Source organism: Argentina silus, assembly GCF_951799395.1.
Source record: "Argentina silus genome assembly, chromosome: 14".
NCBI classification, from domain to species: Eukaryota; Metazoa; Chordata; class Actinopteri; order Argentiniformes; family Argentinidae; genus Argentina; species Argentina silus.
Window position 1 is genome coordinate 8,703,499 of NC_139668.1, and position 72,089 is coordinate 8,775,587.

Genomic DNA, 72,089 nt, shown 5'->3' on the forward strand with positions numbered 1-72,089 from the left:
AAGTGCTATTACATCACAGTGGCTCTTACATAGTAATTACTGTGCCCCCTATTGGTTGTAAAATAGTACTGCAATATACATTTAGGACCAATGTCTGTAACATATTGAATGCGTCCCATTAGTCGAAAAAAAGTTCTTTCCACTACCACTACAACGTTCTCCCCCTTACCCGAACTCGATGTTCCCAAGGGTTTCCCAATTCTGTAGGAGAAGTTGAAGTCCACTTCAGATACTTGCCGAAGTAGGCTTCGGCGGAGGAACCAGTTATGGATCTTTCAGCGCACATTTCACTCCTGTTGACATCGTAGCCATCCCCACCTGGTATCTATACAACAACTGAAAAGTTCCCTTTGCACAAAATTAAATTGCAACTATTCAACTGTTTTCAGATTTAGCCTATCAAATATCCGTATAAACATATGCAACGCATCATAGGTGCATAGGTGTTAAGACATTAAACACAAATATTATTGCTTTAGGTCTAATACTTTAGCCTACCCTCAAATTGTTCACAGGTTTTCTACATGCTCCTAATTGCCACAGCGCACATACCTATCCAATTCTCAAGCCATTACAGCAACCATATACAGTATCTGCGTGCATATATCAAGGGAATTGAGGTATATTTTTAAAATGAAAAATAGGCTTACTTCTTGTAAAAAGAATTATCGTTGGAAATAGAATTATCTCAATGGACCATTGCAAGATATAGCGTGAAAATGACTGGTTGATGGAAATTAAAAACAGTAAAAGAATAGGCTAATGTATGGAGCCCTAATCGGCCTTAGGTCAGAGGCCAGAAGCGATCAGTGGAATAGTCGGCTAATGAAAAATGTTCATTCTTCAGTTTCTTCGTCAGTAGCAGAGAATGTTTTTTCTAGCATAGGCCTACCCATTTTTTTTTCACTTCAATTTTGAATGCTGACAATCATTGCATTCATTTTATTCTGATGAATAACATTGCCCTTCTAAATGCTGACATTGTCCCACTCCTCAATGGCCATGGCTCAGTTGAAAGCTCTGTAATTGGTTTGCGGTCATCGGTAATTGTCCTCGCAACATATGATGCCGAAGTGGCTAGGATGTCCCAATTCTCACCACTAATCCTCAGCCATTTTCTCCTCCATTCGTCTCCTTCAGATATGTCCGGGATAGGAGCGAGAGGTGAGTGGTCAAAATGAGTAGTGAAACGTTTTGGGACACACCTATTGTTTTTTTTAATGTCTGAACATAAAGCATTTATTGGAAAAAATCCAGAAAAATTCCATTAACACACAACAGATATTACTTTTAAGATGATTAAACAGTTTATCAAGGTGATAATCAACAGTGACGATTACAGTATTCCTGAAAGAGAATGTTACTAGTGAAACATGGACTGGGGCTATTGTGTCAATTTGTCAGTGGAGTGAATTGAAGACACAAAGCATTTGTCATAAAAAAATAAATAAAAAAATCAGTCAAAGTTTCAGAGATTGGACAAATAAAGAAAAATCATGTGGGGAGGGTCCCTATCAATCATCAAAATGTAATGTATTGTTGTTCCTAAATGATTATTGGTGGTAGTAGTGGCACTAAGTACATAACCATCATTCATATCAAGCCTTTCCTTGGTTTGCTGGTTACTGTCATCTTTGCTTTACAATGTTCTCTGTAAATAAGACACACAGGATGTGATTTCAAAGGTCCTCTCTCTTGCCAGCCCGTGTATACAGAGATTCAACTCTATCAAAACAGTGTATTATACTACAAAATTCACATAACCTAAAATATTTTCATTGTAAACCCCCCCCCCCCCCAAAAAAAACACCTTTTTATGTTTTATTCATGCATTTCAAATTTTACAAAAAATGGTTTTCATCAGTAGATGAGGTAGCCTTGTACACCTCCCCATTCATCCCAACAGTATGTGGGTACTCACTTTATGTAGTTGTCAGGTAAAAATCACTCACAGCTGATGTGAAGAGCTTACCCATTTAAAGTGTAAGATTAAATGACCTTGAGAAATAATACTGAGGCAATTATTTTGAAAATGCTTGTGAGCATATTTGTAATAACAACAAAAAATACATGTATGACCATACATGTACAGCATGCAAACACAGACACACAACACACAAGCATACAAACACACACACACACACACACACACACACACACACACACACACACACACACACACACACACAGACACACACACACACAGACACACACACACACACACACAGACACATAGCTTTTCCATTTATACATAAAATGACCTCCATCACTAGCCTCTCGCACTGGCTGTCATTTAGAGCAACAATATTTGACCATTTGGTAAATAAAACATCAATTTAATTTTCTTAACATTTGAACTGATTTGCCACACTCTCGTGCAGAAATACCACAAAAAAACCTGACAAAACCAATCACAGGAGTAACAGTCATTTCCCAATCTGGCAAAGCAGAGGGAAGCGAGTGAAAAGATGTTCAGGGTCAAAGGTCAACCATCCTCTCCCCCGCACCAGTTTCCCAACACCCCCTCCGGCGCTGGTAGAGTTTCTGGCAACTGCATCTCACTTTGGGGGAGGCCTGGTTGCCATTCCCCAGTTGGAGTAGTAGCTTCCTGCTCAGCTCCGCCAGTGTGTCCAGGAGAATACTGCTTTGGGTTATTCATCGATTGACTCCTTAAATTCCAGATAAAGCAATTCCACACACACACACACACACACACACACACACACACACACACACACACACACACACACACACACACACTCACGCACACACACATACACACAGACAGACACACACACACACACGTACACACAGACAGATACACACACACACACACACACACACACACACACACACACACACACACACACACACACACACACAGGCATGCATGTGCGTACAAGCAACAATACACACAGACATGCATATTGTATATATATAAACACACACACACACACACACACATGTGTGCACATAGACCATATCCCACCAAGCCCCCTCTTCATGCTGACTACCATGGTATGATGATATCCATAACTACACCAGCCCAGAGGCTTCTCGCAGAAAATGTTGAATCTATACATCTGATCGATAGATAGATATATTGCTGGATAGATATACATATACATTACAGGTGGGCTACTTGTGTGGGCTGTGCTGTTATTGATTTTACAGTAGTCTTGAGAACAACAGTTCTGTGTGTATACTGAATGTGCGTCTGTTTCATGTTTTCATTTATGATTGTGGTGTGCGTGTGCATGTGTTTGTGTGTGTCCAGGCCTGTAATCAGGGTAACATTTTTATCGTGGTCATATGAATATGCCATGCAAGGGTTTAGGAGCAATTCTTCCCCAGGAGATCTTTTTTCCAGCTCGACAGCTAGGAACTACATATAGACTGAATGGATCAATTCAGCAACTTTGCTAATGCGTGCAAATGAGCATCTCTCTCCCTCTCTGTCTCCCTACTCCCAGTGCTCCTATTTGCACACGCACCTCCACTGACGTCACATGGCACCCCCTCCACTATACTGTATATTGCACCTCTACAGTAGCCTATGCTTTTCACGTCTCTCTCACAAATCCGCAGGAAGGCTACTACATCCGAGGATAGAAGCAAGCATGTGTATGCTGAAAAACATATGCCAAAACATGTACGAAATATGCTTAAAACCCTAAAGTATAATACAGTCTACCATTTTACTGGCGGGGAAATTTGAAGTGGAGACAGCGTGAATGCGATAGTGTGACCTCATTGGCTGGTGACGGTAGCGCGACCTTATTGATACAAAGTTGCGCTATTTGTAGGCAGGTGAAAGCGCAGGACAGAGAGCGAGGAATGTGCTCATTAACATGAACTTGCAATCAGATTATTAGAATTATGACCAAAAAAAATAGCGAGGTCACAAACCCTGTGTCCTGTGTCCACAAACACTGTGGTCGTTACGGCCACACATGCAGCATTAAGTTATATTAGTGTGTGTTTTATGTGATTGAAAGTGTGTGTGTATGTGCATCTGTACAGTATATGCTTTGAAGGAGAGGGTTCCGAAGTTTTGCATTCACACCATTGTCCCTTTATTAATTCTTTTGAACCAGGCTATTTCCTGCACCTCAAGAGCCCTCAGGTTTACATTACATGAACTGTTGGTGTGGCTCTCTCCTGAGAGGAGGCTCCTTGTCTCACACTTGCATACACACACACCACATAAGCGCTTGTCATTATCAATCACAATGTTATTTACAATGCAACAAATGTATATGACAGAATATCAACCTATACAAATATTTTTTCCCTCAAGTGAGATTTCCCTCAAGCTTGGAATGTCCTCATAATCATCCGACATCATAGCTGAGGTTGAAACTCAACCTTTCATCGCAAAAATGATAATACCAGAGTTGTCACTTACACTGGATTTCTTTGGGTAGCTTTAGCTGGAGGGTGGGAGAAGAGTCTATCTTCAGACTGTATACGTGTATGTGTGTTTCTCCTTCCCCTGCCTCCTTTTACCTTTGAGACGTGGCTCTCCCTTAGGGGCGGTAATGGCATTCTCCATGACAACGGCTGTGTGACACGGCAGCTGCCCTTGAGGGCCGGGATGCCCCCTCTGGAGGGAACGCCACTGCAACACGACAGGGTCAGAGGTCGCCTCCCATCATCCCCACTTCCTCTCCTCTCAGGTGGAGGAGAGAGAGGATAGAGAGAGGGTATGCTGGCCTATTCTGCCCTGGTCTGGCATACTGTACAAGACACTTCAGCCACAGGCACTTTTGGATAGGTCTGACTCTGTTACAGGATGGCTGGATGCTGTTCCTCTAAGACCAGAGATAGATCAATATACTGTGGATTAATTTAGACCCATATAAAAGACTGTTACACTGTAGTGCAGCAAGGAATGAGCGTTTAACACTTCTATAAAGGTTTATTCAGTACGTTTTTGAACACTGAGGATATAATCTAAATGTAGGAACTAGGCCAAGGTGGACTTTTATTCCACACTATAGAAGTTCCCAATCACGTCTGCTCTGAATGTTACCTCTGTCGTCAACATTATGAACACTGAAACCTAATGAATTCATGTCCTTAAAAATATCAGGCAGAACTTATCACAAGCAATAAGAAAAATAAATGCTTTAAAGATACCATAACACAAATAAAATGGACCAAAATGGGCGGCGGAATTGTAATGACCCGTGTGTATTATTTTCCCAAAAGCAATGACAATAGATTTTGGGCTTTCTGAATGTTTTGAGCTGTGAATGTTGTCATGTCAAGACTTTGTAATGCATAACTGTTATCACAAAAGAGCTCACTGAAGTACTCTTGTACAATTGAGTCATTTATGAGCAGTGTGCTTATGCCACCCAGTGGCAAAATAAAGAAAAACTCTATTAACACAATCTCTCAACATTTTTATTGCATATCCATGTAAACATCTGGAAAATGAAAAAACTTGAGCTATTCACAAAGCAATATATAATATAGCAGAACCTCAAGTTCAGGATATGCCAAAACAAAACAAATCAAAGCATTGTATGCACAAACATAACCATCTTATTCTGTTAGCTCAGTCTTGGCACATGATAACTCAAAATAAAGAGGAAATATGAAATAAAACAGGAAACTTGAAAACAAAAATTGAGGTCCCATGAATTTGAACAGGATCATATAATAATAGGCCGACAGTATGTACGGCTTCTAAACATAAAACTTAATAACATTAAAAAAGAGAAAAACAGACTTAAATTCATTTAGGCAGCACATTGCAAAACAAAATTGGCCATTAGAAGAAATGCCTTGAAATAAATGAATGTAACATCATACAGTAATAGAAATCATAACCTCAATCATTTCTTATGACGAGCTGACTGAAAAACAAGTGCCTACCCAGCACTCACACTGCAGTTGCCTCACCCTAAACAGGAACTTCCATTCTGAGATTTGTGAGGCAGCCATTCAGGCACCTGTGGGAGCAACGAAACAAATAGAACAAGTTTACAGGATGGCCTTCCTATGCCAGGTCACACAGAGTGTGCGTGTGTGTTTTATTTGTAGGAAGACGATAGTCACAGACGTCAGGGTCTCAGAAGATGGACAGACAGACAAGAGATTGTTTAGCATATCTTGCATATGTAGGAATTGAAAAAAAATATAGGTCTAAAAATGCTCATGATGGAATGTAGACATCCCAGGGGTATGGCTTTTACTTCATTTCCTGTGTTGTGGTACAGGGTTCACTTGTGGAACTCAGGGTTCACAGAGAGCAAGCATGGGACCTCTGGGTATGAACGTTAAGAATGGCCAGCTTCATGTACAGAAACAACCATTGTGTTCAGGTAACCCATTAGCAGATGTATGTATATGTCGAAAAAATATATATGTATTATGCTTGTCAATCAAAGAACATATAAAGATCTCAATAAGCCAAAAACAACATGGGTTGTGTGTTGTTGTTAATGTGACCAAAAACTAAAATATACTCAACATCTTAACAACAACGTACCAGCAGAGGAGAATATGTCACCTACCATATTTGTGAGCGGTAGGGCAGAAGGGTGGGGGGAACAAGGAGTTGACTGAGGAAGGGGGTCCGTTCCTCTGACACCTGTCTGAGACTTCTGGACGGCCTGTGCCACAGCCTGGGCGAAGCGAGACGGGATGGTGCCAATCCTTACCAGTGGCTTGGAGGCATTGGTGGGCACGTACGGTCTCGGAGAAGTGAGTTGGGCTAGATGTTTGCCATAGAAACCCTCCGGTGGTGGTCCACGGGGGAGAGGATTTGACTGGGTAAGACGAGGAGAAGTTGGAAGACTGGATGAGTCTTTGCTACTAAAAGGCCTCTCTTCCCCCTCCTCTACCACCTCATCGTAGCACACAGGGGGGGGTGGGGGTGGGAAACTCTTTTCCTCGTCCTCTTGAGCCTCCACAGTGTCATGGTGTGCTGTCCCGGTGTTCAGTAGAACCTCTGCGAGGCTGATGGTAGAACCACTGCTCTCTTGCTCTGAGGTTGAGGTGGCATCATCACCAGGTATTCCATTGTAATGGACCAAGAGGTCAGGTGGTAAGTTGTTGACTTTGGCTGTAGGTGATGCTGCCTGATCCTCATTGGCTGGTAGTTCTAGAACTTCCTGAACGTCTGTCGCAGGATGTGGTGACATCTCGCCAAAGTCTACAGGACCAGGCAAGGCTGGAGGACAGAAGACACAGTTGGTGACTTCTTTTGAAATCTCTGTAGGACAGAGCTTAGATTCAGTCTCTAGCGTGGTTCTCTCAGCCTCTGGCTTCTTTGGTGACTCTAGAATCTCCTGGGTCTTGGAGTGGCAGTTCATGGCCTCAGCAGCAGCAACAGCGGAGGAGTCCTTGGCCCCCCCTCGGGCTTGGTCTGAGACCATCAGAGTCAGCTCCACCTCGAAGGTCCTCTGCTTCAGCAGGGAGGACCGCGGTACCACGGTGAAGGTGGTCATACCCTCCCTCTGCGTGGGACTCTTGCCCAACCCCTTCTCACTGGCAGGCTTTGCCTCGAGTCGCATTGAAGAGCTGCGTGTAGAGAGTGAATTTCCGTAATGTGGATATGGTTGTGTTGACGATACAAATGAGCCATTGCTAGATTTGGTGGCACCGTTGCGGTTCTTTAGTGGCTTGAGCAGTGCTCCACTGACCAGGGAAGAGGTCAGTGTCTGGGCAAGGGAGGGGGGAGAAGGGGCCACTACACCTGCGACAGGGGGAGTAGCAGACAGGCAGAGATTGTTATCCACGCCTAAAGGGTTGGGGTGGCCAGGTGGTGGAGAGTCCATCTCCTCTGTCTCTCTCATCTCCTTCAGTATATAGAGTGACATCACAGTCCCTGCAAAGACAGATTAACTCTTAGTTGGGCAAACATAGGGTGTGAGGCTCACCTCTGAAATGCATACAGTAATGGCTGATGGTTTAAGTCACTGAGCAGACAAAACATGGGAGGAAATGTCTAAAGACTGCAATCATGAAAAGAAATTAAGCCTGCATTAGTTTAGGAGGGCCATTTTAAGTCGAACGACGCTGATTAATACATATACAAAACATCTTCACATGTTCAGGGACAAGGCTAAGCAGCCGGTCATGCAACACTCCACCATAGTTAAACAGTGTGATGCCACTGGCTATACGAGGGGGGGGGGGGGGGGGGGTGATAAGTTATGGGCTCCTCGCTGGGAGCTATACAGAGCGGAGCCATCCAATTACGCCAAACTTAAATGTATTACCATTTTCATTAAACGATGATTAAACCGACGCAAGTGTCCTGACTGAACAGATTTTCTTTCAGGGACAACTGTGGTATGAAGTTGGTGACAGGGTGAAGTTGCATTTTGACAGTGTGGGTAAATGAACAGCAGCATCTGGGTTCCATATAAATATCATAAAATGTAATCTAAATGTTGATCTCAATATAATAGAACTGTATGAGATTGATCACAAGGAATTTGACCATGGAACACCAAAACATATCAGTCAAGGTGAGAGGGAGTAATTTTTTTGACACAAAGACATTGAATCTGAGAGCATTATAGTACTTTATTAAAATCGGATCGGATTAATACATTTTAAAATAGTATTATTTGCATAGGCAATATCAAGCAATGTCTGCCTTAGAGAACATAGGTTATACACTGAGCAGGTGTTTAAATTCATTTGTTTAAAAACAGTAGTAGAAAACATGTAAAAGAACAATGGACAATAAGAATAACAAAGACAATAACAGAAACAAGTTTGATGACAAACAAAGAGTCATTGTCTTGCCAAACAATGATGTAGCTAGCATTGTTGAATGCAGAAACAGTCAGGTATCCAAACTAATGTTCGACTTGGACATTTATCTGAAAAAAAGGCACAGTTATGAATCTGAGGAGGAAATAATGCACATATGTACCAGGTATGTACCGGTAACTATACTGAGAAACTAACATTTAGAGAGAGAAAGCATACAAAAGGTTACACAGACAATGAGCAAAACAATAAACAGTTACAAACAGAGGTCACAAATAAAACTAATACAAACAACAGCTTGAAAAGTCGGTGACAGTCCCAAAGCAACGGAGGGGGAAGAACAGACCACCACAGGAGGAGGAGGAGGAGGAGGAGGAGTGTAGAGGACAGGAGCAGCATAGAGGAGGAGAGGAAAAGAGGACAAGCTCTCAGTCGCCCCCCTCTGGTGAGACAGAGTCTGCAGGGGGGAGAAAGAAAAGCACTTCTAGAACAGGGGATTTCAACTCTGGTCATGTGGACCCACAAGGTGTGCAGGCTTGTCTTCCAGCTCGGAGCTCACACACTGGACTCAACCAATCAAGGGCCTGAGCAGCAGCCGATTGGTCGAATCTGGTTTGTTAGTGCTAGGATGGAACACAAGCCTGCTCATTTGTGTGTGTTCCTATAACAATGATTGAAGAAGACTGTCTTACAAAGACTAGAACACACACAACCAGTTTCACAGACCTAGATTAAACAAATCCCAAATTCTGGGTAAGTACAAACAAAAACAAATCCAGGTGAAGCCTGGTATGGTCAAGGACTTTTTAAAGCTATGTCCATGAAACTTAAATTATCCTAAGGCTGTGGTCTGGGTGTGTGAAAGTGGTCCTGAGACAAACTGCAAGAGAGCACTAGAAGAACGCAGGCATGAGAACTAATCAGACCATCAAATACAAGGGAATGAGAGTTCAGACAATGGAATGACCCAACATTTTGAACAGCCTTAACCATTAGATGCACTGAAATGGCTTTAATTGTTCCAAATGACAAAGGTCAAGCTGCATGAGATCTTTTTGATGGCCATTTTAGGCCTCTTTAGGATCTTTATACAAAAAATAATGTCAATTGGGACGATGGAACTACTCCTTATTGACCACTAGAGTGTACACTACACAGGGCTTCCAATCCCTTGCGTGATAAAACAGCTTTAGGCCAATCTGAGAACCCCCCCCCCCCCCCGCACTACAGGAGAGCAGCTAATCCAAAAGCTTTGAGGTTCTAACCCCTCTCAATGAATGCCTAGATTGCACACAAGGGTGAAGATAGATACCAGTAGACATTTAGTATGGTCTAATGGGGAGACATTTTCACGATAGCATTCAGTAGCATATCTAGCATATCCAGAGAATTAATGTAGCTCATCTTCTGACTGAAAACTACTAATCAACGGTTGCATTCCAGATTCACCTACATTGCAGCAGATTGCTATATCATATTGATGTCCCTGAAGTGTAAAAAAACCCCACCTCCAGACATTATGAGATCTGGTGTTCTGTGACTGTGCGACACCAATTTAGATAACCTTGAATGCAACCAACAAGTCATTAAAACGGTCTCACCTTTGACCTCTTTGTCCTGGGGTGGTCCGGGGAGACTGTTTGCACAGGGGGGAGGAGGGGCCCTCCGCTTGGTCCTCTTCAGGGAGGATTCGGTGGAGGACACCCGACTGAGGGTAGAGCTCTGCAAGACACCAGAGACAAACACGGCTTCAACTGTCATATAATGTTAATGTTACAGTGGGTCATCCACCACTAGTCCAAAACTAAGGCTGTGTTTAAATAGCACTAACAGTTCAGGTGTGTACAGGAATGGATACACCACCCTTGGATCTCTACTGGTGTCCAAATTTTACCGACCTTCTTTACCACTACATCCCTGCTTATGTCCTTCTCTCAATGATCTCTGACCTTCCAGGGTATAACAGGCAATAGAAACTCATCCTATAATGTAAGTCTTACTCATCTTACCTGTTCTCCCTCAGGTGACCCCGGGGGTCGGAAGCCCAAGTGGCGGGTACTGAGGTCAGCTGGGAGGCTGTGGGACGCAGCCATGGGGGGCTGAGGGGCGCGTCTCTTCTTAGGCATAATGGAGGGCAGGGTGTTGGAGGTGTGGACGACAAGTGAATTCATGCTGGCCACCCGCTGGTTGTTCAGGCCCGGTGAACCTGGGGCACTCACAGAGACACCCTTTAAAGCAGCCAAGAGCAAAAAGACCCAATCACTAATAGATCTGATTACACATATTTATCTCACCACACGCTCAGGACAAGCATGGTTGAGGATAAACTATTCTAATAACAAAGATTCAGTCAAATATGCAACTGTCTGTTTGAGCTAAGGATGTGTGTGAAGTACTTCCATGCCATACCTTTTCAGATTTCTTCTTGTTTCTCCTGAATAAACTGAACAATCCTTTGTTTTCTTGCTCCTTCTGTTTCTTCTCTTTTTTTGGCAGTCTTGAGTCTTTCACACATTCTGACACATGGACAAATAAGAACAGTTTAACAAAGCACAAATATTATTCAATAATACACAACAATATTTTATGAATATTGTACCTTGTTGTGGTGGTGGTGGTGGTGATGGGGCAACATCTGTAGGAGTTGGAGAGACAGCTGTTCCAGGAAGAGACCAGGACATCAATGTTGATATTTTCACATGCATTTCACATGGCCATGAACAATACAAGGAACAAATTGGAAAACAACATGCAGTACACACAGCATTTTCCAGCACTGTAAATCATAACAAATGATTCTAAGCATGGCTACATAAACAAAACAACTGTCCTCAACAGTGCTGAGGCCACCTCACCTGCTGTGTCCTTAGCATACAGCTCTCTCAGTCCGACATCATGGAGGGTCTTTGTCAAGTCCAATGGCTCTTGGGAGTGAGCGTCTCTCAGTAAGAGGGTGGTCTCTGGGTCAAACTCACACTTTTCACAGACCGCTGGCAAGAGCTTCTCCAGCGGGACCCTGGGATTCACTCGCACCACGGCCTTGTGGGATCTTCTGTAGTTTATCAACAGACGTACAGTTGCCTGTCGGGGGGGAAAAACAGCATCCACATGTGAATAGGAACTAGGAAAATGTCATCCATTCTAGGAAGTATCTATCAGGTCTATACTATAATATACTATAGTACTATGAAAAGGGAGGACAACCCATCCAGTTAAAAAAAAACTGTATCCACATTAGAAATTGAATAGGAGCTCGGCCTAAAGAATTACAGAATTAGAAGATTCAAATCTTTGTTCATAAACTCTGCTAGCTAGCATCTAATATCATGCTGCCACCCCCACCTCCCAACCCATTCAGTTTGTATTGGCAGAGTTCTTCAAATATATATCAAGGACAACAAGTAATGACAAGCAATGTGAGTTTTATTCATTGTGTTTTTTTTAGTTTTTTTTTTACCTCTGGCATGTAAGGTCTCCTAATCTTCTCCTCATGCCCTTTAGGTTTTAGGAAGACCCTCTCTGCCTCCAGGGCTCCAATGGGAGAGTTGGGCTTGAAGCTGATGTTGTTCCTATTGGCTGACAGAAGTTCCACCGTGTGGTCAGAGGGGTTCAGGTGGTGCCTCGCACAAAGTGTGACAAGTAAGTCCATCACCGGCTTACTATGAAGGGAACAGAACAGTGCAGATATGATGGAAATATACCATTAATCCCAGTAGACATAACAAGGTATATAGGCCCACATATAATCAATTTGGCATTTCAGTCAACTTTATCTAAACATATGAATATGCCCAGTGGTCTCAAACTAAATTCCTGAAGGTGCTGGTGTGTGTGTACATTTTTGCTCCAGCCCAGCACTAGACTGATGCAACTACAGTAATCACCTACAGTAATTAAATGTGTTTTACCTGCCATGTACCGTGGTGGTTTTCTCCAGCCCTCCTGGTAGGACCACTGCTAGAGTGTGGTCCCTCTCCAATGGATTCTCCACCTCCATCTAGCCTCAGTAGGAGTCTGGAACCAACCAGGGTCTGATTCTCACTGGTGAATCTCCTGTCAGAGAAAAAAAACATGATAGTAAATATGAATCCTTCCATCAACTGGAAGATGAACCAACCTCTAGTTTGGACTACATAAGCCTGTGATGTCAACTAAAACACAAACTGCCATTGAGGTTACAAAGCGGACCACTGGCATGCCTGACCTCGACCTGGGCTCGTGCCAGTGTGAAATATCTTGGTCCGACTCTACAATCGCTTTGGATATGGCATTGGAATTCCGGAGCGGAGCGGATCCCCTCAGAGCTTAACCTGATAAACGTTTTTTCTCCTCCCTTAGCTGTCTCTAAACCATTTATCCTCTTTCTAAAGATTAAAGGGACAATCTGGGATTTATTCAGCTGTTCAATGGTAATTTCAATTCACGATATAGGCCTAGCATTGATTCTTAAAGAGTATGCCTTATGAATCCACAATAACTTTAGAACACCTGTCTTACCTTTTCATGATGGAAAATATGCAATTTTAATGTAACATATTGTAAACAGTCTATTTGTAAACAATGTTTAGCTTTGAAATATTTCAAAAACTATAATTTCAACATCATGACCTGTTGGTCCTTACATCCTCTGTCTATGCATCTGAGTGAGAACATTTATCCACCCCCCATCACTCATCTCGATACCAATTACCAAAATAAGTGGCTGACCAGCAATTTGGCAGAAAAACAAAAGATTGGAAAACTAAGGCTATGCAACTATGATACAAGTGCTTGTAGAATATTAAGTGATACAATGTTTCAAACTCCATGAAACAGTCCATGGGCATGCATACCTTAAATGTTGAAGATACGTTTAAATCTGACCATCTCTCCATTTATAGAGGTATAGAAATACAGAAAGGTGGACTTGGACTAAAATTACATACATTGAAATGGCTGTCATTGTCAGTGGTCTAACACCGTTATCACCTACACCTCTGGTTCTGAAGTTTTTACTACTGTAGCTTTACAATATGTGCACTTTTCACACCTGGTTCCGATCCAAACTAATCAGAGCCCTGAGAATCAACGAAGATGATGAGCTGAAGCATGAGATCACGACTGAGTCCCATTTCGCCCAGGTAAATATGTGCACGTGGTTACTTAAATTATTATGACATTACTATCTTAACATTATCGATTGCTCACTCAAATAAAACGAAGATTGCAGCTTTCTGACATCTAACAAGGCTACTTCAACACCATGGGGAAACGATTTTGCGCGAGATAACATCGAAAGCGCCTTTTTTTTTTTAACGTTCTCGTCAAAACACGTTCATTCCACACAGCACTGTCCCTCTGATGCGATAAGTTCTCGCCATGCTTGGTGGTTATTCTGGTTAATAACACTCTTACCAGTATGCAAAGTGGGTAAACCCTGCAGCTTGATATTAGACAACGCCCGGTGTATTTTAGGAACTGAGTTCAACAAAGCGTGCCTTCTGCAACAGCTGCGTTTATGTGTTCATCATCAACGTGCTCCCTCGACACGCCAAAGGTCTCTGGGATATGCTGGTAGTAAGCAGTGGGGTTGAATCAACACAAACAGTTCCACAGCAACATACTGTAGCATTAGGAACAGCTCAAGCTCAGATAAGGTATCGTTTTTCATTATAAACACAACTGAATGATAGGTGGAGGGAAGCCAATACTGCAGGCAGGCATGGCACCCAAGGCAACAGGTGCATATGAAAAGAGGACTCATAAAACGTGTCTACAGTCAAATGAATCTCAACAGCACAATAATCATACTCTGTGTGTTCCATAGATCCATAGACCAGACACTAAACACACTGCAACACTGCAAAAACACAAATGCATGCAGCCCTGAGTCATGCTGGTCAGATCCACTAATGCAGAGTTCATGAGCTTACATCATGAGCAAGACGGATTAGTGCTCTTGAATACTCTGTCCCCAAGAAATTGTCACACACATAACAAGGTACATTTAAGAAACTACAAACTATTTTCATGTTCTTACCTCTCTCTTTACAGAAATGATATTTGTTGTTTATTCCTTCTCCTACATGACTGTCATTTTCCCCACCATCGATTATTTGAAAGAGAGAGACAGGGAGATAGAGAGAGATTCATTGCTCTGTAATCCCTGTTGAGCAGACAGCCTACCACACCTTTTGGCCCTGCCCAGCCCTGTGACATCACACATTCTTTGTCCTGTGTACTTGTACTATGTAAACCAGAGAACTTTGTTGACTCAAAATTGTTGTAAGGAAACTCTTCAACATTGTTTCAACTTGGGGACCCCCTCCCCCCTCCTTCTCTGCTAATTTTGTAAAGGGATTTGTAATCTGCTTAGCCTATTCATCTTGCCTGGGTTAGGTAGACTGTAGCAAATCCTTAGTGTGCTGTGCTGCCACCATCATTTGCATGCATTGTCAGTCATGTTGTTCTGTGTTTTACTAATCAACCACTCAAGTTGAAGTTACCCCATCCAATTGCATGCTTTCTCACTGTTTGAACTCACTACAGTGGGGGAGGACTGTGACCTGTTTCAACAGACTAGGACAACAACAGAGTTGCCCGTAGCAGTTGAAACAGGGTATGTTTTCATCCCCTTAATGGTAAAGGTTGGGACGAGGGTATATTAATCTGTTCCTAGATCCGTTTCTATGTCTTGTTGGATGAGCTGTTCTACATAAAAAAGGCTATTGGTTGGCTCAGCTATGACAGGAGGGATGCTCAGGATGAGAGGCCTGTTCAGATACAAATGTGCTGTGAAGAACAGGTATGAGGGTCTGTCATGTGGACATGGGAGTCACGTCACCATTTCTATATGCAACGTTCTGAACGTTTCACCTCATTGAATACACCCCAGATTCCTACCAAACCTGACTGGGTGGGTCAAAATAGTTTTTGTTTTCTTACAATTATTTCGCGTGCGCTTGACAACCGACCTTGCCTGGCGTACAGAGTGGGCAGGGCTTTCGCTTTTGGGATGACTCTATTGGTTCCATAACGCTGGGCAAACTAAACCAAGCACACCTGATATAGATGAAATGAAACAAACACCACTTTGACCCAGGTCCAGTCCCTACAGGTTCATCTGCATACTGTAGCAGGACTCACCAAGTGGGCGTTTAATCAAATTAAGCTCTGGAAAGACATGTCGACATTGACTGTAATCTTGTAATCTTATTTTGGGGGTTAATGTTGGGGATTCCCTGTTTTGGTGTTCTCGGCACAGTAAATGATGTCCTACTGCAGCTAGTCTGAACTACTAACTAGCATAACATTACACACACACACACACACACACACACACAGCTCCAAATTTACCCCATATCATACAGCACATTTTGATTTCAGTGAATAGAGCTGCAACGCTTTGTTTATAAATTCCTTTAACGGAAACCGTATGAATTAGTCACCTCATATGGGAGAGCATTATTTTTAGGTGAGGAAATTATAGTTAATATGAACTCATTTTCCTCCAATGTCCTCCACCCCCAACCCTTTGTTCTCTATATGCAATGTTTACAATAGCAGTCTATTGAATAGGTTGAAAACAGGAAGTTTTGACCCAGATGTGTGTGTGTGTGCTTGCTTGCTTATGGACTACGGCCAATACAGGTTTCCTGTGCGTTCCAATCACTTGATCGGTCCACCAGCTGACACAGGAGCCAGTGCTAGATTGTATCAGGTCATGGATAAAGTTGAGCAGAGAACCCTCAATATGGACAACCGTCCCCTCAGTGACGTGACACAACCGTGAATACCACCGAGCTGCAAGGTTCAGACTGTTGAACCAGACCCTCAAATTCAGCACCGTGTCTCTAATGAAAACACCAGGGGACTCACAGGCTGGTGCCAAGAGGGGAAACTAACACTGAACCCGCCTTAGAGGCATAGCTGACATTGTTTCACAAGCATAGTAAAATCAGTCAGATGCATTGTGAACCAAAACACGATTAGACTCGTGATGCATTGTGAACCTAAACCTAGGTCCATAGGCAGACGAAAGTTGGATAAGTGAATGGTACTGTAGAGAACATACGCCACCCCTGGTGGCTTTGAGTAGGTGCTGGTGTTCTTTAGTCTCTTTAAACAAAAAGTAAAACGTGAGCAGAGTAGCATGTAGCAGAGGATTTGTAGACACCCTACCATAGCTACTGTAGCAGAGATAGCATTGACACGATTTTTAGACATAACAGACAGCATATTCAGTGCTATTTAAATCTGGACCTGGAGATAATTATTGAGAATAGGCAGTACAATATCTTCCTCCGCTTGTGTGTGGCCCCTCTCTGTGACATTGACCTTTGCACCCTGTTACAGTCCTACCCACTCCCGATCCTGTACTAACATACGTTCACTCGCTCACTCACATTACATGACATTTTACATTCCAACTATTTTGACACATTACACTCACCCTGCCGTCGAAACTGGAGTGCACTCATGTGGGAACAACATCATGCTACGCTGAACTGCTGAGTGTGTCTGCCCGTGCGGGTCACTGAAGAGAGAAGTGTGTGTGTGTGGAGGAGAGTGTGTGGAAACACACATGCGCGCACACACATACACTCTTATCGTGGTGGACTGTTATGAGAAGTGAGAAGTGTAGTCTTGTTAGACAATTGCATGAACAGACTTTAATGAGGAGGAGACAGGTGAATGTCAAACCTTGTCATAAACTTCTCTGCATGGAATACTTTATTCACAATGACAGTGATCTTCGGTCAAATAATCGTATATTCAGGGCATTGTTTATTTGATTTAGATGACTTTAGAAGTAGATCCTCTCTGCTTGTTGTAATTAATGTAATTCACCAGCAGGGGGGAGGAAATCACAAGAATCCCTATAGGACACAGACGCACACACACAGCTGCCAGTCATTACCCACTTCTCCCATGTAGTGCCATACAAGCATAGAACAGTCAGACAGATGTCCCATTTCCCTTGTGCAGTGTGAAGTGCTTCAGAAAGTCTTGTTTGTGCCAACACCCTGCTTTGAGAAGGAGTACTCCCTGGCCCTTTCTCAATTGTTAGAAATTCCATTCCCTGTCTCCTCTCCTCTGTCCTCGACTCGCTTCCTTCTCATAAAGCATTGGAGGAGAAAATCTAAGGGGAGCAACCTACATCTCCTCCAATTCGTTTTGGAGGACATAGGAGGAGACGTGAGGAATCAAGTTCCTAACAATTGAGAAAGGGCCCATGTGCATCTCAATAGTCAAAGAAGTGGCACGGTCTCCTCCTTTCATCTGCACTGATACGAAAGATCTCGAGAAATTTCGCCATAGGTACTCATCGGCATAACATAGGCGTTAAAATCCCAGAAATCTAAAGCCACGCCCCTCTATTGGGGTACGGAAGTCAAGTTTCCCCACTGACCCTCACTACAAATAGCTTACCGTTGGCCACTTTCGACATTTGCTGTTATTGTCATGTTTATGTTTCAATACACTTTTTCACGAGTTTGGGGTGTCATTATCAAAATAGTTAGCAGTCATCACCATCAATCACTTGCATCATAGTTAAAAGACGGTTGGAAAACGCATAGGAAACCCCATAGGAAACCGCACTCCCGTAACCCATTAAAACGTCACGCCGTGAGTTTTTACATTGTCAGCTGTTGTGTTTTCAAATGTAGGCCTAAAGGAGGAGCTCAGGCCTAAATAATCTCAGTAGATTCGTTTATGACCATCTCTTTCATAACGAGTAGCCTACCAGAGTATAATAAACAGGCAATTAATGTTCAAAAACTAATCTTTAGTAATACAACATAACAAAGTGACAGCTTAATGCTCTTGTATTTGTATTTGTTTTATTTGTAATTGTATTAATCATGATAAATAAAATAAATGCATTTGCTTGTCGGGAAGTTTGGGTGGGCCCGACAACACAGGGGGCAATGAGTGACAACACAGGGGGCAATGAGTAACAACACAGGTGTGTTGAGTAAGCAGCGCTGCGGCTGTCCTTATTGGCTAGAATGGTGCCGTGGTAAACGGAGCTGTCCGTGGTTCTGAAACAAGTGCTCTGTAGCCACACCTACGCCCATGCCTGTGCCGGTGTGCCACTGTGCTGTGAGAAACAACATGAAGTTTATGAACACAGTCATAAGGCCTATACAAACGTTTCTTTTACTTGACATATTCCTATATTATTCACTGGAGCCGTTCCATTAAATTATACCTTTAATGTGCATGGCATTTTGCTATGCCTACAGAAACGCTGCTCATTTATTTTATAAATGTATGAAGGTATTGGTTAACGTTATAGTAACTACAGAGTTGCATTATGTGTTTTTCACATAGTCTATAGTATGAGCAGGACTCGGCTGCACTTTCACTGGGTGACAGTCAGAGCATTTAATTCCCACCCTGCGACGCTTTGCCAAACCGGAAGCGCGGATCGATTTGACATGGCAAGAGTCGCGACAATCAAAAGACTGACTGTCCTTTAAATGTTAATCTATCAATATTTTATCCGGATTTATAAAACGAGACACACGTTACATCTGAATATAATCGGCTTTCCTGTCGTGAAAGGATTGTTCATTGGGACAAATACGGTTTACCTTTGTAAGGATCCACACCTGCCGGGGACTATAATGGTGGTAAGTAGATGGAACGTTCTGTCAGATGAATCTCGAGAAAGCCTATTAAACACCGCCGCGCCTCGAGGATTTGCGGGAGCAGCGGTCAAAACATCAGTAGACCTACGGGTTTTCATAATGTTCTGTTTCTTTTCTGGAGATGTATTTCACCTCCACCTGTCATGGTCGAACATACGTATATTGGGCAAAATAAATTGTGAATCAATGCTTGAGAGCGTTTTACATTCCGTTGCGTTTTACAGATGATTTACACATATATTTACACATATATTTATATTCTAGGCCTATATGCATTTTTGATGGGTGTGACATTGAGTAGTTTATCATCGTATTTTGATTTAGGCCTACAAGAGAGGCCACTCATTAACAGATGTGCCTTCTACAATGATTATAGGCCTGCACTTGTCTAGTATCATATAAATTATCGAATAATCATATATAAGCGATTATCAAAATCGGCAGGGATGTGTCATACCTGCTCTTCGTGATTTTGTTTAGGCACAACATGTTATTTAGCTGAGCAAACATGTGAAGGTCACGGAAATTGTTTCCCGTGGATAATCTTTATAGCGATTGAGTCATTTGCAGTCAATGTTGATCATGGGGAGGGGAATACATTAAAAGCTTCTTATTCGCAACTTTTATGTTGACAACTGTTGGATATCAAGACGATAAGATATCCCCCTGCTACGACGAAACCATAATGCATTGAGACTGGTGTTAAAGAAAATGTTTATCCGTATTCGACCTAATTGCTTTCATAGTGGATCGATTACATGTAATTCACATCTGGCAAAGGCACGCCCAGGCAGAGTGAGATCCATTCAGATCCATTCAGTTGTTTGAACCGCAGGGATGGGCGGCTGACGCGTTTGGAAACAGACTGAACCTCGGTCACTCACTGTGTTTGAGGATTTGCTGATTGAGAGTGAGAAATGGCCACGGGTTATTACTTCATATCTTCGTCCATTCCAAGTATGATCTGAGGCTCTCGTTTTTGGAACCGTATGTGCGTGTCAGACTGCACGGGCAGGGCGGAGATGTTACATAGGAGAAGCGGTAGAGTCCTGGAAATACACGGAGACGTCAATATGGCGACAGCTGCCGCCGCCTCTGCTCGTTTTGAATCCACGACTATCAAGGTATGGCTTAAGACTCACCTTCTCTCAGATTAGCCTATTTCTCTGCTATTATTTTCTTGATAGACTAGCTTACATTATCTTGTTAAAGCAGTCTGCGACATTGGTCTGAGCGCACTCTTCTTGACCATGAATTGATTCTTAACTATTTCACACCTTTATTCCTTATGCCTCTCATAGCCTAATGACAAAATGTCTGAAATGTTGGCATGGGTTGGTGCCATCGATTCTCTGTCTGTCGTTTTAGCAGCTCGAATTAAAATATGTGTTTTCTGCGTTGATCTGTGTTTCAGCACCATGGACAGCAGTGTAATCAACGTTTACACGAAAGCACGCAATAATTCGTTGTTGTTTTAATAATCGATATAGGCCTTATATCTATTAACTGTAAATCTACTTTCAGTGTTAACATATGATTATGTTACCAATCAGATTGTATTACCTGATTGGTCTACTATATTGATAGGCCTAATACATTTGTCATTGGAGGAGGATTCGTGTAAAAACTAAAGTCTTATTTTTTTTGTCAATATAATCTCCTGTCTTATTTTGCTTCATTAGACATCTTATTGTTAAACAAAAAAAACACGAGCTTTCAAAAGATATTACATCCATCTGGCAGTCAAGAACCCTTGACGTCTTTCAAATGTCTCAGAAGTAGGCCTACCATATCCATTCGGAACCTCGAAAATTGCGACGCTATAATGGAGACGTAGGCTATTTAATACGAAAAGCGTAATTTTCGCCTTGTGTATTTAGTCTGGTGTTTGATTCCAGGCAAGACCTATAGATGCGATACTGACTCTCTCAATTGTGGGTGGGGATGCCCTGGGGTCGACCAGGCCTCTCACACACAGCACAAGTAACCCCCGGGTCTCACGCTTGACATCCTGTCAAATCACACATCAGAGCAGTAGGTCCTGGGGGCAGTCGGTCTTTAAAACACAAGCAGAGGTGTTTGTGAAGAACCCCCTGGGAGAAGCTAGCTAGTGTACCGATATACTCAATGTTGTTCCAAACATAGTGGAGGAATATCATGAGATCACTGTAATTCACCAGTAATATTCCATATCCATTCATAACAAGACATGCTCTCACTGTAATTTGGAATGGTCTGAATTATAGAAAGTACAGTGAGGACGTGACCAAATTATATGAACTCTGTTTTGTATTTCACTAACTTCCTTTGATTTCAAGGAATTGGACAGATCCATTGATATCTTATAGAAGTTAGAACCAATGAAAAATATTGAAAAGCAGATGGCACTGGAAAATCCTTAATTCAGAAAAATAGATACCACTACATATTATAGCATAGGTTGATTTTGCTGAAACATGCAACCATATACCATTGTAGTTCCTTCTGAGGAGCTATGAGCCACACCGGTGTGTCAGCTACATGTGTGTCACTGTGTTAGAGTTACAGTGTGTGAGTGTTGTTCTCTAATGAGACACACAGTGATACAGATGGGATGTAAGGTGCGAGATGGGGAAATATGACCCCTGGGTGCTATTCCCAGAAGAAGGGGCCTCTTCTTTCACTGTTGTATGGTGTCTCCGGAGGGACAACTCACGCCCCTGAAGATGTAGTGGTTGAAAGATACAGGCAGTTTGTTTATAATGGCCCACCAGGGTTTTGGGGGAGGACTTGTTTTGTACATCTCCCAGTGTCTCCAGGGAGAACAGGGTAGGCCTTTGGGTGCATGGGTGGAGGGAAGGGGGAGGGGTGGTGTGTGTTAATACGGTAGGGATCGTGGCATGACAGACAAAATGGAGTAGTCTTATCCACTGTAAAATAGATTCACTCTCTGTATATGATCTATCTACAGCAGTTGGTTGATTTGAAATAAACCACTTTAAATTGGAGTGGGGAAATGTTGACCACCTGCTAGTTTCTCCTTTGTATCTTGGTGACCACTTGCCTGTCAAAGCAGAAGGGAAGCTTAAACTGTTTTAGACAGGCAAATCAAGTGACAAGGGACATTTTTCACCATCATTTGGCTGAAGCAGGGCTCTGGATCTCTTTGTTCCCCCTGCTCTCCACCTTGGTTGGCCTCAGCCATCGCCACATCAGGAGCCTTCTCAACTGTCAGCCACATCAGCCTCCCTCTCTCTCTTTCTATGCAGCATCTCGGGTCCCGCCCCAGCCTCTGACCTCTGGGTATTTAGAAAAGAGACACGACCTACCCAGAGGTCAGTGCGAGGAATTGTTGGGACCTCTCTCAGATACTATATCCTCTGGCCTATGCTTCTCTATGAATGATCTGCTCTGCTTATTCTCCTTCTGTGTGTGTCTGTGTGTCTGTGGGTGGGTGTGCGTGCGTGTGTGTGTCAGCAGTCAGGTGCCAGGCCCTTTTCCACCCATCGAGGCTCTTTGTATTTTCAGCCCACCTGTATTGTGGGTGAATGTTCAGCCCACCTGTATTAGACCTGCTGATACTCAGGCCTGCTCCTGTGTACCCTACCCTCCCTCCCTCCTATACCCCCCCCCCCCCCCCTCCCTCCCACAGCCCCCTCTCCCGGCAGAGCCCCACGCTTCCATCTGAAGGATCAGGATGACAAGATGGCACAGCTGCTTGTACCGCCCGGACCTGACAGCTTCTGCCCTTTCTGTCCCGAGTCGCTCGCTGCCATCGAGAGGCGCATCGCCGAGGAGGAGGCCCGGAGACCGCGGGCGGACCGCCGCAGCGACTGTGATGACGAGAACGGGCCAAAGCCCAACAGTGACCTGGAGGCGGGGAAGTCCCTGCCCTTCATCTACGGGGATATCCCTAAAGGCATGGTGTCCACCCCACTGGAGGACCTGGACACCTTCTACAGCAATCAGAAGGTGAGTATCGAAGAAGAGTGAACCCTCACCTACACACAGCTATGCAGACAGAGGTCACCCAGGGATCTGACTTCTGTAATAGCAGTACACAGAATTGTCACAGAGAACCAAATGCTCATCTTGTACCCAGAATCAGCAGCAACATGGCTGTCTAGTATGGTGCCCAAACTCTCTCTGCATTCAGTTTACAGAGTCTACAATACAGTGCAGTTCAGAAAATGCCTTCAGCGCCACAGAAAGTGTAAAGAGTAAGCTCACAGACTAATAATAATAACTCTCCCTTGCTCTACTGTCATGAACGCGCAATGCATTTCAACACAACCCTCTAATCTAGGGTCCTTCCTCAGACGGTGCCAAGCATCAAAATATCAGCCAACAACAATATCAGTGCCAAGTTCTGAGCTGAATTGGTGCCACTGCCAGATGACGTCATCGATGTAGCCCTGCTCTCCTAGGTGTAGTCATCCAGCTAAGATGTTACAGCAGCTCCTACTGTAAGACGGCTGTACAGGATGCCTGGCTAATGCTTATCCACTGCCGTGAACACACACACACACACACACACACACACACACACACACGACAGAGTACAGAGTACAGTGTACATCTGAGTGTGAGGACCTTCCCTCTCCTCCCCTGAGGGTTGATTGTGCCAGACAGAGGGGGCAACACCAACAACAACAACAACAGGATCACAGCCCAGGCATTGCACAAAACGCTAAACAGAGTTGACTCTGACAGGACAACAGGACTACTGTATGTATGCCATGGTCTTGGTGCTGTGTCTGTGTGTATGGCTGGATCAGGAGTCTTTCCCAATCAGGATCAGAAGTAGATTTAAGTTCATGACCAGAGGGTGTACTCTAGACATTTGAAATGGGAGTTTACAGCATGTTATTGGGGTAACAACTTAATCTAAGCGTTTGTGACAAAAGGTTCCCTGATTTAATATTTACTTGGATCTAAATTAAATTGGCCTCACTTTGTGTTTCTGTTTACAACTAGAACGTTCAGGTGTTAACACTGCAAATGGCTGTTGTGGCTCTCTTTCTCTCTCTCTCTTTTTTTCCCAGACATTTATAGTATTGAATCGCGGCAAGGCAATCTTCCGTTTCAACGCCACTCCTGCCTTGTACATCTTAAGCCCCTTCAACCCTCTGAGGAGAATATCAATTGCTGTTTTAGTACACTCATATCCTTTGCCATTACACAGATGCCTGATCAGATACAGTGCATTCGGAAAGTATTCAGACCCCTTGACTTTTTTTGTTGTGTTACAGCCTTATTCTAAAATGGATTTAAAAAAAAAAAAAATATCCCTCATCAATCTACACATAGTATCCCATAATGACAGAGCAAAAACAGGTTTTTAGAAATGTTTGCTAATTTATTAAAAATAAAAAACTGAAATATCACATTTACATAAGTATTCAAACCTTTTGCTATGACTCTCGAAATTGAGCTCAGGTGCATCCTGTTTCCATTGATCATCCTTGAGATGTTTCTACGACTTGATTGGAGTTCACCTGTGGTAAATTCAATTGATTGGACATGATTTGGAATGGCACACACCTGTCTATATAAGGTCCCACAGTTGACAGTGCATGTCAGAGCAAAAACCAGGCCATGAGGTCGAAGGAATTGTCCATAGACCTCGGAGATAGGATTGTGTCGAGGCACAGATCTGGGGAAGGGTACAAAAAAATGTTTGCAGTATTTAAGAAAAAAATATTTAATACACTTTAGAATAAGGCTGTAACATAACAAAATATGGAAAAAGTGAATGGGTCTGAATACTTTGCACTGTATGTTCATTCACATGGATTCGTTTTTATCACAGAGAGCATGCATATGGGGGAAAGGTGACTGAATTGCTTTGTTGAAATGGAGTGAATCATATTATGACCATTCATGCAATACATGTTGGTTTGACTGTCTTGGTTTTGTTTTTTTATGGGTTAACTTATTAGGTTTATATTAGTTTAGTTCATGGAGACATTAGTTAGTCCATTGGTCATAATCTCATTGGTGGTAATCCTCTTATGTTCATAGTCATACACAGACACTCATTACAAAACACACACACACACACACAACATGACTCATAGCCATTAGAAATACATAAATGATTGAATTAGTTTCATAGGTCAAAAATAAAAAAAGATCAAAAAGTTTAGAAACAATTGACTTATTCGCTGACATGATTCATTCGCAAATCTCTTCAAAGTGTGTTTCTTAACTTGTCTCTGTACGATGTTCAGCATGTTGATCATGTTCACGATCCTGACCAACTGTGCATTTATGACTCTGAGCAACCCCCCGGACTGGGCCAAGAATGTAGAGTAAGTTCTGGACTATATATAATCACTATAAACTCGGTTACATACTTCGGTCATGTACATCATTATATATGATATCATATCATTCAGTTACTATTACAGTAAGACAAATATATCACTCTGTTTTTTCCTCCAAGCATGCAAGAGTGATGATGTTTTGGTCCATAGGGACCACACACACACACACACACCAGGGTTTATATACAGTAGTATTTGAAATCTTTTCAAATGCTTAGCTGTGTTTGATTGAGTTTACCTAGCACAATGGAACTAATAAAATGGTCCTAAAAGTAAAGTGCAAACCCTGCCCATTAGGCAGTCCAGGCAGGCTCAGGCAAACACTTAAAGTATTTGAAGGCATTTGAAATGCTTTTCGACCCAGTTCTGATACGTAATGCTTCTCTCTCGGTGTGCCCAGGTACACATTCACAGGGATATACACATTTGAGTCCCTGATAAAGATCCTGGCGAGGGGCTTCTGTGTGGGGAAGTTCACTTTCCTCCGCGACCCATGGAACTGGCTGGATTTCAGTGTTATCATGATGGCGTAAGTACTCCAATAGATGTATCACTGATGTGCTGTATCTAGGATGTTGGGATCAGCAAAATATGATCTTGATTGATTAGATAGCTTGTGCTTTTATCAAAAACAGCCTAGAAAGCCAACGTAGCCTGATTCATATATTGCGGAAACAACAGTCCAAACAGATTTAATGCAAACATTTTGAATTCACCTCAGACATTTGTCAGGATGCAAAGGGGTAGTCAGTGCACAGTCTGTTAATCTGTTAGACATTTTGGATGTGTAGATCTGTGTGTGTGTGTGTGTGTGTGTGTGTGTGTGTGTGTGTGTGTGTGTGTGTGTGTGTGTGTGTGTGTGTGTGTGTCTGTGTCTGTGTGTGTGTGTATGTGTGATGCATTGCTGACTGGTAACTGTGCATTTGATCCTGCAGGTATGTAACCGAGTTTGTAAACCTAGGCAATGTTTCAGCTCTGCGCACGTTCAGAGTATTGCGAGCTTTGAAAACTATCTCAGTTATCCCAGGTAAGGTATCCCTGCCCACTCTTAACATGTCAGCCAGGTGTCTCTGTGTGTGACGTTTGTTGCCCTGCCTCTCCCCCCCACTCCCTTGTCTTGTCATTGTGTGTGTGGTGTGTGTGTGTGCGGGGGTGTGTGCGTGCATGTGTGTGTGCGTGTGTGTGACCTCCCCTTCTCCAAACCCCCCAACCCCACCTACCCCCCACCCTCCTACTCCCCTTCCCCTTCCTACAGATATGTCACAGAGTTTGTGGACCTGGGCAATGTCTCAGCACTCCGAACCTTCAGGGTTCTGCGAGCCCTGAAAACTATATCAGTCATCCCAGGTGAGAGAGCCAAGGGACTGAGGTCAAACGTTAAACGCTAAATGCTAACAGCTAAAGGCTGGTGTTTTTTCGCTCCATCCGAGCTCCCGCTCATCTCACTTGACTAAAGCCTCTGCCATGCTGCCTCTCTGAAGGCTCAGTAAAAGCAGGAATCTGGGCCCACTCCACCGAGCTGGAAAAAGATTCCTAGCTTTTAGACACATTCTCGTGACTTTTTTTTTGTAATTATTTTTTCAGTGTGCAGTATCTCGCCCTGGGGAAATCGGGTTGATTTTATTTGATCATTATTTTGTTCCCCCCCCCCCCTGATTTTGCATGAGACATTGCGAAAGCCAGTTTGTGTTTTGTGAGCATTTTGTTTTTCTAGGGTTCCTCTTCTATGTGTTCTATGTGCATGTCTTGTTAACTGTGGTGTTACTGGGATTGTGACAGGGTAATGGTAGACAATGCCATGACGCACACTCTAACAAAAGGTTCCATCTCTAGGTTTCATACGAAAATCACCACATTGGCCTTGCATAGTGGGGGTCCCTAACCCAATATTGCATCAGCCCATCTTCTCTCACTATGCACGTTCACAATTGGTCCCTATCAAACTGAATCATCGTGATTATGTCATAATTTGCCTTGATGCAATTCAGTCAATCAAGCTAGTCGTTTACAATGCAGCACTGATGGGGAAATATAATGATAATCATTCACAAGTGTGAACTGTTAAGTTCTGATGCATGATTCAACTAATCAACTACAGCAATTATCAAGCACTTAACTAATGTCTCTTAGTATTGGTCTTTTACAAAAGTCCCTGTGGGTTCCCCGAGACCAGGTTTGAAAAACACTGTACAAAATCAGAATTTATAAAAAAAATAATATCTGGGGGGCAAAATTCAACAATTTATCCAGTTTGCAAGAGGCCAATTCAAGTGTGTTCTTAAATGGGTGCTAACAACATCATCCCCTTGGAGATATAACCATGAGAGGAAGTGATCTTGTCCCACCAGGCTCCTGTATGAACACCCTACATACAGGAACCTCTAGTATGGATCTCCTTTGCTGCTTGCTGGCTATCATTAGCGGCTTAGCATTTCAACCTATCGTTCTTCATAACAGCTAGCTACAGTAGCTGACCTATGAGTTGGTAACCAGGACTGTGTGATGTGGCTGTCTTTGCAGGCCTGAAGACCATCGTAGGCGCCCTGATCCAGTCAGTGAAGAAACTGTCCGACGTCATGATCCTCACCGTCTTCTGTCTAAGCGTCTTTGCCCTGATCGGGCTGCAGCTCTTCATGGGAAACCTGAGGCAGAAGTGCGTCCGGATGCCCCTCACCAACGCCTCCACGCTTGACGCAGACGACCTTCTGCTCTCAAACGGAACACTGGACCTGAACGGGACAGACTTCAACCTCACCAGGCCCTTCAACTGGACCGATTACATCAGCGACGAGCGTAAGAGCTTGTGTTGTCTGTGAGGTAACGAGGGTGGCGTTACACGCTCCTCCTCAGATGGTCTGAGTCATAATATGCGTAGTTCCCCAGCCGGGTGGGTATAGTGAGGCGGTAGTGGGGGAGAGGAACCAGCTCTGCCCACTGCAACACAACAAGATAGGAAGTGACAGCGATGGCCTGGAGGAGGGGCAAGAGCTCCAATGACGCCTGGTGGGAAAATTGTGGCCAACATGGCGGATAATCGCCTCAACAAGTCCCCCCCCCCCCCTCCTCCTCCTCTATCTGTGTGTGACACGAGTGAGAGGCACATTATGCTAGAGAGAGGAGAGTCTGAGTCACTGATCGCCAGAGGGATGCGAAGGACACAGAGACCAGCAACATGACACACTGATGTCAGGGCCCAGAGGGAGAGAGGGAGAGAGGGAGAGAGGGAGGGAAGGAGAGAGAGAGAGGAAGGGAGGGAGGGAGGAAGCGAGTGAGAGTGGGAGGGAGGGAGGGAGGGAGAGAGGGAGGCATTGAGAGGGAAAGAGAGAGAGGGGAGGGGAAAGAGAGAGATGGAGAGAGAGACAGAGGAAGAAAGAAAAGATAGGAGAGAGAGAATTGAGAAAAAACAGTGCAGAATGCATATGCAAACAACTTGTTTTTAGTCATATAACCTTTCTTTTGTCACTCGCGTTCTGATTGCCATGTGTTTGTGCATCATCAGAAGCACAAGTACTTGTCATGCAAATAGAAAACAATCAGACTGTGAATTTCATCGAAGGAGAAGGAGAAGGAGATGGGGATGGAGAGGGGGATGGAGATGGGGAGGGGGGTGGACAGAAGAGTGAGTCATGGAGGTCTCTGAGCGCTGCAGTAGCTGGGTGTTGAGAAGCCAGACACCCGCGTGCCGCCTCTTTGCCCCTAGCTAGCTCTGTACCCCAGGCTAGGAGATCATGGGGTCAAACTCTCACTTGGACGCCTCTACTGCCCCCCCCCCCCCCCCCCCCGTAGCTATTGTGCTATGTGATACATTAGATGTCTCACTGAGATCTACTTTGTAGGGAAACATGCCCATGTCTGTATGGTAAACACTGAATTAGCCCTGTCAAGTTGTATAGAATCATTTCATGTTTTAAATTATTGTTTAAATTATTGCATATTTTCTAAAATTTTCTGCTCCTCACTGGTAGATTGTCTGTTTTGTCGTAAAGTATGAGCTCTATTGAAACCTTCAATCACTGCACATTGGTGGTATCACAATGATTGCTAAAACAAATGGCAGTCTTCATGACAAAAACTTTGCAGAACAACTTTCAACCGACTGTAAAGGCTAGGCTCGTTTGCAATTCAGTCTATTTTGAGTCCTCCCTCCCTCACCCGTTTCTTTAGAGACTATGTGACCGCCCCTCTCTCTTTTATCTTCTAGGTAATTACTATTACCTCCCCAACCGCAGGGATGCTCTACTCTGTGGGAACGGCAGTGGCACTGGGTAAGACTGATGTTTTATTTATATAGCCAATTAGAATACACCACCAAGCATACGGAATTACTGGCTCCGCAAAACTCTGGCATCCCAGTCATGCAAACAACAATTGAACACTGGGCGCTTGTCCAAGATGGCGGACATATAAACAGAATTTACTTATTGAAGTTGATTTGGGTCAATGAGTTTATTACAAACAAATACAATTAATTGTGGACACTGTATATATCCACTGTACTAGTAAAGATAGTGACATTATTTGTATAGAGTGGCTTCTTGCATTATCAAATCAAACTTTATTTATATAGTATATTTCATACACGGATGCAATACGATGCACTTCACAGGAAAATGATGGTCAAAGCTCTTGTCTAAATGAGTTTGTGAATGTGGTTGTTTGATGTTGTCATTGTCTATGGGTGGGGGGGGTTCCACAGGCATTGTCCAGAAGGGTTCTCGTGCATCAAGGCGGGCCGTAACCCGGACTACGGCTATACCAGCTTTGATACCTTCAGCTGGGCCTTCTTGTCTCTGTTCAGACTGATGACTCAGGACTTCTGGGAGAACCTCTACCAGCAGGTGAGCCAGCACTGACGTTGAATGTCTGCCCACCATTTGCTCATCTTATGTAGGATTTTTTGTTTGCTAAAGTGATAGAGCAGCAATGTTTGGCCGAGGATTGTGTCAGACAAAGTGTAGTTGCTGTGCCACTAGAGATATTATTGAGTAGGCTGGAAGGAGGAGGTAGTACACTTTTCTGATATTTATTAAAGTAGCAATGGATGCAAAGATTACAGTGACACAGTTCAACTTGTTCATCCAGATATGCTGCATCAAGGTGCATGACCAGTAGAACACTATAGAACAAATCTGAGAGAGAAGACTAGGCTGAAAAACATGCATTGACAATAATAAATGACCCTGTGTGTGTGTGTGTGTGTGTGTGTGTGTGTGTGTGTGTGTGTGTGTGTGTGTGTGTGTGTGTGTGTGTGTGTGTGTGTGTGTGTGTGTGTGTGTGTGTGTGTGTGTGTGTGTGTGTGTGTGTGTGTGTGTGTGTGTGTGTGTGTGTGTGTGTGTCAGACCCTGAGGGTGGCGGGGAAGCCCTACATGATCTTCTTTGTGCTGGTGATCTTCCTGGGCTCCTTCTACCTGGTCAACCTGATCCTGGCTGTGGTGGCCATGGCCTACGATGAGCAGAACCAGGCTACCATCGAGGAGGCCAAGCAGAAGGAGGAGGAGTTCCAGGCTATGCTGGAGCAACTCAAGAGACAGCAGGAAGAGGCCCAGGTACAGTACCATCAAGTCAATCAATCCATTGGTGTGTCAATATATCCATTTATCAATCTATCAGTCAATCATTATGTCTATCTATTTACTGTATCAATTGACCTACTCATCTATACGTCGTTCAAACAATCTAGCAGTTTAGCTGTCAATCAATTGAATTTGATGTTGTGTACTGCTTGTTTTGTTGCTGTTGTTTAGTTTTATTCACTAGGGGAACCCGATCCTGTCCACTGGCTGGCCAGACATATTCTGTTCATAGAGCTATGTGAACAATATTCTACGACCTGAACAATTGGGGCTAATTCGCCACCTGCCCTACTCTGCCCTACCCTACCTTGCCTATTCTACCCTGCCCTACCCTACCCTGCCCTACCCTACCCTGCCCTACCCTACCCTGCTCTACCCCGCCCTATTCTACCTAACCCTACTCTGCTCTACCCTTCCTTCCCTACCCTACCCTGCCCTACTCTACCTAATCCTACTCTGCCATACTCTGCCCTGCCTTGCTCTACTCTACCTAACCCTAAGCATGCCCTACCCTACTCTGCCCTGCTCTACCCTTCCTGGTCCTCAGTCTAACCTCCAATATTGGACTTTTGGTGCTAGGTTTCAAGCTTCTGGAAGCAAGGGGTGCTGAGATCACTCCATTACTAAGAGGTGGCTTAGGGGACAGTAAACATGGTGACATTGTCTTCCATAGACCGAGGTCAGGATAGTCTTTCCTGCTGCTTCACAGCACTGTTTTCTTTCAGAATAACACTACAAATGTTGAAAATTGAATGTTTTCACGGAGCACCCCTGTAGAAATTGCTGTATTGTTTGTGAACAATGTCCAGTGGTTCAGGGAACATAGTGCTTGCTACTCGCAACCTATTATTTCAAGTAGCAGTCTATTTATAAGGCTGTTAGCTGAGCGAGCTATCCTGCTACTTATAGACTTTGTGTCAGTAATAGCCTTTGTGTCAGTCCATTCAGTGGCCCTCATTCATTAATCATGCATACACATAGATCTGCTCTTAAGTCATGCGTAAGATCAATTTCTTTTAAACATTTTCTTACAGACCAGTCGTACGCACATTTCCTTGATGTAGCGAGTCACATTACATCATAAAACATAAAGATCTGTTGATGGGCATCCGCAGCAGAACGTACAGTACATGATGATAGGCTAATAAATTAATTAATTGTGATTTCAAAAACCTTATGTATTGATTCATTTTAGTTCACAACATACTAGGCTATTGGCTATATCAATACTGATAAAGAATTATGCAATAACTTGTCACAATTAAACTGTGATCATCCTTGATGACAAATTACACGCAGATTAGTTCAAAGTTGGGTCTCTCCGCACATATCATGAATCACACGTTGGTTTCTGGAATCTTTTTTTAAGAATACATTTGCACATTATTTAAGGACATATTAATGAATGAGGCCCAGTGTTATTCTCCTCCTTTCTTATCAAAACACAGCCCCTCTCTTTTTAAAAGTTCTTTGAAGCTGATTTTCTGTCTGTGATGCCTGCTTGGCTGGGCTAAGCTCTCTGTCCACAAAAAGCCCCAGACGGGTGCTGGTTGCCGTGACAACTGTGTCTGCGCTCCCATTGGCTGGCAGGTTGCCGCGGCAGCAGCAACAGAGAGCGGAGAGTACAGCGGGCGAGGGGGCCTCTCCGAAACCTCCTCGGGGACATCCAAGCTCAGCTCCAAGAGCGCCAAGGAGCGGCGCAACCGACGGAAAAAGAGAAGGCAGAGGGAGGAGGAGGAGGAGAGGGGGGTGCGCGACAAGTTTCACAAGTCTGAGTCAGAGGACAGCATCAAGAGGTCTAGCTTCCGCTTCTCCATTGAAGCCAACAGGCTGTCGTACGAGAAGAGGTGCTCCTCACCCAACCAGGTAAGTGGTGGTGAGGCGGGCAGATCATCATCATCATCATCATCATCACTAACATCATCACTAGCAACATTATTACCCATCATCAGTGTCATCATAGTCCCCATCTTCATCATCACACCCCTTCTATTCTGTTTCAGACTGATGCCAATCTCTTCCACCCTCTCTTCCCCTTCTCTCTCTACCCCCCCCAACCTCCCTCCCTCTACCTCTCTCCCTCCTTCCCCAGTCTCTCCTCAGTATCCGGGGCTCCCTCTTCTCCCCACGGAGGAACAGCCGGGCCAGCCTGTTCAGCTTCCGCGGCCGCACCCGCGACGTGGGCTCGGAGAACGACTTTGCCGACGACGAGCACAGCACCTTCGAGGACTGCGACAGCCGCCGGGGCTCCCTGTTCGTGCCCCGCCGCATGGAGCGCCGCTGCAGCACCGTGAGCCAGACCAGTCTGGCGCCGCCGTCGCGCGTCATGCTGCCCGCCAACGGCAAGATGCACTGCGCCGTGGACTGCAATGGCGTGGTGTCCCTGGTGGGCGGCACCTCAGTGCCCACCTCACCTGTGGGCCTGCTCCAGCCTGAGGTGATGTTTTTAAGGGAATGTTAGATGCCCGGGGGCTTGGGGTTATGGATAGAGAATGTATGTGTGACGGCTGGTTTGGTTGAATTCTCTTTAGGGGGTATTGGTAGAGCCCATGTTTTTCTTGACGATGTACAGGAGAAAACTCCAGGCCATAGTTGGGCCATGAGGCTATAACTAGAGCCCACAGATGATCCCGGTCAGGTCACATGGTCAGGAAAAACTCCTAGCCTTCGGTGTGGGAGTTAGTGGAGGCTGGTGGAGGGAGAAATCGGAGGACGGGCTCATTGTAATGGATGAAACTGAAAAAGGAATCAATCAAACACGTGTGTTATACAATTTCTCATTTAATTCCATGCATTAAAATGATTGGATTTCTCCTTCCACCAGCCTCCACTGATGGGTGTAAACTCCGGTGTCTTAGTAGAAAAGAGATATTGACTTCCAGTATCGACTGCTTTTTAACTTATGAAGGATAAGTGTCTAGAATGAGGGGCTGACTAGGGGCTGTTTCAGGAGAGGGCATTAGACAATAGACATTGATGTATTAACTATTTGAAATGTGTATTGTTATCCAGGGGACTACCACCGACTCCACTGAGCTGAAGAAGAGGCGTTCTGGCTCCCACCAGCGCTCCATGGACTACCTAGATGACCCAGGGGCCAGACAGAGAGCTATGAGCATAGCCAGTATTCTAACCAACACCATGGAGGGTGGGTGTCACACCAAGACCTAACATACTTTATATACATGTGATGTAATTAATCAGCTGTTTTAAAGTCCATACAACAACCCATCCAACTTCTACCATCATCGTAGTCTGTCCACCATAGCATAAATAAGCCTGCGAACCCTTAAAGCTGATACTACATTATGGCATAGTCATACAGTAATGCTTCGTAAGAGAATAGCCTATGACACCCTTGATATACCTTAGTATCAATCACCATGATGTTTGTCCAATATTTTCAGAGCTGGAAGAGTCGAGGCAAAAGTGTCCACCGTGCTGGTACAAGTTTGCCAACACCTATCTGATCTGGGACTGCTGGCCTCAGTGGCTGAAGTTCAAGGAGATTGTCAACATGGTGGTGATGGACCCATTCGTTGACCTGGCCATCACTATCTGTATCGTCCTCAACACCCTCTTCATGGCCATGGAACACTACCCAATGACCAAGGAGTTTGATAATGTCCTCTCCGTGGGCAACCTGGTGAGTGCCCAATGGTTTCTGGCCTGGTCTAGAAACATCCTCTAACCCCTAGACAAAGAATTGGGTGAATACTAAGCATCCATTTCACTTTTAATGTGGTCACTCATCCTGTCTTCTCTCCCTTAAACTCTCCCACAGGTAGTTGGTGCAGAAAATAATTTGCCTAATAAAATAACGGTTATAATAAGAAAATAACAAATATGGTAGCAACTATACCTTACCCTCTGATAGGCTAGGTGGAATGTCTGCCATAACGATTATACTCTACCTGTCTAATCTTCTCAGATCTGCCTAAGGTCAATAAGACATTTTAGATTTTGAGATTTGACATTTCTATTAGAGTTCAAATTAAAATGAACAGTTTTGTAGACATGTCATTGTACCTGATACAGTCTGTCCACAAAGTATTGAGTATTTCAGTCACTTGTGAACTGAGGTTCTGTGTATTATCTCTTTGCTGTATTCTACCACCGATGTACTGTGCATGAAGATGTCTATCTATCCAGAGGGCCAAACCCACATACTGTCAGTACCAGTACCACATTACTATGAGCCTGTCCTCCGATTTCTACCTCCACCACCAGCCTCCCATGAGTAATACACATTCTAAGGGAACACATACAACAGGGCTCCAATGTTTTGTTTCATTGTCTCTGTGTAGGTGTTCACAGGCATCTTCACGGCAGAGATGTGTTTCAAGATCATCGCTCTGGACCCCTACTACTACTTTCAAGAGGGCTGGAATATATTTGATGGCATCATAGTCAGTTTGAGCCTGATGGAGTTAGGGCTGGCCAATGTGGAGGGGCTGTCTGTGCTTAGGTCTTTCCGATTGGTAAGTGTAACTGTAGCTACCACTACAGGGGCGGCGGGGGGGGGGGGGGGGGGGTGAATTCCATTTCAGTTCTTCAGTAAATTCAGGAAGTAAATTATGAATTCATCATGAAGATTGTTATTGAGAATACATGCCAGTTTGATTGAATTTAAATGGAACTAGGCTAGCTGAAGCTAGACCAATGTGGCAACACCAACCATCCCTTTAAATTAACACGAATGACACAACATTTTTTTCTATGACTCTCTCTTTTCGTCAACAGTTAAGGGTTTTCAAGCTGGCCAAATCTTGGCCCACCTTAAACATGCTGATCAAGATCATTGGTAACTCGGTGGGCGCGCTGGGCAACCTCACCCTCGTTCTGGCCATCATTGTCTTCATCTTCGCTGTAGTGGGTATGCAGCTGTTCGGCAAGAGCTACAAGGAGTGTGTGTGCAAGATTGCCGAAGACTGCAAGCTGCCGCGCTGGCACATGCACGACTTCTTCCACTCCTTCCTCATCGTGTTCCGGGTGCTGTGCGGCGAGTGGATCGAGACCATGTGGGACTGCATGGAGGTGGCCGGACAGAGCATGTGCCTCATCGTCTTCATGATGGTCATGGTCATTGGCAACCTGGTGGTGGGTGTCTCCAGCATATGTTTATATGGCACTCTTGGAGGACAAATGGAACTTTTATAGTATAAGCATTTTTATTGTTTAATTGAGAAGTAACGCGTTTCACAGATACTGATGCTTTTTTGGTTTGTTTGATGCTTATTCGTCTTCTGAGTTGAACTGAGCCGGCAAATAAGACTCAAAACATTCCATATTCACAGAATGGGTGTTTTCTGTTTGATTTGCGCTTCCAACGACTGTTCTGAGAACAGCACTCACAGTATCCCCCCACTCTACTGCAGTGATGTTTTCTCTTTCTCTTTCTCTGCTTCCATAGGTCCTGAACCTGTTCCTGGCCCTGCTGCTCAGCTCCTTCAGCGCTGACAACCTGGCGGCCACTGATGACGACAGCGAGATGAACAACCTGCAGGTCGCTGTGGGCCGTATCCAGCGTGGCTTTGCCTTCATCAAGGCTGCCCTTCGTCAGTTCCTCCAGAGCGTGTGCTTCGGTGGCGCCGCCACCTCCAAGGGCGGCTCGGCCGAGGAGAGCAAGCCCCTGGATGAGCTCCACCACAGTAACGGCAAGGGCAACTGCATCTCCAACCACACCAGTGTGGAGATCACCAAAGAAATCGATGTCATCGGCGGCGGGATCCTGAGGGAGGGCAATGGGCGGCCCGGAGGGCGGCTGAGTCTGGGAGGGGTAGGGGGGATGGGGGGGCTAGGGGGGGACGGCACAGGGAAGTACTCCATGGAGGAGTGTGACTACATGTCATTCATCCACAACCCCAGCCTTACGGTGACGGTGCCCATAGCAGTGGGCGAGTCAGACTTTGAGAACCCCAACACAGAGGACTTCAGCAGTGACTCGTCGGACGTGGAGGGCAGCAAAGAGGTAAGGGACGGGATTTTGACTCAGCGACACCGGCACTGAGTCAGTAGCAGTGCACAGTTACCCAACTGTCACTTCCTGTTTGTGACTGGCAGCTCTGTTTAGTCTGGCTAGGTTCCGATATCCCCACTAGCACATATGGTCGTCATGTTACCTCTTTCTAGGAAGAGTGTTGGTGTGGATATCGATCAGTATTACTGCTGTAGAATCTGAGGGCTTTATTTCAAGGGTTAGTAGGTTTGTAGCTAGCTATTATGCTGACTCATCTAGGCATTGTATCATGTCTCTACTACACTAGCTAGGAAGTATGTTGTTCTACTGTTGTAAAGCCCTAGGCTTCAAAACAATGAGAGACAGTAGAGTCATGACACATAATGAGTAAGAAGTGCCTTTGGCCCCAAATAGCAGGTAGTTTCCGGATGTTCTCATTAAATCACAACAGGCTAATGTGTGTGTGCGTGTGTGTTACGTGGTTGAGTGAACAGAAAGGCCAGCAAATGCTCTTGACTATTATACACGCCTGTTGAAGAAATTGTTTAATTCAGCGTTCTTGCCTAGGGTGAAGTGAAGTGTGTGTGGGTGTGTGGGTGTGTGTGTGTGTGTGTGTGTGTGTGTGTGTGTGTGATGCTCAAACATTTGGACATTTTCATTACAATTTGTAAGAATTTGTAATATTTTGTAGATATTCTAAATATCTTAAATGTTTTAAATATTACTGTTTACCATTTACCATATGTCGTAAAAAGATTCTCGAATGGACCGTTTAATGAGGCTAGAATCCAAATAAATAGTTGACAATAAGACACTTACTTTACCCACACATTCAAATCTGGTAAATCAATTAATTTGGACAATTTGTCATCTTTGAGGACATAACATCAATCTACAGTAGCCCTGGAGGCTTGTCCCCCACTTCTCCCAGACTTGAGCTCAGCAGTTGAGCAGAACCGATCAGTTCCAAAGAAGTGTACACACATCCATAAAAACACCACAGGTGCAAGGCACAAGTAATGTCATAGGAAAAAGAAGAATACACATATTTGTATGATGATAAAAATATTGTTTTTTAATACATTAAAGGACTAATTAAAAGAGCTAACAGGAACAATGGAACTGTGTGCCAAGCTCCCCTAGTGATGCCAACCTGCCAGTGTAGGCTCTGTGCCAGCTCCCTCACATACAGTGCACTGTAAGCTGCAATCTATTTCTGGCTATGGCTTCACACGGTCCAAATATGGACCAGACCATACGTCACTCCTTATTCTCCCTACTCTGTAGTTTGGGTTTGGGACTTCAAGTTTAAGGGACATTTTACCCCAAAATAATCACATGTTGCTGACACCTTTTTACCCTGATCTCTGTTTTTTTTGTGTGTGTGTCTTGAATCAATGGATATTTATCCTTTAGGTTTATGGCTCCAGTTCTTGTTACAAAGACCAAAACTACTTAATATTACATCATGATGAGCAAAATCAGCAAGTGAAGTGTGTGTGTGTGTGTGTGTGTGTGTGTGTGTGTGTGAGTGTGAGTGTGAGCGTGCGCATGTTTGTATGTGTACAGTATGTGTATGTGTTTTTCTCACATTCTGAAAGGTTCATGCGGTCCTCTCAAACTGGTTTTATGTAATCCTACTGTATTTTACCCCGTAATGTCAGAGGACTGTCTTTTGAGGTGTATCTGAACGGAATTGTCTGTCTTCTCTGTGGATAACCTGTTGCCCCTATGTGCCTTCTGTCAGATGTATGAGAGGAGACACAGGTTGTATGAAGCTGGCTTTTTGATGTGTCACTTACCTTGCTTAACCCCCCCGTTTGTTATTGCAGCTGTGTCACAGACGCTCTCAAGGTTTTCAATGAGAGAGGAGAATTGTAAGACCACTTTATTGTACCATAGCACACTAACCATGAGGACTGCCTATGTGCCATTTACAGAAAACAAACATACATTTTCGTTTTTCATTCTTCAACGGATTGCCTATTTTCGTTCTCTGCCTGACCTGCCCTCCAAACCCCCTTTTGTTTTATGCCCCCCTCCCCCCTCCCCCCTCCCCCCTCCCCCTCCCCCTCCCCCTCCCTACAGCACGCTCAATGCTGTAGTCCTTTAGTTCTCCTTTACTTGTGGGTTTCAAACCCATTAGGAATGAGCAACGCCACCTTTTCCATCGATAGATGAACTCATCCAACATGTTTTTTGCTTTTGATTTTCTTGCTTGGTTTTGGATTGATTTTTAGACTTGATTGGCATCCAACACCTAGAGCTTGAGAAAACCATTGCATAAGGGAGAGGAGGAGGAGCAGAGCATGATATAGATAGAGGAAAAACCTTTGCTCTAATTTTGCTGTTTCACATACAGTACCCATAGGTGAAATACTTCTACAGGTATACTGTATATCCAGTGAGTGTTTTTGAGCCTAATCATTAGTCTCATTGAACCCCCTGATAACTGAGCTGGAACATACTGTCAGTCATACCATACTGAACTGTATGCAGATGTATGCATTATGACACACATACCCACGGAATCAGACACAAATTACATATTGCCTCTGAAAAGCAAGGCAGTAGAGCCACCTCAATGTATGTACTACTGTACTTACCCCGAACAGAGAGAGAGAGAGAGAGAGAGAGAGATGAAGAGAAAGAGAGAGAGAGAGAAATAGAGAGAGAAATGGGGGGGAAAGAGCAAGGGGCAGGAAAATATAGGAATAGAGATAAATATACTGTATATATACATATCGAGAAAGAGAGTTGGGGAGAATAGAGAAGAATAGAGACAAATAGAAAAAGAGAGAGAGGGGAAGAAAGAGAAAGAGAAGGAGACATCCTAAACAGTGTGTACTGTATCTTGCGAGCAGCATGCTTCCATCATTCCCATGCCGTATTAGCTGGGTCCCACGGCAATCAGGGCTGCTGCACTGTCTAGGTTGACATGTTACTGTACCTCCTGCCAGCAATGTCTGCCCCAAATACCTTCCCAATGGAGACACACCATGTCTCCCCCATAAAAACAGGACAGGGAAGCTACAGTTCCCCCTAACGTTTAGCTACTGTTTACCCTCTTACATTACCACAACATCCACTTTGAGCATGTTTTGATTGATTTCAAATGCATGAAGAGGATTTGAAAGAACATAGTAACTTAAAGCAGCCCTCCTTAGTCCATGTTTCTGCCCATAGTATAGTGACCCATTTGTGTTTTTAAACAGGAGTGGGTATTGACAAATGTATCTGAACTGCCACTGAGTTATTTTAATACTTTGGTAAATCTTGAATTCTTTCAAATGTTTGGTTTGGGGGCGGCTACCAAAGATCTTCAAGTCATTCAGTGGCAAAAACCCAGCTCTCAGTTTACAAACACAATGTTCATGGGTCACTGTGAGTTAGAAACAAAGGTGAAGGAGTGCTACTTGATTGCAGAGTTTCAAATTCAGAACATATTTGTTGATAGTGATGTTCAAATGTTTATCCAGGCAGTAGCAAATCTAAATACAACACTTTCTTTCCCTGGGACGTACATTAACTATGAACGCAAAATCTCAAACCAAAGAAACAGATGGCCTCATTTACCCCTCCAATGTAATTATTCTCCAGTCTCCAGTATGACAATCATGTTGGAGTATAGCTTTATCTACCCTGTATGTTTTCTGGGTATGCATGAGTGCCCATCCTACATCTATTACACATTCAGACCATTACACCAGACCACATGCGGTCTTACAAACAGTGCACAGTACTGGTTTTTGCTGGTAAGCTAATGTGGTTACCTGTCTATTTCAACAACAACAAAAAAAGAAGCTTGAAAACTGCTTTTTAAGGAATGGAAATATGTGTTTTCATGTCATTGAGGAAAATGTTCAGTATTTTGGGCGTGGGGGCGGGATTTATTTCTAAACACCTTGGAAATGGGACAATAAGCGATTAACATTGAACAATCCTGGGTCATTTTTCAGTGGACATGAAAATACGTCAACACACTTTATTGCTTGATCCGATCTCAGGCTTGGATTGAAAATGCACTGGAATACTGCATGCCCCCCTCGAACCGAGGACACATCAAACGTACCTACAGTGCATTTCAGTAAGGTCAACCCTCTCCCTGTGACATGTACATACAGTACTGCCACCAGGAGTCACATAGTCCGATTGGAAGTCCCACATCAAACCAATCTATACGCCTGTAGGTACTTTTGATCGACGCTGCATGTAATGATGACGATGATGATGATGATGATGATAATGATGACGACGATCAAGAATCCAACTCGGTGAGCTTGTGTATATAATGCCTGGTAGAATGCCATGTCACCAGACCAGTATATAGCGAGACATGAGTCTAAGTGAATGGACAATGACCAGCGGCTCAGAAGGTTGGCTCATGTGTATGAAGGAGGAGAAGGAGGAGTTCTGGGCTCGCCTGGTTCAGCGGTTGGTTGGCTGATAAATTGTGGTTCTCCACATGCCTCTCTCTCCCTGCAGAAGTTGGCAGAGCCCCAGCACCACCTCAGCTCGTCTGAGGGGAGCACAGTGGATATCCGGCCCCCAGGAGACGGGGGTGAGTCGGTGGAGCTGGAGCCTGAGGAGTCCGAGGACCCAGAGGCCTGCTTCACCGAAGGTGAGAGAGGGAAGGGAGTGAGGGTGGAGGGTGAGGGTGGAGGAGCCCGGGGAGGGGTAAATTGGAGAGAGAGAGGGGAAGGGAAGGAGGATGGTGAGGGGGGAGGGGTACGTTTGAGGGAGAGAAGAGATAAGTGACATTGAGGAATAGGAAGAGAAGAAGGAAGAAGAGGAGGAATCTCACACACACTTGCCTTTAGACTGGCACTGGCTGGTCACGAGGGACTTCACGGGTCATATAAAGAAAGGAATATCATCTTGTAAAAATTGATAATATTGACTTGACCATACCCCCCCCCCCCCCCGGCCCCCGGCCAGACTGTGTGAGCAGGTTCCAATGCTGCCAGGTGAACATCGAGGAGGGTAGATGGAAGATCTGGTGGACCCTCAGAAAAACCTGCTTCATCATCGTGGAACACAACTGGTTTGAGACCTTCATCATCTTCATGATCCTGCTCAGCAGTGGAGCCCTGGTGAGTGGCCGTGTGTGTGTGTGTGTGTGTGTGTGTGTGTGTGTGTGTGTGTGTGTGTGTGTGTGTGTGTGTGTGTGTGTGTGTGTGTGTGTGTGTGTGTGTGTGTGTGTGTGTGTGTGTGTGTGTGTGTGTGTGTGTGTGTGTGTGATTATAGGTATTCTTATGGGCAGGGCAAAAACACTCAAAGTGCCAAAGCACTTGAGGAATGCTACTTTTGCCAGACGTAAGCCTACAGTATACTGTACATCACTGACAAAAACAAGAAACGCTGTTTCCCTCTGTATATTTGTCCATGTAGGCATTTGAAGACATCTACATTGAGCAGAGGAAGACCATTAAGACCATGCTGGAGTATGCAGACAAAGTCTTCACCTACATATTCATCCTGGAGATGTTACTGAAATGGGTGGCCTACGGTTTCGTCAAATACTTCACCAATGCCTGGTGCTGGCTGGACTTTCTCATCGTTGACGTATGTGTTTGCCAGAGATTACCCTATCAATGTACATGAGCCAACACTCCTCATCAGCAGCTTGAATCAGATCTTTGGGTGACTGGAGAGAAATTGAGTGCAGCTGGTTGAATTTACCAATGAGTGGAATGAAATTCAAAGTCAGTGTAATCCATTAATGATTTTTTTCCAATGATGCAGGTAGAAAATGTTTCTTCCATCTTAGAGTTTGTACATCACATGTCCTCTTGTCTCCCTTAGGTTTCTCTAGTCAGCCTGGTAGCCAATGCTCTGGGCTATTCGGAGCTCACCGCCATAAAGTCTCTGCGGACGTTGCGGGCCCTTCGACCCCTGAGGGCCCTGTCGCGGTTTGAGGGCATGAGGGTAAGGATCACTGGAGAACAACCAATCAGAGGCAGATGTGTCATTTTGGCACACCCTCTCAGTTCACGAGTGAAGACAGCTTCTTGAAAGCAGCATTTTTTGTTGTACAGTATTTATGCTTTCTTGTCTGCTGCAATCAAGTCTATTGAAAGTAACTAAATGCCATAGCTGAATGTCTTCATTTTTCTATTTTGAGAGAATGTAGTCGTGTTAGGTTGTATTTAATGTCAAACTTGACATTCCGTAGTGGGCGAAACTAGTGCAGTATTCATTGAAAAGGCATAGGCTTTTTAGTAGGTCAGTAAGTGAACCAGTAATGTTTTATAAATGGAATGCATGCCTGTGTATAGACCTAGAATTCGAGACATGTCTTTCTCCTTGTGTGGTAGCTGTTGACTTCTGTATCTGCATGACTTTCTCTGCATCATGTCGATTGATTCTGTATCTAGATGTTCTCTGCTTTTTGGATGTTGCCTGTTTGGTGCCTTTTGATGTGTAATTTTTCTTTCTTATGTGTCTTTTTTCATTTACAGTAAACAAATGTTGTGACTTCATCCTGCCTCTCTAAGGTTTTTTTCTGTTTTGCTTTTTTACCTTTGGAAAATGAACTGTTGTACTTGCTATGAAAGAGTCTTTCCTCCTTTTCCCTTTCAACTTGTTCAAGTAGTTAACTTCTGTGTTCTTGTGTGTCAGTAACATGCTTTGTTCTAATAATGATGTACTCAAAATACTTAGAATTTAATATAATTGTGTTATAAGTGATTTTTAGATTGAAGACATTTCCGCCTAAACCTAATAGAGTATCCCCAATGTCAGTGTTCCCTTTTGCTACAGTAGTCAGTACACTTCCCAGCTGTAGAACACCTCTATATTTATAACTCAGAGCCCAATTCAGTCTAAACCGGTAACTAGGCTTTCAGGGATCTTTAAGCATCTGGGCACTTTATGCACGTTTGGATAAAAGCACTCAAATTAACATACTAGGATGGTCCAGGCCAACAGTTTTTCCTGACCATGACTGTGACCTGACCAGGAAAAGCTCTAGGCCCTAGTTATTGTAGATTATTTTTGTACAATTATCTTTTTTTTTTTTTTTTCACAAATTAGTCACAAAAACAAAAGGAAAAACACAAACAATACAATGTCTTCAGACCTGCCCTAGATACATTCTAACCAAGAACATCTGTTTGTAGTCTTATCCAAGAACATCCCCTTAGGGTTATCAAGATGATTGACGAGGGGCTCTGAACATGTGACTGTGGTATGATTGGTCACACAGGTGGTGGTGAATGCTCTCTTGGGCGCCATCCCCTCCATCATGAACGTGCTGCTGGTCTGCCTCATCTTCTGGCTCATCTTCAGCATCATGGGCGTCAACCTGTTTGCTGGCAAGTACTACTACTGTGTGAACACCACCAATGATGAGACCATCCCCATAGATGTGGTCAACAACAAGAGTGAGTGTCTGGCCCTGGTCAATGACAGTGCCCGCTGGAAAAATGTCAAGATCAACTTTGACAACGTGGGGGCCGGGTACCTGGCGCTGCTTCAAGTGGTGAGTTGGGGCACGGTCATTCCAATGGTCATTTTCCCATTTTGAAGCATTGTCATACTGCAGGATAATACTTATATATGGGTGATGATAAATGTTCTGTTGCTGTAATAGTCAATAATTGACATTTGTGTGAGCTGTGCGTCACACTGTCATAGTGTCTACCTACTACCAAAATAGCTCCCCTTAGCCACAAGCAGCGGAGCTTGACTGTAGACTCAGATGAAGGCAATCACTTGAGAGAAGGAACCCCTCAGAGACTAACTCTCTCTCTCTCGTCTGCTCCTAGGCAACGTTTAAAGGTTGGATGGACATCATGTACGCAGCTGTGGACTCTCGAAATGTAAGACTTTCTGTTTGGCTTTAAAAAAAACACACACATAAAGAAACTATGACTTTTGCAGTGTTCACTCCTGAACAGTACGTAAGGGTTTGACTTGATACATTTATTCATAATAACATGGATTCCTGTGTAAATGTTAATTCCTGTAACTAAGGCTTTGACTTGAAGGGAATACAGTAGAGTACTGTAATGTTGATGTTCAATTGTGGTGTGTGTTTTAGTTGGAGGACCAGCCGGAGTACGAAGTGAACCTCTACATGTACCTCTACTTTGTCATCTTCATCATCTTCGGTTCCTTCTTCACTCTCAACCTCTTTATTGGTGTGATTATCGACAACTTCAACCAACAGAAGAAAAAGATATGTATTGTAAAACCTGGGTGGTTGAGTATTCTGCATATTATGCTACGGTTAATAGTAATTTTGTCTAGACAGTATAAATTATTGATTCTGGTGTCTATCAAATTGTTCATTTGAAATGAGGCAGAGCTGTGATTTCTGATAAAAGATGTGGCATGTTCTGCCAGGGGAGCAATCCTCATCAGTGGCACTGTAGAAAACCTGCTGCTGCCAGAGATTATTCTGAATTCAGCAGGCATATGAGTCACCAGGCAACACCCCTACCCCCGACCCCCCCCCCCCCCCCTCCCACTCTCTCTCTCTCTCTCTCTCTCTCACACACTCACACACACACACACACACACACACACACACACACACACACGAGGCATGAAAATGCCACTGGTATCCTCCATAAGAGAGAAAGGGAAAATGAGGGGGGGGTAGAGGAGGGACAGGAGGAAGGGCAGCAAGGGAGAGAAGGAGAGAGAGTGAGGAAGGCAGAGAGAGAAGTGTATCAGTTGGATTTCAGCCTCAACGTTGCCCCCTTCCATTAATGCCTCATACACCCACAGGGTACTCACAGAGTTCATTGAGTATGTGTCACGGACATGGGCTGTACGAGTGAATGATTCCTATGATTGTAGATGAAAAAGAGAACGTCCGCACTCTGACGTCATCCAGCAATTCCGTCATGGAGAATTTCTTTTCCCTACCTTTTGGACAAAATATTTCAACTGTGATTGTAACCAGGGTTTGTGTTGCTCCCTTTACTTTGGAGGCCAGGACATCTTCATGACTGAGGAACAGAAGAAGTATTACAATGCCATGAAGAAGCTTGGGTCGAAGAAACCCCAGAAACCTATTCCCAGACCAGAGGTATGAAATACTGTAGTTCTTGACTCCTCGTCATGGCCCATGTAAATTTATGTTGATGACAATTCATAAAGAAATCAATTGACTCAATCATAACAGCTATTAGAATTGCCACAGTATTTTTCATGATTGCTAAATGCAAAATGACAAATGAAAGAGAAATACATTGTTTGAATTTTCATGGTAGCATAGTAGAAGTGATGATTAAAAATGTGCTTTTATTTACTCCTATATTTTCACATTTTAGAACGTGTTCCAAGGCTGCGTGTTTGACTTCATCACAAAACAAGCTTTCGACATCGTCATTATGATTCTCATCTGCCTTAACATGGTTACGATGATGGTGGAGACGGATGACCAGAATGAAGAGATGGACAAAACTCTCTATAAGGTCAACCTGGTCTTCATTGTGCTTTTCACTGGAGAGTGTATGCTGAAGATGATATCCCTCCGCCATTACTACTTCACCATAGGTTGGAATGTGTTTGACTTTGTCGTCGTTATTCTGTCAATAGTAGGTAAGTACCCCAACTTTAATGTTCTTTGAATTTGAAATGTAGAATTTGAAAGAACGTATTCAGAGTTTGACTCAGAAAATAATGCTCTAGATATAGGTCTAATCAATGTTTTCTCTTATCCTTTGCAGGCATGTTTTTATCAGAAGTCATTGAGAAGTACTTTGTCTCCCCCACATTATTCCGAGTCATCCGACTTGCCCGAATCGGCCGCATCCTCCGCCTAATCAAAGGTGCCAAGGGCATCCGGACACTTCTCTTTGCCTTGATGATGTCACTTCCTGCCTTGTTCAACATTGGCCTTTTGCTCTTCTTGGTCATGTTCATCTACGCCATCTTCGGCATGTCCAACTTTGCTTATGTCAAGCGGGAGGCTGGCATTGACGACATGTTCAATTTCGAGACCTTTGGCAACAGCATGATCTGCTTGTTCCAGATTACCACCTCAGCCGGTTGGGACGGCCTCCTGGCCCCCATCCTAAACAAGAGAGAACCCGACTGTGACAGCCAGATGGAACACCCGGGCAACTTCTACAAGGGCAACTGTGGCAACCCCTCTGTGGCCATCTTCTTCTTTGTCAGCTACATCATCATCTGTTTCCTCATCGTGGTCAACATGTACATCGCCGTCATCCTGGAGAACTTCAGCGTGGCTACAGAGGAGAGCGCCGAGCCTCTGAGCGAGGACGATTTTGAGATGTTCTATGAGGTCTGGGAGCGCTTTGACCCCGACGCCACGCAGTTCATGGAGTACGGGAAGCTGTCAGAATTCGCTGATGCCCTGGACCCACCGCTGCGCATGGCCAAGCCCAATCACATCCAGCTAATCACCATGGATCTGCCCATGGTGAGTGGCGAGCGTATCCACTGCCTGGACATCCTCTTTGCCTTCACCAAGCGGGTGCTGGGCGAAGGCGGTGAGATGGATGTGCTCCGGGGCCAGATGGAAGAGCGCTTCATGGCCTCCAACCCCTCCAAGGTGTCCTATGAGCCGATCACCACCACCCTGCGCCGCAAGTTGGAGGACATGTCGGCCATGGTCATTCAAAGGGCCTTCCGACGCTACTTGCTCCGCACCGTGATGAAGAAGGCCTCCATGTTGTACAAAGAGCAGCTGAGGGACGGCACACTGAACCTGGACAAGGAGGTGCTGGTGATCGGCAGGTTCATTGAGAACTCCACCTCAGACAAAACAGACATGACCACCTCCACCGCCTCGCCACCCTCCTACAACAGCGTCACGAAATCAGAGAAGGACAAATACGAGGAAGACAAGAGGGAAAAAGAGGACAAGGATAAAGACCTGAGGGAGGGAAAGAAATAAATGGAGGGGGACAAAATGCTACGGAGACGTCTTTGATGAAGGGGAGGTTGTTTATAGTGCCAGAAGGTTGTTGTACTGAATGCTTGTGTTTCGGTGGAGGTTCTTTGGTGGTGCCAAATTGACTGGGTGTATCTCAGTGGTCAGAGAGCAGGTATAGGGCTATAATATCGGACTGTTTCAGGGGGCCATACCGCTATGTAAGGCAAGAGAAGATGGCCTGTTATACTGTATATCCAGTGGACACTGCCAGGGGTGAATGGAAAATAGCAACTCTTAAAAAAAGTATGTTGCGAAATGCTTGTGATTTTCCTATTAGCTGTTGTTACTATGTGACACACTTGAGTGTACTGTTAAGTCGTCTGTAGCTAGTGCTGCTGCTACTACTATACATCCAGTGTCTTGAAGTAATGATCGCCGTATTACTGACCTGCATTTTTTTGTCACCAAGTTTCTTTTTGTATGATGAGGACTATGATTCTACTCATAGTGTCATTGTGAGAATGTGTCCACTGCTTTCACAGTTGTAAAAACATCAAATACAGCAAATGCAGAAAGAAATTGATTTCACGTTTGAAAACATCTATTTAAATAGCTATGTCCCCCACCTGGTATCTTACTCTTAGAACAAGTCCATAGACCCAGAGAACCTGAATGTATGTCAACAGATGAGATGTAAGACGTTACAATGAGACATTCATTTTTTCCTTATTTACTTGTCACAAAGCAATCTCTCTCTCTCTCTTTCTCTTTCTCTCTCTCTCTCTCTTTCTCTTTCTCTCTCTCTCTCTCTCTCTCCCTTGTTTATGTCAAGGCTCTTGTAAAAAATAATTCTAATAATGAAAAATACAATATAGGAAAATGTACATTTGGAAGCTGTCTAACTAGAATATCAGAATATGACACAAGACATTTAGATATCACAAATGTTTGTACTTCATATACATTATTCTTCAATGATTTGAATTGAAAAGCAAATTATTTCAATGTAGTGGTTACATTTGGTTTGTAAATAGGTATTGTATATGGACCCACAGTATGCATCACACTTACATTTGATGTAAGAGCACTTTTTATCCCCACCCCTATGTGTGTGTGTGTGTGTGTGTGTGTGTGTGCGCGCGCATGTGTGAGCGTGCGTGTGTATGCGTGTGTGTGTGTTTTAAGTGTGTGTGTGTTTAAACTGGGGTCTACAGTTTAATTACGTTACGATTATTATAAATAGCGTTTTTACTGTAGATACGTGTGCTTTTTAAAAGTCTGGTTTTGTTCTCCATTTTTCTATAACTTGTTTTCCATTACGCACAGTAACACATGAAGCACATGAAAGGTCCACATTTCTGTCGATATTAACCATAAAGCAATCGGTACTGTAGCCATCTTTCATCAAGCTTGTAGTGTATTAGTGAACTGCATGCAGGACGCGACTACTATCCGCTCATATGGTCATATTATTTCAAAAAGCCAAAAGAATAAAGATCGTAATTTTTGTACATGCCTGTTAATTTCCACCATTTTCAATGTTCAATGGTTCAATGGTTATATTATGTGGCACTGGGGTTTCAGTCTATGCTCTATCAGAAAGTATGATGGCTTAATATTGCTGAATATTTGGTTGAAAGGATCATTCATGTGATTCAAGTACATGTTACACTGAAAAATGTATCAATTTCCAAATGTGACACGTGGCATTTTTGTTATAACCAAAGATGTGACAACAAAACACAAAATCTAGATTTCCAAAATAAAATAACATTTTGGGAAGCGCATTTTGTACATAGAATATGTTCATTCATAATGTTCCTCGATGAAATGAGGTGGAATCACGCAAAAATATTAATATAATACTGCATTGCCTTTCTGAACATTGGAGGTATTGGATGAATGTATGTGGGAATACATCAGCCCTGTTTGACTAGTGGGCCCTAGTTTGATTTCATGGGGGCCCAGTTACATAGAGGTGGTATTTAGGCTTTATGATGGCTTTGTGAGGGGAGACAGATCCTTGCACCCTAACAGCTCTAAGCAATGTGGATCATTGAAGGTGCATTGGGGGGAGGGGAGGGGGGCTAAATTGGTAGAATTCATTGTCTTCACATGAGAAATTGCTACTGTTCTTGACCCAGCCAATAATCATTGCCACACTTACGCCACACAACAGACAATAGTTCCAATCTCTAGTAAACGGACTACCGATAAGCATGCTGAGCTGGGCTGTGTGAGAACAGTGAGGTTTGTATTGTGTAACCTTTTCTCTCTTGCTGCTTGCTCAACAAAGCACATAACAATATAACCTGCATCAATAAGCAAGTACGTGTAAGCAGTTAGTTAGCATTATACATTCAAGCAGTGAAAATGACCAGAAAATCTAATTTGAATAGTCATTTACACAATATACAAGATACAATGTATTGAAATGCTTTAGGGTAGGCAACTCCTCAACAGCGCAACAATCAAACAATAACAATTAACAGTGCAATGACATAATAATAAAAAAGGAAGAAAAACAATAACAATAGCAATGACATAAGATGTCACAGAATAGCAGCAAAAAACTCAACAATGAGTAAGTGTGTGAGTGTGTGTGTGTGTGTGTGTGGGGAGGGTCCCATGCATTACAATGAGGGGGGGGGGGGGGTTCCATGCATTACAATGAGCCCATCCTCAGATTTCTACCTCCACAACCCCTCCTGCTATCTATCACTGACCAGTATTTCATCCCTCTTCATAATATGACTATCCTTAGGAGGATCATCACATAATTCCAGTTATTGCTATGTCTCTGAGTGTACCCTACATCATGTGATTCAGCACAGGAGTATAGATCTGTAGCCAGGCTGACCCTTAGTTTGAACACAAGCAAAATGGTTAATGAGAAAAATGTGTATCCTGTGTACAGAGAAAGAGGAAAGAGATGGAGGAGAGAGACTGAGACTACCCCCACTGCAGCCTCAAAACGCTTTGTTGATCCTTCTGCAGATTCTCCCTTCCTGTTGCCTGGCAACCTGACATCACAGCTCCCCCGCTTGTGATTGATCAGTAGTGTCTCCCAGCTGCCTTCCCAGAATACCTTGCAGCAAAACGGGCAGGCAGGCAGGCAGGCAGGCAGGCATACCCCTCCCACCCAGCCCCCATCGTTCCCTTCCATGGGAAAAAAGGCCATGGTCGAGAGTTAGGGATGCTGTTGTTACACTGTGTGAAGAGCATTGTTTGAATGAATAGCCATCATACTCTTAAAGGTTTCGTTAGGAATAGTTTACCTCAAATACTATTTGTATTTCATTGCATGGTTCATTGACATACAATAACCACTAAACTATTCATGTTAGAGGACCATACTTCAGACTTAAATTCCTAAACTGGCTCAGTGTTGGGGTCAATACAGAATTTTGGAATTGGCAATTATCATTGCTTAAAGCCACAATCTGGAATCTGTGAAACTGTGTCATTGAATTTCATTAATTCCAATTGAAAATTCCAATACTATTTAAATTCACAATCCATTCAGTAACTGAATTGGAATGAATCAGCAATTCTCAATTCTCTCAAAGTCCGAATTGACCCCACCCCTTCTTAATGCTCTCAATTGCCTAAATTGCCCTTTTCTGTCCAACCAATGAGATCAAATTTCAGGGACTGTTTTTTGTAAATCTGAGTGGAAAAAGTTCAGGAGTGTAGCTTTAAATTTGATCTAGCCGTTAGTGTACTCTGTACCTGCTGTAGTGTAGCCTGTGAGGAGAGCCAGTAGGTTTAGTTAATGAGCCATGAAAGTGTTCCCACACAGGAACAGATGAGGTGAGAATACAGGGCACAAACAAGTACCTACACAATTAATTCAATATCTTCCTCTGTAGACAGGAAGACTTTTGCCCTGTTTGAATCCCCCATAAATGCATTCTTCATGATCTGACATGACTTCACTGGTGAAAGCAATATTTGTGAAAGGTTTTCTTTGACCAGTTAAATCATGGTGGATCAGTGATTACATCAAGGGATGTACCAACAGTAGTGGAAGCCATTTAAATGTACAGTTTAAATGAAAAAGCCATTTAAATGCTTTTTCAAAAACATCTCGTGTTGGTTGTTGATTGACACTGTAATGTAAGCTAATTTTGTATTGAAGAGGGCATATTTAAACACTGAAATCATGTCATTATGGGTCATTATGTTCCTGTATGTCCTTAAAATCTACTCTACTGCCTGAGGACAATGTCCCTTCCTGATTACCTGATAAACTAGCTACTTTAGATAAGTATGGATTGCTTGGCAACAGCAAAATAGGTGAAATGTTGACGTAGATTAAACAAGTCTACAGTAGACATGTTGTCTACCACAAATGTAGTATGTAGTATCCCCCTTGGGCCAATCAGTATAATTCTGTGGCTTTGTGTTGAGTGTCTTGATTATTAAACATACATGTGTCATACTTGCAAACCAGTCAGTATCTCAGATTGCCTATTGGTTCCTACCTATTGGTTAGGCATGTGCATTTCAAGCTAACATTCAGCCCACTCCATCTAAAGTTCCTAGGGTGAAATGATCAATTATATCAGGCAAAACCCATACTGTAGGTCTACCTGCACGATGATGTTTGATCATGTTTTGGCCCCATGCTGATGACAGCCTACAGTACCTATGATTGAAGCTGTAGTGTAGAGAGTCAGTTACTGAATCAAGGAGGCCATCTAGAGGCACAAAACAGAATTAACCTACATAGGCCTAACCTAGGACCACAGTGAAATCAAGGATAAAGGATAATAAAAACAAGATTTCCTATTATTTATTATATAAGTCTGTCACAGTAGGGATGGTAGAGAGAGAGCGAGAGAGAGAGAGAAAGAGAGAGAGAGAGAGAGAGAGAGAGAGAGAGATCTGTAAAGGACTCTGTGTAACCAATTTTAGGACTTCCATGTAACCTGTAACCTCAATAAGGGAAGCCCCATCAAACTGTTGGATTTTTGCAGCTAAGTTTAAGTGAGCATTTTTCGTCTCTCATTGAGAGACCCTGCAAAATAGCTTTCTGGCTGGATTGTTGAGTTTGGATAGAGCTAGAGGTCTGTTTTTTAAAAGAGGTTTGCTATTCTTCCATTTAATGTCAGTGAGGGGAAAAGGAGAGCACTTGTGGGCATGTCTATCAAGAACAGAATAAGCAACAACCATGCCTTTACACTCAAACTGTCTCCTCATCAGGCTGATTATTCTCTGTCAATAAGGGAAGCCCACATCAAACCGTTGGAGGTTAACAGCAAGGTTTAAGTGGGCGTTTTTTGTCTCCAATTCAGAGACCATGCATAATAGCTCTCTGGCTGGAGTGGGAGTTTGGATGGAGCTCGAGGTCTGTTTATTTAAAATAATATATCAGAGATGTCATAGTCTAAGAAGAGGCTTGTAGTATTTAGGATTGAGAATTTACAGGCAGGTCTAGTGTGCTTCCATTCATGCCCTTTAGGATTGGCAGTTCTATAGGAGTTTTCCAAGAAGGAAATGATGAAATTGACACTCGTCAAACATTCACTACATTAAATTATACACCATCGTCTATTGTAAAAAGTCAATGAGACACATTCACTCTGTCGTTTCAAAAATATTCATACCTGAGATATTAATATTAATATTAATATTAATATTTTTCCATTCAAAGTTAGTGGGGGGAAAAGGAGAACAATTGTGGGCGTGTCTATTAAGAACAGAATAAACAACAACCATGCCTTTAAACTCAAACTGTCTCCTCATAATGCTGAGATTGACAATCCTATAACATCTCAGGGCTGGCGTCCAATAACCATAATGAGAAAGATAACAAATGAGTAGCACTGGTGTACATACTGTCGGTAGCGCTTTATTTTACAGTACAACATTTTCCAAGTATTCCTTTGGATATTAAGTGGTGAGATGGTAAATGACACAATATCCCAATGACTTACTACACAATGCTACCATATACATTCTTAATAAATACTAAGTGATTATAATACAAGTGGAAATAGAACTGTAAAATGAAACGCTACCAAAAATACTGCAAATGCCAATAAACTGAATGAGGTGTTTAAATTTCAAGTTTCAAATGATCCCTTCAATAATGGACCTCAATGTAGTGTTATGGCAATACAAAACAAATCCAATTACTTTTAAACCCTAGTCATTTGAACAAAATTCATGCTTTATAACGAGGTATTAAACAGCTACATGAGACAACTGAAGTTTAAGTACATGAGACAAAACACATCAACACAACATATTTGGCAGTACCTTGAAATCATCTTGATTTCTCATAAATGCTAACCACAGCCAAATACAGCATGCTGTCATCATCAAACCATTTATAATGTCACATAAACTGTTAATACTCATAAATAATCTGCAGCAACAATACATTTTCCTGTTGACTCATGTCCATAGAAAAGTTTGATCCGTATCAAGTTATTTCATCTAAATTTATCATCAGATGACACTTTCCTTGAGGAATTAAAGAAGGACATACATGTCAAAATTAGCAATTACATTACTTCTTTTAATGAAAGAATTTCACAGTCATTGTCAAACACTGGTTATGCATTCATGGAAACGGCATACTGTACATAACTTTGTGAGAATCTTCTGAGGCAAAATTAACTTTCCCCACAAATAGCTGTTTCAGTTTGCATCTTAATTGTTCACTTTAAAAACGCTTTAAAACAGGACAACAGACACTGACTATCTAAAGGTCCCTATTCAATCAGAACTAGTAACCTAAAAGTGTTTGGTATAGGTCAAAACCGACATTCTTCCGCAGCATTTGAATTACTATGCAGGTGAATACATTTCTCACTGTAAAAACTGCAACAAGAACAACATTTTGATTTATCACAGATTCAACTGAAGGGCCTTCCTAACACACAACATACTATGCTCGCGTGACTTCAGCAGTACTATGTAGAGATGGGGGCTTCCTTTGAATATCAGGCAGACACGGTGCCCCTGTTGGCCCGTTGAAGGACCCCTCCCTCTGCTGCTCCCCAGTCCATACAGAGAGCTCTGACTGTGGGCTATTGTTCAGGTGTTTGTGGAGGTTTGTCTGGAGGTGCAATTCACCAGTCTCATCACTAGGAGCAGTGTTGTGCTCCTGGGTGGCGGAGGAGCAGGCGATGACTGCAGGCGCTGCGTTGGTGTGGGTAAAATGGTGGGGAGTGTAGTGGCTTTCTGTCTGTCCACGGTGGTCTGTGTGGGGCTCAGAGGGGGTTTGAAGCTGCCCCTGTGTGGCGGGCCACTTGGTTGTCTCTTGCCTGTCTGTGAGGGAGGGGGCTTCACTAAGGGGCTCACAGGGAAGGGTGGGGGTCGCATTAGAGTTGTCCATCTGGTAAAACTCGGCTGGGGAGTTGTGGTAGAAGGAGTTGGGGTTAGTGTGGTTGGTGCTGTTGGCAAAACCCAAAACAGAGGAGAGAGGGACGACCTCCGTGTGAGACACTGGGGGAAGACTCGGCTCATCCTCCGTACACTCCCAGTTCTCCTCTTCCTCCTCCTCCTCCTCATCCTCCTCCTCAGAGTCATTCGTGTCTAGGCTGTGGGTGCTGCAGTCCGAGAGGCCGCTGCACAAACTGCTATCATCCTCGTCCTCGTACTCTTCGTCGTCGTCGTCATCCTCCTCATCCTCCTCCTCCTCATCCTCCTCCTCCTCTAGGTGTTGGTCTGCGTCGCCGGCGGTCTGGAAGTGCATGATGGGAGCGTGTGGGATGGAGTCTGTCAGAGGGGACTGCAAGCTGCGCTGGGTGGGGAGGTCTCCATGGTAACCGTTGCCATTGGCGACGGGCTGCATCTGTTGTGGCTGTTGCTGCTGCTGCTCGCGGCTCTTCTCCAGCTCCAGCTTCATGATGGTGTGGAGGAAGTGGGTGCGCACGCGGATGGGGTTGAACTCCACCCGGCCGCTGGTGTTGCTGCAGCCATCCTTACTGCAGCCACAGGGGAAGGACATGCGGTCCACCTGCAGCGTCACAACACCACCACTCAGTCAGGCTGTCAAGACGTTACATCTTTGCATCATCAAACGCTTTGCATTCAAATGTTGGGTTAGCTCACCAAAAAGACAAAGACAAATAGATACAGGACATACTGCTAGGATATACGGTACCATGTAGGTAGATACATAGATGCAGTGCACAGACTGACATAGACAGACATAGTCAAGCAGACAGACAGACATGTGCAGACAGACAGACAGACAGACTGCCAGACAGAGTGAATACAGGAAGGCCCTCACCACAGCTCCATTTACCTGGCACTTGATGCCGGCCAGGCTGCAAGCGCAGGTCCCCGGGTCACACAGCCCGCGACAGTGACAGCCACACTCCTCCCGGGATACGCGGATGGCCCGCAGCTCGTGCTTCTCCTCCACCTCGATGCGCCGCACCCCGGAGTCCCGCAGGAGGGCGCGGCGCCGCCTGGTGGTCAGCGGCTGGAGGAAGAAGTACTCGTCCACCTCCGTGTTGTCCAGGTCGATGTCCTCCTCCGAGATGTCGGCCAGCGTCAGGGCCTCGGCCTCGTCCGACTCCACCGTGCCGTTCTTCGTGAGCTAGGGAGAGGGGAACAGAGTCGACGGTCAGTCATATCTAAATTGATTTACATTTACATTTCAGTCGTTTAGCAGACGCTTTTATCCGAAACGTCTTACGATAAGTGCATTTGGCTAAGTAAGTGAATCGTCAGTCATTGTACAGTACACACGCGCACGCATGCGTGCACACACATACAAATCCATGCGCACACACACAGGTCATTCACAGATGTGCAATGACCTTCAATCCTATAGACTGTAAGCTTGTATTGTAACTTTAATCAGTGGATTGGCACCTTACTGACTGTAGCACAGAAACAACCTCAATACAATGTTCAAGTAATGTCAACATAGAAAAGATAACACACTATATATCCGGGAGGCTTGTGGAGGTAGAAACCGGAGGCTCATTGTAATGCATGGAATGGAATGGAACGTGTGCTTGACACCATTCCTGTTCCATGCATTATTTAACAGCTAATCACAGGGCTGTATTAAATACAGCCCTCTGATTGGCTATAATATCGACCCCTCTGATTGGCTGTTCAATACTGCCCGCTGTATTGAACAGCCAATCAGAGGGCTCGATATTACATTATATTCACAAAAGTATGGAGCCATTGACAGTTCTAAATGTTTATATCAAGTTTTAGTATGCATTGTGGGGTGATATAAAGGTATTACAAATTCATGCAAAAGGCATTATACACATGTTCATTGAAAGTGTTACTCAACAAACCAAGCAGGAGGAGTCACATACAGAGAAGCAGGAAGGTGAGAGGGACCAGCATAAATCAATGGAATAGAATGTTGATAGCAATTACACGGCTGACTGCTCTCGTTAGAATATCCTTCACCATAGATTTTAATCAGAGCGATTAAGCAGCTGAAAGTGATACTGGAGAAATGTTTACCATCGGGACTGTGCATAACGCTTAGATCGATAAGAGATACACCCACAGAATCATGAAACTATTAAATTATCAAGTAACACATAATGAGGAATGTGGTGACCATTATGAGTGAATAGGACTAAATGCCAACCTGATGTTCAGCCAGGACGCTCACATCAGCTCAAGCATTTATTTAATGACGTTGGTAATACATTTAAGCTTGGCATAATTGGATGGCTCCGCTCTGTATAACTCCCTGCCTGGCGTAAAACGACCACGACATACCGGCAATACAATATAGCATATTGGAGCCCAAGGCTTATCAAGCCCCCCGTAGGAAGGATACATGCAGACCGAGCGGGTGGAGGCTGGGCGTGGTGGGTGGGATGATTACACAAAATGTACTCTCATAGCCAGTGCAATATTCACTGTTGAATGCCATGGAGGAGCATTAACTGGCTACTTAGCCTATAAACCAGCTGTGACGTTGACTTAGAGCGCTCTACCTGAACCAATGGGATGCTCAAATTTAGTGTGACGGTATTGCCATTGGACATCATTGACTTGACTAAACCATTAATCAATGACAAAGACTGACACTAACTTCTCATCCCATTCGTGAAAGAAAAAAACCCAGATGTGTGGGACAGTTTCTAAGATTTGCACACATGGACATATTTTCAGAATCTTAGTTTTGTGTAAATACTGTATTTTGAACTTACGTGGGCGAATCATTCTAGTGGGTGCAATGCAGCTTCTATTTTCATCATGTTAGCTGTGTGGCTGTGACTACCTTTGCCAGTCCAATTAACATGCAGCAGCACATGTAAAGAAAAGCGAGAGGAAATATGCGGCAGACATTAAAGCCACGTATGAACAAGCTGCCGCAGATAACGTTAAAATAATGCATTAACGAGCCGCCGCGGATAACATTGCAACAGTGTAGCTCCTCAACAAGCAGGCTTGAGCTCCACTCTCCTGCGTCAGTTGGGGATTTCAAAAGATAGCGAAATCATCGGGCTGTTAACACTATTAACATATGAAAAAAAAAGGCATTAGGATCTGTTCTGGGAATAAATGTTCAAACGCATATTAGAAGTGGGGACAGAGGGAGGAATAAGAAAATCAGATGGGTATGGAGCACCTGGGCACTTGGAAAAACACTATAAATGCAAAGCCTTATTATAGATGCAATCCATAATTAATTAACTGCATTTTGCTACAGCGCTGCTGCTGTGGCCACACGTGACGCATTAAAGGCATAATGATTGAAAAAAAGAGTCCCAACAGTCTTGGAAGAATTAAAGGGCCGGGAGGGAGGGGGGGCGAGGAGGGGGGGGGGGGGGGGTTGGGGGGGGGGGCGTTATATGGCTGTGTTACAAGAAGAGGAATAGGAACAGGCAAGCAACCAATCAAACAACCCATTTTTTTGTGTTTCATTCATAGGTTGCTATGGATTGGATCCTGATCCTACTGATTGTGTCTTCAACAACTCCTGCATCACTCATGGTTGGTTCCCCCACCTTGAGTTTGATGGAGTTGAGTTTCTCCTCTTTGAGGTGGTCTCGGAGCATGTTCCGGTGGCTCCTCTCCTGCTCCACGGCGAATTCGCCCAGGGTGTAGTGCTGGACCCAGCTGTGGCGCGTGGACATCCCCAGGGTGCTGCCCCCCTGTGTGGGCACGCTGGTGAAGCCCTGCCGTCGGCTGAAGTAGTACACCGTCACACTCTCGAAGTGCACGTTGCTGCGCGCCCGCAAACGTTTCTCCCTCCGGAGGATAGAGGAGGCTGAGAGAGAGAGAGAGAGAGAGAGAGAGAGAGAGAGAGTGAGAGAGAGGCAGAGAGAGGGAGAGGGAGAGGGAATGAGAGATAGGGTGAGTCAGAGACAGGGAGTAGACAAGAGACAGGGATATGTCCCTGATAGATTGGGTTGTTACCAAACCAATGCATTCTGGGTAAGCTAAGTAACTCACGGGCGGGGGCACCCGAAGGAGCGGGGTTGATGCTGTCGCTGCTGTTCCCACTGTCGCTGGCGGAGACCTCGTCATCGGACCCCCGGAGGGAGAGGCAGGGTGAGGGGCTGTCCACCTCCTCAAACTTCCTCTTCAGGATGCTGCTCATCCTGCCACCACGCCCACCGCCGTCTGCCCCTGGAACACAGGAGGGAAGTGTCAAACACTGTAAGAAATTGTCTTTTCTGAAATGGGGCTCCGATATTATTGTGAGGTTTTCACAGAGGTGTCCTCCTGAGACCCACAAAGTAAACTAAACCAATATTTATGGTTAGAGCCTCCAACTTGGAGCACATGTCTCCATGGGGGTCAGAGAATACACACGTACACAAACACATATTTATTTATGTACACACACACACGCACACACACACACACACACACACACACACACACACACACTAATGAACGCATGCACATGCATGTTAACACATAAACACATGAGACCCACAGAGGGAGTGGTGTTTGAAGTGAGGCACAGATGTTGCAGTGGCACACAGCTCTATGACCCCCACTCCCCACTACTCGCCATCCCCCCTTCCCCCCACCCCCCCCCGCCACTGAGCTAATATAGGACACAAACCCCCTGCAGCCACAATTCTGAGGCAAGGGGAAAATGGTCGGTAAGTGGATCCATGGCTATCACTCAGACTGCATCGTGGCCTTGCAATAGGCTACTTCATCCATTTCATTTCGGTCGTATTTCATAGGACACCTTTTGTGTCAAGAGCTCTGACAATAACCTTGAGGGAGACACACTAGAGTAAGTTCTGACTTTATGAGGTCATGTAAGGGGTCTGACTCCACTGCACTTTAACCCGTAGGATAGTCGTTAGTGGGAAGAAAATGTTGTATGCTCACTGACCTGATCCATGGACACTTTATCATGTATTAGTAAGTATCAATGCTTTAGTATCACCACAACTGTGACCACTGCAACATGTAGCCTACAGCCAACGTATACAACAGGTTCGGTGTATTGACTCCCTCAATACAAAACATGCTGCCATAGAAATCAAGCATACTTCTGCAAGCGCACTGTGAATAGCCACCATCTACAATTGATTGAATCCATATCTTTGATTATGCATTTGTGTGGCATACAATTCCCCAGTGGAAAAAAAAGATATGCTGAAAGATATAACACTACTATTAATGCAACTGGGTTAGAAAAGCCATATGTTCTGCCTCAATGTCCTGCTTTTTTCCAAACACAGTTTACTGCTACAGTGAGTAACCCCCTGACCCCCTGAACAGCAGATACAGTAGCTGATCTGCATGCACCCCAAACAGAGGAAGATAATGGCTGGGTGAGAATGAGGGTCTAGTCTGCCCATAGTTTGGACACAGAGCATTTACTATGTTCCTCCAACTCCCAGAATCCACTGCCCCACCACTGCTTTTGCAACCATTTCCTCAAAAAGCCTTATGCGGTTGCCATGGAGATTTCCGTGTACTTCAGATCAGAATCCAACCCATGCTTGTCATAAACATATTCAAATGACCTACCACAGTACAACAACCTAGAAATAAATACCACAAACATATTACTCTATACTCTACATAAATCAGATGTTTTCACGGAGATGATTATATTCCTGTTCTTGAAACACTTGGAATATGAGCAGTGAGCAACATGAGCAGTGAAGTTTCATTTTACCTCCAAACAATGTTCTTCTGCTATACCTCTAATACGGTAGCCCATGAGGGCCACACTCCATCCTGTGGCAGTAAGATGTTAAATTAACCACATGTGACTTATTTGGAGTATGCGTATTACCAATGCACTGTCAACTAAACAGATCTTTTTATTCTCAATTATCGTTTAGCGTTTTTCCTTGACGTTAGCTCAATCTCTCATAACAGCAAAACACAGGAGGACACACGATGTTCTGGTGATACAGGTTCGTCCATAACCTCCACAGAGACTAGTGACACATGTGACACGCTTCCAGCAGTGCTCCAGTTTTGGGCAGATCCCTCTAATGCCCCTTTATTGCTGGCCAGCCAGTGTAACAGGCGTCACGCTGCTGCAAACATCACTGAGCTTCCTCGCACTCTGAGCTAACACAAGTCTTGAAACTGCATCCTCTGTATCGCCGACACACGTGACTGTCACCGAAACGCCCGACGGAAAGCAGCTACGCCACCGCAAAAGCAAGCAATTCGATGGCGCTGGGGGTACTTGATTGAGTGAGTGAACTGTCTCAACCTGGTTCCACCAAGAGTAGGCTATCCCAATAAACTGGTGACATCATACTGTATGCAGCAGAGCAAGCAAACCCCCCCCCCCCCCCCCCCGCAATAACAGAGAGGATAAGTCAGGAGACACTCTCTCCGTCGCTTCCTCTCGCTCTCTGCCTCTCCCTCTCTATCTCTCTGCCTGTCTGCCCCCCCCCCTCCCCTCCCCTCCCTCCCCTCCCCTCTCTCTCTTTATCAATATCATAGCTCTCCAGGAAGAGCAGCAAGCCATGCAGGATATACCGGGAACACAACGTTGCACAATCTCCCTCCCTACCAGACAGTAGAGATAGTGTAGTGTATCGTGCTGCATGGATCCTGGAACCACAGTATTCCCTGTGTCAGCTGTGTGCCACCACAAACCCATCATCAGAGTGCAGCTCACACACCTCACACTGTTATTGGCGTTCATCACTGAGTTTTAAACACTGTGCACAGTGCACACACAGCAGAACTATGTAAAAAAAAAAAAATACACACACAAAGCTCAAGAACAGATAGAGAATATAGAACAGCATTGAGAACAGATAGAACAGCACAGAGAATGGATAGAACAGCAACAGAGATGCAATCTAATAACATTCAAAACGCGAATACAATGTAGGCAAAAAAAAATGGTTAGTCAATGTTATCAATTGCACATTGGCCTATCCTTTATTCCAGTAAGGTAACAAACTGACCTGTGTCTGTGTGCCTTGCCTTCAGATTCCAGAAACTCCTCTACAGTATATTGTCCACAGACCACAGCATTCACCATGTGAACGTCCACGTGTGACGTGATGCAGACAGGGTTCCCATCATGCTACTCTCTCCACTGGCTGATGCGAGCTGTGAATCACAGGACCAACGCTAGCCTGCCGCTATCCTCCCATGCTCTATTGTTTAGCACTGGGAGTCTATCTCGCTACGCTAGCTAGCACTCACACAAGCGTACACCTCTCTCTCTCTCGCTCTCTCTCTCTCTCTCTCTCTCTCTCTCTCTCTCTCTCTCTGTTCTCCGTACAGTGACTCGTTAACTGCTGCCGGCTGGTGTACTGGAGCCTGACTGAGGTAGAAGAAGTCCTTGGAGATCACAGAAAGAGAAAGAGAGAGAGGAAGAGAGAGAGAGGGGGGGGGGGGGGGGGCTGAGCAGGAGGGGGAAGAGAGGTTTTTGTTGAACTTGCAATATACCAATTCAGAATTTCACAAACAAATTGCCTAACTCCTGCATAGTCCCCTGCACAGCAGACAACACCAATAGCATGGCAATGAGTGAGAGAGCTTAGAGAGGAGCACCACACAGACTGACAACGCCAGCTAGTCTCCTGGCCCACGCCCATTGTTTAGCTAGTTAGCTAATTTGGCTAGTCAGTCAGTCAGCCTTGGTGGTGAATACAGGGCCAACTGTCAACTCTGTTTATCTCACTGGCCATGCTCTAAAATACCCTCCTCTCCTCTCTTCTCCTCCTCCTCTCCTCTTCACCTCCTCCATCTACATTTGGGTTCAGTGGGTTTGTGGTTGTTTTTTTTATATAGTAGGGTAGAAATTTGTGGAAGACCTGGGTGCAAATATTATTTACTTTCTTTCAAATACTTTTTAGCATTTGATTGAGCATGTCTGGGGTGCCAGATGGGTGGGGGTTGCACTTTTGGGACTATAAAAATTGGTTTAATTCTGCCAGGCAAGCTTAAGGACTTGAAAGAAAACAAATACTATTTGGACCAAAGTCTCCTCTGTAGACACACTGCAGCACTTGATTCTGGGATGAATTAGCGCTATGCTAGCCCTCCATTCTGCCTCAAGGCAGAGAGACAGGAAGCACTCTCATCATAGACATTAGAGAGAGGGTCGGTCAAGACAGGCTCCCTACTCTAGATTGAAAGATTAAGAGACAACCTATTCACTGATGCATACACATGGAAGTGCACTGTGTCTTCTGAGCCCTTAATATCATTAAGTAGCTTACAGCTGCAGACTTTTTTCTAGTACACAGATATAGTACACTCTCACTCACTCTCACACTCACACACGCGTGCGTGCGCGCAAACACACACACACACACACACACACACACACACACACACACACACACACACACACACACACACACGAGGGAAGGTAGACCTGTACACTGATCAATACTCTGTACACGGACCATGCTGCAGCTGTGTAGAGGTAGGTATTGATCTGTTCTTTCTGGGCTGCAGGGGGAGGGGGGGGTTCCAGCAATGTTCCAGTCCCTCTACCCCCCCCCCCCCCACCACACACACACACACACACACACACACACACACACACACACACACACACACACATACACACACACACACACACACACACACACACACACACAACAGACTCCTGGCTATGCTCCTCCCCACCCCCAACACCTACACAAATATAGTCTCAATTGGTTTCAGTTGGATATTTTGGCAGGCCAAGATTTTCAGAGAGAGAGAGAGGGGAATAGAGAGAGGGACAGACAGAGAGACAGACAGAGAGACAGAGAGAGCCAGAGAGAGAACGTGAGAGAGAGATATCTAAAATTAGCCTGGGCGCCAGTGTGCGGCACACAAAACCATGACTCAAGGCATCCATTCAGCTGTGCTGCCGTCATCGTCCAAACTCACAGTGTGCCAACATCCAGAGTGCCTCACCGACATAGTTACCCTGATAGGGGGTCTCATATCAATATCTCCCGTCTCATTCCCAAAATGAAAAGTGACATTTTGTGAAGTGATATTTTCATGTCAGCCTCTTTCTGACTATTAAACATGCATACAACTTTACAGAGTGTTCCATCGGTAAGTCCTGCCACAGTGACTACCATAGAGAATAGAACAAACAATGTTACATTTCTGTGGTGGCTACAATCTCCCCATTTGAAAAAAAAACTCTAGTTGCTATAGCAATGCCTGGTGCTAAACACTCATGTGTTGCCACGATGCACACATTTGGGGCGACAAAAAAGAAACGCCACATTGTGGGAAATTCAGAATGCCCTAACCTTGACAGAGAGAACACCACTCAGAAGACCCTGTGAGGTTGTTTACCTGTGTGTGAGATCACTTAGCACCGCTACTGTACACCGTTGCACCCATCTATGCCAATTCAACTTCAACCTGATTAAAATGGTGGGTTGGTGATGTACTGTACGGGAACAGAGAAGGCTGACAAAAAACGGCCAGAGATTAAAGACCCAAATGTCAAATAATCAGCATGAAATTGCTTCCACAGTACAGTATATTTAATATAATTCACTATAATGTACTAGTACTTGTATTTGGAGCTGACAAAATGGACTGTAACGGCATGGGAAATTCTTGAGAAATTTGAAATCAACCGCAATGCGTTCTTTTAAGAGGGGTCAACTTAAACCGTGACCACCGTGTGGCTCCCGTGTGGCTCAGTTGGTAGAGCATGGCGCTGGCAACGCCTAGGTCACGGGTTAAATCCCCCCCGGGACCATATACAAAACAATTTACTGCATGCTCTCACTATACTGTAAGTTGCTTTAGATAAAAGTGTCTGCTAAATGATGTACTTATTCTATTACCACTGATGGCCACAGTTGATGGCAGGGTATAACGTGGCATGGCTGTTAGGGAGCCAGGAGATGTGTTTCTGTGTTTCTAGGAGAGAGCCAGCCTTTTTCATGTCATCTGAAACTCTGCTTAATTGTGCCGCATTAAAAACCACTAGCTATTGCCGATTTCTCTCCCAGCCACTGCTCTCTCCCTCTCTTTATTCTCTCTCTCTCCCTCTCTTTATTCTCTCTCTCTCTCTCTCTCTCTCTCTCTCTCTCCAAACAGAGTGAGGAGAAACAGAGTAATTAAATAGATGAAAAAAAAGTGTCTGCTTTTTAAGTAAGGATAGTATCGATGTAATAGGGGTTGGGGGTTTGGGGGGGGGGGGTTGGGCAAATCCCCTTCAAATAGGGTGTGTGTGTGTGTGTGTGTGTGTGTGTGTGTGTGTGTGTGTGTGTGTGTGTGTGTATGTATGTGTGTACTTGTAATGTGTGTAATTCTAATAATTTTAAAAATGCCCATTTCCTTCACCATAACTAAATGCAGTAAACCTAACAACAAGCCAGATGAACAATATCAGCGTTTTCAGCTGACATCAGCAGACCAACTGTCTAGAAAATCTTTGTGTTACCTTTTCTTTTAAACGCCCTGTTCTTTCCTAGGGGGGGTGAGCAGCAATATGCTGGAGAGACGGAGTGAACATTCCAATCAGCTGCCATGGCAACGTGCCATGAGGGGGAGGGGGAGGGGGGAGAGGGAGGGTGTGGGGGGAGGGAGGGGGGGGGGTGGTGGTTGGGTGTGGAGGATGGAGGGGAGAGCATTACTGCTGAAGCGTGAGTTGGACTGGGAGAGATCCACATTTCCCAAAGAACATTGTGCATGCTAGCAACACTTAGTGCCGTCGTCCCACACAATAGCCATTGGCTTTTCAATGATCAATGCGATCAATGCAGACTAATACAAATGAATAGATAGAAAAGTAATATGATTTCTAATGTGAAATCATTGTTAGACATTGTATCGCAAAGGACACAATGTCCTAATGAATGTTTAAAAAAATAATCATCGCATTTAGCTTCACCTGTGACCTAATGTATCCTATTCAATGTATCGGCCTATTTGTTCGTCAAGGCATTTAGCCTGAGAGCATGATACTGTTGTCATACATTACTTACACAGTAATGCATTCTGAAGAGTACAGAGGTAGTGACACTAAAGAATATAGAATAGAATAGAATTGAAATGTTATTCTAAATACAAAATTATTACTTTTTTTTTTTTACTACTTTTCATTTATTGATCTACTAAAGACAAGTAGAATACTTCTCACACAAAGACACAGATGCAATGCTCTCTCTCTCTCTCTCTCTCTCTCTCTTGAGCCAGTTCTTACAGAATGTTTTACACAGTTCATTCATGTCATTATACATACAGTGCATTCGGAAAGTATTCAGACCCCTTCACCTTTTCCACATTTTGTTACGTTATAGCCTTATTCCTTATTACTCATTCCTTATTCCTCATCAATCTACACACAATACCCCATAATGACGAAGCCAAAACAGGTTTTTAGAAATGTTTCCTAATTTATAAAAAAAAATATATATATCAAAAAAAATATCAAATTTACATAAGTATTCAGACCCTTTGCTATGACACTTGAAATTGAGCTCAGGTGCACCCTGTTTCCATTGATCATCCTTGAGATGTTTCTATGACTTGATTGGAGTCCACCTGTGGTAAATTCAATTGATTGGACATGATTTGGAACGGCACACACCTGTCTATATAAGGTCCCACAGTTGACAGTGCATTGTCAGACCAAAAACCAGGCCGTGAGGTCGAGGGAATTGTCCGTAGACCTCTGAGACAGGATTGTGTCGAGGCACAGATCTGAGACCTTTTAGGCAACGCTTTCTGAATGCACTGTAACTCCTGTCATATAATTTCCCCTTTGGGAGTTGCCCAATGATGAATTTGATAGACAGGGAATCAGGGTGACCTTTGAGTGAGAGAGAGATAGTCTGTGTGTGTGTGTGTGTGTGTGTGTGTGTGTGTGTGTGTGTGTGTGTGTGTGTGTGAGTGTGTGTGCTGGCTGCGTGCATTTTGGCTGCGTGTTTCCATGCATTTGTGAAATGACACCCCAAACTATCGGCAGTTCCACTGATTCTCATGCTATGTTGAGACCATTAATCGTAGTGGACAAGGCAAGGCTCTAAGTCACATATATACTGTTGTGTATATCAAGTATCACTCCCACCCAGAACCTTTTAGGCAACGCTTCGGCAGCTAAGAGGCCACTTAGCAGGGCATTAGCCGAGGGGTCCATCCGTATGTCTATGAAGGTTCAAAATGAGTCGATATGCACATGGGTCTCCAAATCTGGTCCTGGAGAGCTACTGGGTGTGCATGCTTTTGCTGCAGCCCAGTACCAACCCACCTGATTCAACTGATCATGGTCCAGACTAAGGAGGATGATGATTATTGGAATATTTGACGCAGTTGCGCTGGGTTGGAAGAAAAGCCTGTGTCCCCAGAAGCTCCCCAGTACCAATGTTGGAGACCCCTGCTATGCATACTGGATGACACAGTATTAGAAGTGCAAGCCACCTACCTTAATACAAACTGGGAGATGAAGCTAGGTTGTTGACATTTAGATGTCTCTGGCCTGTAACAAAATGGACACAGATGACAACTGATAAGTAAATGTAATAATGTATTCATTTCTTTCTCAATGCTATGGGTGTGGATTGAGCTTCAGAATGCTGAATTGAGGATGTTTTAGTAATAAAGAATATGATTTATGCCGATGAGAGATATTCATGAACATACTAGGGGGGACTTGCTATTTTAAAATTACTCAAGACTTCAAAAACTCAATGATGACCAATATTCAAGCAAAACATTACATTCATTCTATGATATTGGATGGATAGGATCATGGAAGCTTCTAGTAGAATGACTAGCCAAGCTGATACTGAGTTTGGTTGAAGGGGGAAGCCTGCCTTACTTCATGACTCCAAAACCACAATGATAAATATTAGAGCAAAAACTTACATTCATTCTTAGATTCTTGGCAGATTTGGATTTAATAGAAACTACTAGAATGACTAGCCAAGGGGGTAAGGGGGGATCCAGCATTGCATTCGGGATATCAGTACCCCCCTTCCCCCATTGGTGATGAATAATTGGTTCCCAAGGGACACAGGAGAGGGGTTGACAATTTTATACTGCTGTCTAACCGTCACAGATGCCCCTTAGTAATTTGACAGCGTGTGTTGTGTGGGTGTGTGTGTGTGTGGGTGGGGTGATTGTAGGTTTACCTGAAAAGCATAATTCTTATAGCACTTTCAATGCAAATGTATAACAATTCCATGCCTGAGAGAATGTAGACCTACCATTACAAATAGTGGGAGAATTAAATTATAGACTATTCCCAGACAACCCTGGCTTTAACTGAATGGTGAAACAAGAGCAGAGTATGTCTGACTAAACAATTTCATCTATGAGTACAAACAGATGAAATTGCAATATACGGAATTCACCTGTAGTCTATGAGCAAAACCCGAAACCGGACTTCTGACTTGTCCCAACATAATACAGGTACACAACATAGACAGACAAAAGTGTAGATTTGCAGCACTAACTTTTACTCTGCCTTTCATTGACATCTTACATGTCATTAATTCAGCTTGTTGACCGGGTCAAACTAAATAATGTGATCACAGAAGCGAGAGCGGTTAGACATTACAGCTTAATGTATTCTCCAAATTTAAAAGGCTCCCGGCAAAGACATCATGGTATCAAAAACAGTAAACTTACCATTCATGTTGTCAAATCATCATGAAAAATTGGGTAATAAGACGTCCATGGCAACTAACAATTGGAAAAAGCTTTATAAACGTTGCATGAATTATCTATTGTGCATTACAGCATAGCTTACACCCATTAACGGCGGGATAGTGTTTTTGATAATTGATAACGCTATAAATGGGTAGGGATCTTGCGCGTGGATGTGGGGAGGCTTCGGCTTCTTGCGTCGACAATGGTGGAGAAACGAGCTGACACGAGCCTCACGGGCAACGTGACCACGGACAGCCAATCATTCCCAGGTGAATTAAATTATGCCCGGTACTGTAGCAATAACGCGTGATGCATGTGTTTGCAACAGTGTATCGGTCTTATCTGTAAGGAAATCAAAATGACCATTGGCCGTTATGCATGCTTATTATTATAATTTTTTTTAATACATATCACTGGAATGAATTATCTACTAGGATGTGTTTTTGCGGTGTGAAGACAGTTGTAATGCTTTTGGCCTTTCATTTTATTTAACCTTTATTTTTCCAGGTTAGTCTCAATAATATAAATAATGTTACAAGAGAGACCTAGAGAGAAGATAGGACAACAGAAAAGGCCATGATAGGGACACATCTGGAGCTGTGTGTGTGTGTGTGTGTGTGTGTGTGTGTGTGTGTGTGTGTGTGTGTGTGTGTGTGTGTGTGTGTGTGTGTTGGTGTGTGTGTGTGTGCAGGGTCGACTATGAGTTTGGTTTGATGGAAAATGTTTGCTGCCATCCAGTGGAGAGCAGAGACTTCAGTAAAGGACAGGATTTGGAGAATTGTGACAGAACAAGAGTTGTACCCTTTATGTTTGGAGACAAGCACTGCACACACATAATTTGAATCGATTTCTCTTTGGAATGCTTATGAACATAAATAATCTACTAAATCCCAATCTCAAGTATATTTAATCCCAAATATACAACAACATATAGTAGACAGTGCACACACAGAATTTGTTCGTTTGTTAATTATAATAGATATATGTTTGACATGCTTCGGAAAAACCACCACTTACTAAATTCCAATTCTGGTTTATTTAATCCTACATATAAGACAAAATACAGTAGTCATTTTATTAAAGTGGTGCAGCAGAGGATGAGAGTTGACCTAACGACCAGTAGAGGGCGCACACAGCCTACATACTACATACATTGGCGGAAAGAACAGCTCAAGAAGCTCCTTTGGTTAATAATCAAACGTACCAAAGTAAGTTTAAATCTGACCTATATGACAGTGAATGTCTGTAGGCCAAGACCTTGAGTGAAAACAACACATAAAGTAAGGTCCATCCCTGAGGTAGCTCCACCTATGCTATGTTTTACCCACAGTAAAATGTATAGCAGGTACTAGAAGGCCTATAGTATGCTGTACACAGAAGTATGTCTTCTTGCAAATTCCCTGTCTTCCATTATTCTTTGTAAGGGTATTGTTTTTAACAGTACAGTCCATCCAGAAATCACGCTAGGTAACTGGAAAAATAAGATCTACTGTCTAAGCTCTCTGTACTTTTGAGTTGCTTTATTAGGGTTATTTGGTCATATGTGGGGATGTTTTGGGGGTTGTTTTGGACATTTATGTTTGGGTAGCTGTAGGAGGGTTGTGGCGTTAATAGGGTTAGGGTTAGGGTTAGGGTTAGAGCCCTGCTTTATAAATCCAATCAATTATTATTGTTATCATTTGGTTCAGTGAACTATTACAGTTAACTGCACTCTCTTGTTGTGTGTGAGTAATGTGAGCAAAATGAGACAGAGTCACTTTTTCCAGCAGTTGAGAGGCGGCTGAGAAATGAGCAGATGCCATCTGGGTTTCTGTTTAAAGAAAAGGCTGGGCAGTGCACCAAGCTAAACAAGCTAACCACGGCCCAGACCAGCTGAATATGTTAGCTCTTAAGAGTTATTAGTCTCCTTCAAGATTTGAAGACGTATCCCATACTAAAACCAGACACAAACTATGCACACTATAATACAATATATCTCTCTTTAGTCTTGTTTCTGGGCAGTAGCCTAATAGTTTGAGCAATTGTGCTCGTCTATCCAGAGAACATCAACACAGACTTGAACGAATGAACTACGTATTTCATCTGCAGTGAGGCTGTTGAAAACACATGTCTTAGGACATGTGGATGGACATTTACCTGAAGCTAAAACGTAACTATTGTAGCCAGTGACAAATAAATTAATAAAATAATGTTCCTTGTTATTTTCTAAGTATTTTCAAAAGGAGTTGGAAGTGCTATACAGTAGGGCAAACGTATACTGTACATTCCACAAAGATTAAACAAACTACCTGCCCTTTGTACCTTTAAAGGGTTGTAACTACTCAAACACCGCACTAAACATTGTGTAATGTGTATCGGCCATAGACAGTGTATACTCTCTCACCTGCTGTACCCTATTAGGTGACCTGTGTGATAATGAATCAAGGAAGTAAAACCTCAGTAACTGGAGCATGTATAACAGACATCTGATACTAATGACACACTGCCATTACAGCGTGCCTAGAGAGTCAGGAGAGGGCCATGTCAGTATACTGTATGCTAGACTCGCTTCAGTGAAAAACATGAATATTAGATAGAGGGGCAGTTTCCCGGACACATATTAAGCCTAAATCACACTTTCGATGGTAATTCTCCATTGAAGATGATTTTAAGTCCAGAACTAGGCTTAATCTAGGTCAAGAAACCAGCCCATCCTTAATTACATTGACCTAAGGCTCGGTATCACTCTGGACCTAGTTTACTCTTGGTATCACCTCTGTAGTCGTAAAGCGTACTACCTAACATATCCCTAATCTCAAATCCCATCATTTCACTCAGCGAAGTCCCTTTACTTTTTGATAATAACATATTTCTGTCCAAGGACCCACATTATTGGACCCACTTATATCATGTCTGGTACGTTGTTTAGATATGCTGATTTATGACTATGTATTTTTAGTATTCTTCATGGGAATAAAGAGGGTCATAAAGTAGGTGGTC

The 72,089-nt window shown here is 43.8% G+C and overlaps 2 protein-coding genes across 2 annotated transcripts; one reads left to right on the forward strand and one right to left on the reverse strand.

Moving 5' to 3' along the window:
* Positions 1 to 23,060: 23,060 nt before the first annotated feature.
* LOC310815617 (sodium channel protein type 2 subunit alpha-like) lies at positions 23,061 to 48,092 on the forward strand (the record flags this gene model as incomplete). The annotated part of the gene is made up of 26 exons (XM_083685466.1): positions 23,061 to 23,327; positions 24,401 to 24,570; positions 25,589 to 25,669; positions 26,085 to 26,213; positions 26,620 to 26,711; positions 28,205 to 28,477; positions 29,886 to 29,949; positions 30,381 to 30,522; positions 31,024 to 31,230; positions 32,848 to 33,123; positions 33,350 to 33,694; positions 34,270 to 34,405; positions 34,665 to 34,903; positions 35,565 to 35,738; positions 36,001 to 36,357; positions 36,671 to 37,228; positions 41,702 to 41,837; positions 42,155 to 42,309; positions 42,608 to 42,781; positions 43,022 to 43,144; positions 44,424 to 44,699; positions 44,986 to 45,039; positions 45,261 to 45,398; positions 46,152 to 46,256; positions 46,501 to 46,771; positions 46,900 to 48,092. 26 exons carry the CDS (start codon positions 23,061 to 23,063, stop codon positions 48,090 to 48,092), a joined length of 6,135 nt encoding a protein of 2,044 aa, XP_083541592.1.
* Positions 48,093 to 54,972: 6,880 nt separating this feature from the next.
* Positions 54,973 to 59,628, reverse strand: LOC310815327 (cysteine/serine-rich nuclear protein 3-like; the record flags this gene model as incomplete). Its single annotated transcript, XM_083685061.1, has 4 exons — positions 54,973 to 56,046; positions 56,323 to 56,634; positions 59,033 to 59,295; positions 59,481 to 59,628. The coding sequence occupies 4 exons, from the start codon at positions 59,626 to 59,628 to the stop codon at positions 54,973 to 54,975; spliced, it is 1,797 nt and encodes a 598-aa protein (XP_083541187.1).
* Between the last annotated feature and the right edge of the window lie 12,461 nt (positions 59,629 to 72,089).